The sequence below is a fragment of the Schistocerca cancellata genome, chromosome 5, assembly GCF_023864275.1.
Source record: "Schistocerca cancellata isolate TAMUIC-IGC-003103 chromosome 5, iqSchCanc2.1, whole genome shotgun sequence".
Classification (NCBI taxonomy): Eukaryota; Metazoa; Arthropoda; class Insecta; order Orthoptera; family Acrididae; genus Schistocerca; species Schistocerca cancellata.
In genome coordinates this window covers 545,221,076-545,293,164 of record NC_064630.1, presented here as the reverse complement: position 1 = coordinate 545,293,164, position 72,089 = coordinate 545,221,076, and the positions used below count along the sequence as shown (strand labels likewise).

General features: G+C 41.8%; 2 long non-coding RNA genes across 3 annotated transcripts; one reads left to right on the top strand and one right to left on the bottom strand.

Moving 5' to 3' along the window:
• Positions 1-54,131: 54,131 nt before the first annotated feature.
• Positions 54,132-54,872, top strand: LOC126189002 (uncharacterized). Its single transcript, XR_007537895.1, has 3 exons — positions 54,132-54,231; positions 54,390-54,486; positions 54,664-54,872. It is a non-coding gene; the product is annotated as an uncharacterized LOC126189002 (long non-coding RNA).
• Positions 54,873-58,625: 3,753 nt separating this feature from the next.
• Positions 58,626-61,352, bottom strand: LOC126187729 (uncharacterized). Of its 2 annotated transcripts, XR_007537783.1 has the most exons (6): positions 60,758-61,352; positions 60,529-60,635; positions 59,830-59,900; positions 59,656-59,726; positions 59,353-59,393; positions 58,626-59,102 (listed from the first exon to the last, which is right to left on the bottom strand). It is a non-coding gene; the product is annotated as an uncharacterized LOC126187729 (long non-coding RNA). The 2 variants fall into 2 exon arrangements; XR_007537784.1 differs by lacking the exon at positions 59,830-59,900.
• Positions 61,353-72,089: the final 10,737 nt, after the last annotated feature.

Here is a 72,089-nt window from a genome sequence, read left to right as displayed (position 1 = left end):
CACGCTGTCGCGGCATGCTACCAGTGTTAAAGACTGCGATGGAGCTCCGTATGCCACGGCAAACTGGCTGACACTGACGGCGGCGGTGCACAAATGCTGCGCAGCTAGCGCCATTCGACGGCCAACACCGCGGTTGCTGGTGTGTCCGCTGTGCCGTGCGTGTGATCATTGCTTGTACAGCCCTCTCGCAGTGTCCGGAGCAAGTATGGTGGGTCTGACACACCGGTGTCAATGTGTTCTTTTTTCCATTTCCAGGAGTGTATTTGGTATATAAAAATGGAGATCATGCGTGAAGAAACTACCAAATGGTGTGGATGAAACTATGTTGAATCATGCAGACAAATAGTGAAACTGTATTTACAGCATTTATCTTGCATTAAAAATAAAAGAGCAGTGTGACTTAGGCGTGGATCCAGCGTTTAGTTCGGGAGGTGGAGGGGGACGGGGGTAGAGGGATTCGCAATCTTTTTCTGTTTCTTCCCCACATCTGGCTCCTTACAACCCCTCCCCCAACCTACGACCTCCGCCCATTAACACAAATTGGCGAGAACGCCACTTCTACCATGCCACGGATGAATAAGATTTTAATAATAGTGACAGTAAAAATATTAAATATATACAATGAAAATACACTGATCAGCCAGAAAATTATGACCATAGGCCTACTATCGATATAAACTCGTCCAAGTGATAACAGCGCCACCTGGCGAGGAATGTTTGGAAGTGAGATATACGCCTGATGCATGTAGTGTCCAATAGCGTGCTGTCCGTGTGTAGAATGGGGAAGGTGCGCGGTCTATCTGAATTTGACCGAGGGCGGATTACGGTGGCCCAGAGTCTCGGCAGGAGCATTTCGCGAACTGTACGACTCGCCGGATATTCGAGGAGTGCTATGGTGTGTCTTCAACACGTGCCGAAACCAAGGGGAAACCACGTCCAGACACCGTGAGGTAGGGCGACCGCCCCTAATTACTGATGTCGGACGACGTAGGCTGGGCTGACTGGTAAAACAGGACAGGCGGCGAACTGCGGCGGGAATAATATCAAACCTTAATGCTGGGCAGAATATAAGTTTGTCTGAACACACAGTGCACTGAACACTCCTAACGAGGGCCTCCACAACCGACGCTCCATGCATGTGCCAATATTAACACCACGACATCGGCAGCTATGACTGAAATAGGCACGTGACCATCGGCACTGGTCTTTAGCGCAATGACAGAGCTTTGCGTGGCCTGATGAATCCCGATAGCTTCTTTCTTCATCATGTCGATGGGAGAGCACGAATACGTAGTCTTCCAGGGGAACAACTCTTTGACACCTGCACTGCGGGACGGAGACAAGCTGGCGGCGGCTCCGTTATGCTCTGGAGAACATTCACGTCGCCGTCCATGGGTCCAGTGGAGCTCTTGCAAGACACCATGACGGCGAAGGAGTATCGTACACTCGTTACAGACCACTTACACTCCTTTCCGGAGGGCAGTGGAATTTTTCAACAAGATAATGCGCCATGTCACAAGGCCAGGAGGATGATGGAGTGGTTCGAGGAGCACAGTGGTGAGTTTCAATTGATGTGCTGGGTCCCCAACTCGCCAGATCTGAAGGCGATGGAACGCATGTTGGATGTGACTGAACGTGGCGTCGAGCTCATCGCCTCCCTCCCCAGAATTTGTGGGAATCAAGTGACTTGTGTGTGCAGATGTTGTACCAACTCGGTCCAGTGACCTACCGAGGCTTCATTGCTTCCACGCCACGACGCGTCGCCGTTGTCATCCGTGTCTGAGGTGGACGTACCGGCTATTAGGCAGGTCATCATAGTGTTCTAGCTGATCAGTGTAAACTGTTAGTTACAACTAATTAGTTTTATAATACAATAATTTATTTACAAAGGCGCCTAGCTCATTACTTCAGCATAAATTCTAAGAAATATCAGTTGAGAAAATTACAGCAATTCAAAAGTATTCTTCCGAAAATTTGAGAACTAGTAAGGGACTTCGGAAAGTATGTTACACGTAATTACGGCACGTCAAAGAACTTTAATTACGCGACCTTGATCAAGTTGTTGACAACATTTCACTACGGCATTTCACTACGAACCACTCCATCACACTCCTGGCATTGTCACATGGTGCATTATCTTCTTGAAAAATGCCACTACCCTATGTATTTGGTCCATAGACGGCCAAAATTTCTCGGTGAATATGTGTGCAATTTAGACATTTCGTCCCCAAGAATCGCACTCTCCCGTGTACTTCGACTTCCAAGTACGTTCCCAGTTGCCTCGTAATTTCAGTCGCACGCTGTTTTCCGTACAGCAGCAGAACGGTATCTGCAGGAAACCCGCAACATGTACTGTCTTCTGATAATGCATCACTTCTGTTGCGCAATGGTCTTAGCGTGGGACGACGAGTATAATTTACTCTCGGAAGTCATTACGAACAAGTGTTACGAATTTAATAACTTTAATCGCAACAAACACTCACAAAGTCGTCAACATTATATTTTACATAATATTTTCGTTATTTTTTTCCTGGTGGAAGATCTCATGTCCTACGAGGAATAAGTAATGTAATAATTTTTTTTCTAAAAGTAGGTTGGTTTCATTCAGGGTTCCAATGGACCTTATTATTCGCCTTTTGGCTACAAAACCCTATTTTTCAATACAATCTTCTTTCAGCACGACGATATTACACTACCTTGCTGGGAGGGCGTGTATGCCAACATGGAGCCACTCTACTGGTCGACATCGGAGCCAACGTCTTGCTCCAACGATAACCTCTCCGTCATCCACGTACTGCTTCCCACCGAGTACAGCCTTCATTTGGATAAACAGATGTAAGTCTTCTGTTAAGAGGCGAGGAATACAGTGGACACATACCTTTGAGTAATCCATCTGATGCACGAGCGTGTCAGCGCTACTAACAGAGACGCCCAGCTGAGCAGCGCGGTGTCTGATTGTGATTCGTCGATCACCTCGAATGAGAGTGTCCGCACGTTTCAACATTGCAGGAAACACAGCTGTGTCCAGCCCGCCGGAACGCGGGAAATCGGACAGGTTTTCGCGACATTGTTGCGAAGACGATCGACCCTGGTTGTTTCTTTGTGTTACCAGTTGACAACCGCATTACGAACAGTCGACTTGGGCAGTTAGTAGGTTTGAGATGTCGTTGATGGATTTTTTTAGTCCGGTGGTATCGAATGACCAGTCCACTTTCAAAGTCATTAAACTCTCCCGCCTTATCCTTTCTCCTGTTACTGCTCCTCTAATGACGACACAATACAGCCCAAATCTCCTTATAATAGCGGGCCCGCCTCTCGTGACATGTAGTGGCCAATTAATCACTGCGTAGGGGTGTCCGGATACTTTTGATCAGATAATGTATGTAGTACAAAAGTAAAATGTTACAAAATAGTCGTTTTAGACTTTCAGTGCCCCTCACACGATGACGGTGCAAATTTTGTATCTCAAGTCGGAGAATATATTTGAGGAAGCTGAGGCGTGTGAGCTCGCCGGACCGTAGCAGGCAGTCTAACCAGTTTGCAGGCATTCACGTGTCTGACTCCACAGCCGCAAATACGCCGGCTAGCTTCTGAGGCCGAGGTCGCAAACGCGCTATGCCAGGTGGTGGGAGGAGGCAGCAGGTGGTCGAAAAAATTTCCTCGTAAGAAGGCGGCCGGCAGAAGCGAGACAGGTTGTGGCCATACACCTACAAATTATTCGACTGTTCTTCGTCTTGACGTAACCCTAGTTCCCGAGTTTTCTGATTATTGGACGGGCTGGTAGACAATGAACGTAAATTAATTATGGAGCAACTGGGCAGAGACTTGCAATTTCTATAATACAAAGTGTGGTACCAGATTATCAAAGTCCTCGATATGATATCCTAGCATTCTATCAAACCATCACTGATTGCTATAACCTGTTTTTACAATATATTATTGAACCTGTCTCAAACACTTACAGTTATAAAAGAATTAACGCTATGGGATAGTTTACAGCACAATGACGATGTGCCACTGTGCCTGTCTATTTTACGATCAGATGCCGAAGTTACACGTACGTACTAGGAAAAAATAAAGAGCTGTGTACAGAGTGTTAATTCATCGTCATTTCGGTTCGGAAGAAAAAAGGCCCCGTCCTTTAGTACACGTTGCGTCTAAACTGAGTTACGTTCACGAGGAGATTCGACGTTTCTACGGATTTCTCATTACTTAGCGCGTAAATTTCCAGGAGTATTAGAGCCAGGCGATTGCTACAGCGTGAGTTCTTCCCGTTGATGAGAAAATATCGTCTAGCAGCCTATGCGTAATTTATTCAGTGTGTTTGGCAGCTCACGTGTTAATGGTGTTTTGCTAAAAGGTTGGGCAGGAAATAGAGAGAGAGGAGGAAGAGTGGAGAGTGAAGTAGGGGAGGAGGAAGAAGAGCTGAGAAAGATTTAAATTTATCGTCTCTTTAAATCATGTTGTTGAGAAGTAGACATAATAGTATCCGCAGTCTTATTGAAGAAGATTTCCCAAAATTTGTCTAAATTAATTGAGGATAGCGGTACAAAAATTTAAATGTTATATATGCTGAAATAGACAAAGGAGGGGTGTTATGGTACACTGTTTGGCATAATTTAGGAAAGAAAGTAGTAAACAGTGACAACTCAGAAAACCATAAAATTCTGCAAACAAAACACAAATATGTTGCCGCCGCAATGGAGTTGCACAATCCGAGTGCTACCATATACAAACCAAAAGTTATACGAGGACACTTCAAAAAGTACGTTACACATTATTAAGGTAGGCCAAGTAACTTTTATTGAATGGTGAAATTCAAAGTCAAACACATTAATGAGACCACTTTTCACCAGAGTCACCATGTCAATGTAAACAACATCCTAGTGAGACGACTTTTCAACATAATCTCCAAGTCTCTGTAAAGAACGTTTGGAACTTTCTACTAATCGTTCAGTTCCTCGACGCTAGAAATCCGTTCCTTGGTCACGAAGCAATCCGAGAATCGCTGTATGAACGTCCTCTTCGTTGGAAAATCTTTTTCCCCCATATGTTCTTTCAGCTTGTCGAAAAAATGGAAATCGCGTCGTGCAAGATCTTGACATCCCGCTCAGCATCGCCCACGTCTATGCGGCCTCAGTCAAATTTTTGGCATAATTTCACTACGAATGGACGCGATTCTGAATTTGGTCGATATATCGCCAGCACTTCACGGTGAATTTGTGTGCAATTTGGACGTTTTGCCCATAAGAATAGCCTGCTTCGACTTAGGTGCTCGTTTCCAGTTTCTGTGCAATTTCCATTGCATAATGTGTTGCACCTGTTATCCGTACCGCAGCAGAGGTGTGTCTGCAGGAAACCCAGAACACGTACTCTCTTCTGACAATGCGCAATTTTTGTTGCGCAGTGGCCTTAACGTGAGACGACATGTACAGTTACAAGATACATTCCTAGATCCTGAGCAGAAAACTTCTTCAAGATGAACGGTTGACGACGGTGCCGTGATAAAGCGACAGGACAGCTAGAATGGCTAGCTGACTGAACTGAGTCCAAGTATTATTTACCCGAATGGCGATTTGGTAGATTCAAGGCAGGTGAGTTTCAGAGGTGTCCGCTCGCCCCCCCCCCTCCCCCATCCCGTCCCCCTTGAGTCATCAGTCTTCTGACTGGTCTGATGCGGCCACGAATTCCTCTCCTGTTCCAACCTCTTCCTCTCAGAGTAGCACTTGCAACCTACGTCCTCAATTACTTTATCCTCTGCAGATTCCTCTAGTACCATGGAAGTTATTCCTTGATGTCCTAAGACATGTGCTACCACCCTGACGCTTCTTCTTGTCAGTGTTTTCCGTATGTTCCTTTCTTCGCGCCTTTCCTATCGATTCACGTTTCCTCTTCTATCACGTCGTCAGACAAGTCCTCCCTCTCATAAAGGCCTTCACTGTACTCTTTCGACATATCCGCTCTCTCCTCTGCATTTAATAGCAGAATTCCTATTGCACTCTTAATGTTACCATCCTAGCTTTTAATTCCTCTGAAGATTGTTTTGACTTTTATATATGCTGAGACACTCCTTCCGACAAAATGGTAAAACACTCATTTTGCGTTGTTCATTGCATATGGTGACAATTCCTAACTGTCTAATTTTCGGCAAACTGAAGGTTCAGCCGTGGCAGACCAAGGGTTATAACACGCTGTGAGGGCTGACATTTACTGTTGTGCACCTGAAAAAAATTCCCCAGCAATCCTTACGCACGAGGACTTCCCCTTACTACAGTCTGCGAAAATGTGATACCAAGTACTTACAAGGGAACCTCCCCATCGCACCCCCTTCAGATTTAGTTATAAGTTGGCACAGTGGATAGGCCTTGAAAAACTGAACACAGTTCAATCGAGAAAACAGGAAGAAGTTGTGTGGAACTATGAAAAAAATAAGCAAAATACACAAACTGAGTAGTCCATGCGAAGATAGGCAATATCAAGGATAGTCTGAGCTCACGAACGCCGTGGTCCCGTGGTTAGCGGGAGCACCTACGGAACGAGATGTCCTTGGTTCAAGTCTTCCTTCGAGCGTAAAATTTTATTTTATATTTTCAGACAATTATCAAAGTTCAGGCACTCACACATAATCAACTTCGCTCTCCAAAATTCCAGGACATGTTCAGATTTGCTTGGACATATGCAGGATTTGACGGTCTACACACGGAAAAAATTGAAAACGTTAAAAACATGTTTTGACAGAGCACAGGGAAAAGTGTGCGACTGTGAAACTGTTGGATTCATTTGTTGCAGTTTATGTGACAAACTCTTATGTTTTCATCACTTTTTGGGAGTAATTCTCACATCCACAAGAAAACCTAAATCGGGCAATGTAGAAGAATCTTTTTACCCATTCGCCAAGTGTACAAGTTAGGTGGGTCGACAACATATTCCTGTCATGTGACGCACATGCCCTCACCAGTGTCGTATAGAATATATCAGACTGTTTTCCTATGGAGGAATCGGTTGACCTATGACCTTGCGATCAAATGTTCTCGGTTCCTATTGGAGAGGCACGTCCTTTCGTCTACTAATCGCACGGTTCTGCGGTGCGGTCGCAAAACACAGACACTAAACTTATTACAGTGAACAGAGACGTCAATGAACGAATGGACAGATCATAACTTTGCGAACATAAAGAAAAACTTTTCACTTGAGGGGAGACTTGAACCAAGGACCTCTCATTCCGCAGCTGCTCACCCTAACCACGGGACCACGGCGCTCCTGAGTTCAGCACATCCTTGATGTTGCCTATTTTCGCATGGACTACTCAGTTTGTATATTTTGCTTATTTTTTCATAGTTCCACACAACTTCTTCCTCTTTTCTCGATTGATCTGTGTTCAGTTTTTCAAGGCCTATCCACTGTGCCAACTTATAACTAAAACTGAGGGGGGTGCGATGGGGAGGTTCCCTTGTTAGAAGGTTTCGTGAGGGTGTTGCTGATGCAAGGTGACCAGTCATGTGTGTAACGGTCTGCACCATTCACTAGAGGGAGAGTCTACGTCGTCCTACCGCACTGAACATCAGCACGGAACGATCTCTCATCAGACATTAGTGAAGGAAACATTCTGGATTACACGAGTTTTTATGTGTTGGGTGGTATATCTTTAGATGGACGCGCATCCTTTCGTGTATTTTCACAGAGACCTGTGACTGCAGACACAGCGATGACACCTATGATGTTTATGTACTGCGATTGTTGGTTATTTCCTACTGTGAGAAGACAACGCCTGACACTCACAGTATGAAACAGATTGCTCTTAATGCCCACAATCTACACACAAACTACGATTAGTGTACCTCAAAGGAAGTGCGATAAAACTGTTACTGTTCACACTTACAAGCTAAAAAATTTCAGGGGCGGTTTTCTCATTAAAAAATAAATAAAACCAGTTGAGATGTAAATAAATGTCTGAAAATCCTTCGTTTATTAGTTATTTACAAAAGTTTCCATCTTACACATTTCGAATTAAAACTCAAAAACTGTTGTCTGTATCCATCTGGTGGAATTTATTTCGTTTCATAATCGAGTAACAAGATATATGGCTGAATGAAAATCTTTATGGCTCAGTTCAGGCAGTGATATTGGAGACGGTGTTTTTCTTCATCGTACCAATAGCGCTTCCAGGTTTTCCTAACACGTCATGTCTTCATATGAGTCACCACAAAGATTATATTCATGCAGCAGCCATCCCTAATACACGAGGCGCTTTATCAACTTACCATGCAAGTTTGCGAAACAACGTGTCACCGTCTCAGCATGTTTGTGAGGGCGCGGCAGTCCGCGAGTCGATCAATAGATCCTTGGTTAGCAGCAGCCTGAGATCATGAGTACCTCTTCTGATTTTCTGACTTGAGAATTATGTAAGAAGTCCTTTCATTAATAACGTAAAAATTAGAGATAATCGGACGTACTCTTATATGGAATTTCTTCTTATTTTGGTGTCAGGAAAGAGTTCTCAAGGCTTGTTAAAGTTTTGCTAATGCACCTTGTATAAATGGTGTAACAGAGAACGATACGGATAAGTACAGGAAGGACACATCGCTTGAAAATTGTTACGTGATACATGAACTATTGAAAATTATGTGCTTGGCTCAACGATTGGCAGCTTACTCTCATGAATTTAAGTAATTCGCATAAACATCTCATAGTGTTTGACTACACAGTCGATAATAAATCCCTGGGATCAGTCACAATCGTCAAAAAATTTAGAAGTACCTATCCGAGGCAAGGTAAGAGCAGACATATGTTATTTCCTCCAACGTACTGAAGACGAGGGTAAAATTATAGTAAGCTTTGCGCCCACAAATTTTCGATACTGGATTACTAAAAATAGATCAAAGTTAAGATGGTGGTTTTAATGTTTCCGACGTTCTGCATAGTCTCCCACCCACTAGATTACAACGCACAGAACGTTCATACAACCATCTGAAACTGTGAGAAAAGTTCCTCTTTGGGATACTTTTCAGCTAGCATGGTTTATGTATAATGTGGTTATGGTTGAAACATATTTCAGCTACACATAGCGGTACACTGGGCGATATCGACTGTGATGGTTTAAACAGGGAAGGACGAATTCCAAGGTGGGTGCATTGCGGTTAACTTCAATGTCAGTTATCTCGGTCACAGCGTTGACCCTTCATATGAATTTCTTAACTTTTTCGTTTAGTGGTATGTTCCTATTGGTAACACCAAGTCTCGTCACCCTTCATAATTTTTTTCACAAAAGAATTGTCCGTATTTTGCATCTGAATCAAGTCACGGCAGCCGCCCACGCGTCTTTCTTTTTGTTTGGGAGTCGAGGTGTGTGGAACAAGTTTCCGCAAACTTTTCTCCTTTTTAAAACACTCTGGAAAATATTTTGATCATTTGATTTAGAGACGTTGCTCCATTGTGATTTATGACACAACAACCATCACACACTGCGGCCTTAACGCTGTGTATTCACAGCTGACTGGTCCAATGCATGTTTGTTGTTCACAGCTGTTAGTTCAAGCTGCCAACATAATCATTGCGTTGACGCCGCTAATGAGCCAGGAATAAAATCTGTCTCGGAACGTCTTGGCGGACGTTGTAGAAAGGAGTACTGAACTGATAATCTTTCTTCCCACGCATCACCTGTGAATGGTCCAGATACACCACGTATCACACACGTTGTACAGGGGCTTGTGGAGTACACCTAAGGACTATACTGCGCAGCGCTTGACTCATGACTGAGTATCTTCAGTAGCAAACAATTCCGTAGTAGTTAGCTGCAGCTTCAGACAGAAATCCACTAGAGTTAATTTGTGTAGTTCTCAGACATCTTCTGCAGTTCCTTGATGCGTTGCCTCCAGCAGATCTGCAAGAAAAACAGCATTCTCTACATACGGAACTTGCAACACAAGTAGTATTATAAGGTGGCTGTAATTTCACACGTTACAAGAACTCATCCACATACTTTGCTGTGATCTACAAACACAATTAGGTATCATGTGATAGGTTGTACATCTTATATACAGTATGAATACAAAAAAGAAGGCTGACATTGTCACATACGCCTTGTAAATGATTGTTAACGCTTATTGCATGAAAGGTGACGGAGTGTCTTCATTATCATACTAGTAGAGGTTGGAATGACAGTGGAAATGAAACGGCAGGCAGAACTCAAGCCCTGGGTGGAAGGCCCACGCAGGTGTGTTGCTCCTGCTTAAACACAGGAAGTAGCAAGACGGACGTTGAGACACCTGAGCGGTGGGGCACAATAGAGTCGCGACCAGCCGCTATTGTACGAGGTGCATTCAAGTTCTAAGGCTTCCGATTTTTTTTCTCCGGACTGGAAAGAGATAGAAACATGCGCATTGTTTTAAAATGAGGCCGCGTTCATTGTCAATACGTCCAAGAGATGGCAGGACCTTACGGCAGATGGAATTTTACCGCCAGCGGCGAGAATGAGAACTGTTTTAAATACTTAAAAAATGGCGACGTTTTCTTAATTGAACAGCGTGCAATCATTCGTTTTCTGAATTTGCGTGGTGTGAAACCAATTGAAATTCATCGACTGTTGAAGGAGACATGTGGTGATGGAGTTATGGATGTGTCGAAAGTGCGTTCGTGGATGCGACAGTTTAATGAAGGCAGAACATCGTGTGACAACAAACCGAAACAACCTCGGGCTCGCACAAGCCGGTCTGACGACATGATCGAGAAAGTGGAGAGAATTGTTTTGGGGGATTGCCGAATGACTGTTGAACAGATCGCCTCCAGAGTCGGCATTCTGTGGGTTCTGTGCACACAATCCTGCATCACGACCTGAAAATGCGAAAAGTGTCATCCAGGTGGGTGCCACGAATGCTGACGGACGACCACATGGCTGCCCGTGTGGCATGTTGCCAGGCAATGTTGACACGCAACGACAGCATGAATGGGACTTTCTTTTCGTCGGTTGTGACAATGGATGAGACGTGGATGACATTTTTCAATCCAGAAACAAAGCGCCAGTCAGCTCAATGGAAGCGCACAGATTCACCGCCACAAAAAAAATTTCGGGTAACCGCCAGTGCTGAAAAAATGTTGGTGTCCATGTTCTGGGACAGCGAGGGCGTAATCCTTACCCATTGCGTTCCAAAGGGCACTACGGTAACAGGTGCATCCTATGAAAATGTTTTGAAGAACAAATTCCTTCCCGCACTGCAACAAAAACGTCCGGGAAGGGCTGCGCGTGTGCCGTTTCACCAAGACAACGCACTCGCACATCGAGCTAACGTTACGCAACAGTTTCTTCGTGATAACAACTTTGAAGTGATTCCTCATGCTCCCTACTCACCTGACCTGGCTCCCAGTGACTTTTGGCTTTTTCCAACAATGAAAGACACTCTCCGTGGCCGCACATTCACCAGCCGTGCTGCTATTGCCTCAGCGATTTTCCAGTGGTCAAAACAGACTCCTAAAGAAGCCTTGGCCGCAGCCATGGCGTCAGCGTTGTGAAAAATGTGTACGTCTGCAGGGCGATTACGTCGAGAAGTAACGCCAGTTTCATCGATTTCGGGTGAGTAGTTAATTAGAAAAAAAATCGGAGGCCTTAGAACTTGAATGCACCTCGTAGTAGGGCCAGGAGGATAACCTTATAACACTTCCGAACTTTGCAAATAGGTGAGAGGAACGGAGAAGCGGCACATCGGAAACCACGCAGGATTTCCAAGGTTTTTTAGTCAGAAGTGTACCATTGTACGAGTATAGGTTATTCCTCGCAAACTTTCCGCGCTGGACGACTAAAGACTAAAATATGAAACTTCCTGACAGATTTAAACTGTGTGCCGGACCGAGACTCGAACTCGGGACCTTTGCCTTTCGCAGGCAAGTGCTCTACCAACTAAGGTACCCAAGCACGACTCACAACCCGCCCTCACCCCTTCAATTCTGCCAGTACCTCGTCTCCTACCTTCCAAACTTCACAGAAGCTCTTCTGCGAACCTTGCAGAACTAGCACTCCTGGAAGAAGTTTCATATCAGCGCACACTCTTCTACAGAGTGAAAATCTCATTCTGGACAAAAATATGATTGGTCGGTGTTCGGAAGAATCTGTAGAGAAGGAGAATATTCCGTGGTTTCGGGTATATGATTCGTTTTCGGAATTGAGATGGTGGGGAGCCGAGCCTTGCTGGGAAGACAGCAGTGGAGAGACGTGGTCTTCCTTTGTGAGCAACTGTGTGTGACGGTCGCTCGATATCAGCTTTGTTGGTACAGAAAAATGGTTCAAATGGCTCTGAGCACTAAGCGACTTAACTTCTGAGGTCATCAGTCGACTAGAACTTAGAACTAATTAAACCTAATTAACCTAAGGACATCATACACATCCATGCCCGAGGCAGGATTCGAACCTGCGACCGTAGCGGTCGCTCGGCTCCGGACTGTAGCGCCTAGAACCGCACGGCTAGTCCGGCCGGCTTTTTTGGTACAGACGGACTTGCTGTCTTTGCTCTCAGGAAAGTTTATAGTTAGACAGTTAGGCACTGTACTGTTGCGAACCTATACGATTCTGGATTTCACCTCTGGGTTGGAAGTCGTCATTGAGTACGCAGCAACCAGTAATTGAGAGGATTTCCTCTGCCTATACTTACGTTGAGACGTTATCTGAACTCCATCCTTGTGGCTGGGACTTCGCGTTTCTCTTCTGTAGAACACAGAGAGGAGAAGACAGTATTAGAGCATATTAGTCAGAGGACCGCCTTCTGTCGTCCTAGCGTTTGAAAGAGTTTATTTGTGGCTGAAGTTCATCCATCGTCGCAGACGAGTACGAGAACCATCACTTCGACGCACCAGACGCAGTACATTCGGTGATATCGCAAATTGCTTCGGCTTATTAGGGCTATAAAAGCTAAAGAGCTGTAATCACGTGAGTTTATTTCCACTGAGGTTCCTCACCACAGTAGATCATCTTTGACAGTAATGTCTTCTAGTGTTTGGTATGTAGATGATGTCAGTCATTTCGCGTTGTTATTAGACCGCGAAGTCATAATAAGGGGCAGAGTTGGGCAATTGATTAGTAATTTTACTTAGTAAATGTAAACTTTGTAATAAAAAGGTATGTTTTAATCTACAATAAATATATAAGCAGGAACAAAGTTTATCATTTAGTAGGATTAGTTGCCTTCATCATTCATTTATGTTTAAATTGTAATTTATGGTGTTAAGAGATCGTAAGATCTGCTTCAGAAAGTGGTCAGACAGGGCCAAATCTTCAATTTAGAATTTATTATTTTCCGCTGCGCACATTTATTTTACACCCGCCTGGTGTAGCATCTTGGAGTGTCACAAATTGCTGTAAATGTGGTATAGCTTCTCAGAACATCCACACTTCGTTTCTACGTTACTTATGCTTTATCAAGTGGATACAGTTTTGTTACAGGTTGATGAGCCTAAAGATTATGACCACCTGCTTAATGGCGTTGTTGTCTAAAGTTAGGACTCATTACAGATTGATTCGGCGAGGCATGGTTTCAAAAAGTCCTTCGTAGGATTCCGCAGGTGTGTGGCACCAGAAGTCTACATAATTATCGTGAATTAAGGCCCGGTCCTTTGTGCGCAAGGATCTGGCGCCCACTGATGTCCAGGGTATTCCATCGCATTCAGATCATGCGAATTTGGTGGCCAAGACATCAACATGGGTACACGTTGGGGTCATCAGCTGCAGAGCCCTAGGTTCAATAATGAGCGCTACACGGGGGGCCCTGAAAGATTTGTGTTTGCTCTTACATTATCTTCATATGTTCCATACAGCGCCGCCCATCTTACTTTAGAGTGCTGGTAAGCCTTCGACGTCCACGTTTCGTGATAAAGGCATGGGCGTCTACACGTTGTCGCCTACTCACGGCTTCATCGTCCTTCAACCGCTCTCTAACACAACACACTGAGGATGGATTCAAAGAAAGAGGAATCATCGTGGCTGTATTCATGGATTTATCATCTGCTTACAAACAACCACCGTCTACTGTAATAGGAACTGTGCCTACTAAAGATTATGGCATGGCACAAATGATAGGAAATTTCCTCCAAAACAAAAGACACTTTGTCGATTTTCAAGGGTAAAGAAGCCGGTGTAGGACACAGAAGAATGGCGTACATCGTGACAGCGTGCTTGTTCCATTGTTTTTCAGCATCTACAGTTACAGACTTCTAGAACTTGCTGAGGGGAGTGGGTGCATAATATTCTGAATGGGAACCCACGTCCGGAAGCGTACCGCTGCCGTTCTACGACGGCTTCAGTTCAGATGTGTAACACGACCACGTCAGCTGAGAGAAAGAGAAAAATGTCAGAGTCGCTTTTCCTGCTATGCAGTAGGATAGACAGGATGACGTGCACTACGTCTTAAGGGATCGCATGCGAATTTACGAGACTCCTGTAGAGACAGAGGAAGATCTGATGCGAGTCCTGTGACCTCTGCACTAGAAATTTAAGAGACACATGGTGAGAGTGAAGAGTGTACCAGAGCATGCGTCCTAGGTACAACGTTTGCAACAACGTTGGTGGTCGCCAAATGAAACCACTGATTTACATCATTCATTACATTCTGTATATCAGTACTTTTATGTATGTACAGTATGTTGGGTTCTGTTTTGTTTTGGATTAATGTAAGCACTTAATGTTCAAGTATTAACACAAAAAATATGCTTAAGTGATAAATGGATGCTTCGTTAAGTTTCCTTTCGAATTATTGCCTAATAATTGTACTGTGTCACGTCTAATTCAGTCCCCCAAGAAGAAGTGAAGGAGTTGAACGAGTTAAACATCTGAATTGAAAACGTCGTTCCGATTCACAATATTGTGTACTCACTCCATTTTACAAGTCCTATAGGTTTGTAACAGGAATTTCCGAACACATTAGCCATTCCAGGAAGACACTCAGAGTCTTATATACGCAAATGACTTTGCCACTACAGCCCAAACTAATAACTTTGACACCTTCTGAATGAAACTATCAGAAGCCTTGCAACATCTGGCGGTCTACTGCAATGAAAAAGTGAACTGAGACCTAACCTCTCAACCTGCATTTTTCACATAAGAGAGAGAAAGGTTCAGAGAAACTACGAGTAGCATGGGAGGGAATAACGGTAGAGCATTGTGTAGCCACAAAATGCTTGGGTGTCACATTAGGTAGAGCACTCATAAATGTAAAGCATAAAGAAGCTAACGGGCACTACATGTGATCCACAGCCGGCCGCGGTGGTCTAGCGGTTCTGGCGCTGCAGTCTGGAACCGCGGGACTGCTACGGTCGCAGGTTCGATTCCTGCCTCGGGCATGGGTGTGTGTGATGTCCTTAGATTAGTTAGGTTTAAGTAGTTCTAAGTTCTAGGGGACTTATGACCTAAGATGTTGAGTCCCATAGTGCTCAGAGCCATTTGAACCATTTTTTTTTTTGTGATCTACAATCCGGGACAATAAGTACTACAATTTTCGCCTTCTGCTACTCATCTGTCGAGTGCACGTGTCCCTTCTGTTATAGCTCCAGCTACGCAAGGCAAAAGGACATGCTACTCAATGAGTCATACTGTTTGAGACCAACAGCAACTGATAGCTGTACTGCCTAGCCGATATCGCTGCCCCAAGACCAGACGCGGAGTGGGGACAAGAAAAGAAAAACTAAACCGTTTACGTCTAAGACCCACCAAGGTTTTGAATACCGACCAGCCCACTGCCGGCTTAAATCCAGGAAGAGTTTCCCGCTTACAATAGAAACTCTAATACACCATAACAAAACAGAGTAGAAATGTGGCAAGAAAAAAACAATGTCCATCTCCGAGATTCTTCTGTACCAAGTGAAGACATTCCCCAAGGTCAAGTAAATCAGTAGGACACATGGACATCTTTGATCACAGTATGTTCCGCAGCTGCAAGAACCAAAAGCATCATGAATAAATGAGAATCATCTGGAGCACCGGTGCTGTGCAATTGTAGATAAGGAAAGGCTGCTACCCACCTCACACAACGCGAGATATGCCCAAGCACCTATACAGTCGAGGAGCTCCTAAGGCTACCCCAAATGCGACAGACACCGTTAAATTATGTTTCAAAATTTCTTACCCTCACAATGTTACAAATGGCTCTGAGCACTATGGGCCTTAACATCTGAAGTCATCAGTCCCCTGGAACTTAGAACTACTGAAACCTAACTAACCTAAGGACATAACACACATCCATGCCCGAGGCGGGATTCGAATCTGCGACCGTAGCGGTCGTGCGGTTCCACACTGAAGCGCCTAGAATCACTCGGCCACACCGGCCGGCTCACAATGTTACATTTTACATGTATATTGTATAGTGGGCATGTCATTTGGATTTTTGTAAGTTATCGATGTGCACGTCAGAGAGAAATGGCTCTAAGCACTATGGGACTTAACATATGAAGTCATCAGTCCCCTAGAACTTAGAACTACTTAAACCTAACTAACCTAAGGACATCACACACATCCATGCCCGAGGCAGGATTCGAAACTGCGACCGTAGCAGCAGCGCAGTTCCGGACTGAAGTGCCTAGAACCGCTCGGCCGCACGTCAGAGAGAGAGCAACTTATGTTACTGTTAAAAGAACTTTGGTCTCGTTAGGGCACAGTCTTTGCCGCTGCGCAGTCTAATACATTCTTAATTGTAGCGTGGTAGGTGATGAACGCATTCAGTAGGGCTGCGTTGAGTTGTGATGGTATCTGTTAGATGAAGAAAGATTTACTGTAAAGGACATCAAGGATGAATATGATGTAGGTACTGTAAAGCGAAAAGAATAAAAATGTTGACTCGGAAGAGAAGAAGTTTGAGTAACGCTGCAGCAAAGCGCAAATAGTCTTTCGGAATGATTATTGTCAGCTAGTTAACTTTGTTCACTTGCTCAGAGCTGAGAGAAAGACCACCCCACTTCCCTGATCATGTATTAACATATCAAATGATTAAACTGTCAACATCATGCACTGTTTAAATCACTGTTCACTTTGTTAAGCATAGTATTATTTAGACCAGTGTTATGTGTGTAGATCACTCGAAGTTTCACTCTGTCTTTTTGAATACTACTGCATTCTAAAATCGTTTTCTTGGAATATCATTTCATAGGACTAGTTACTGTCCCTATCTCGCTGTTCAAAGAAAGTTAATCACTACATATTATCACATGGCACCACATGGTATGCAACAGTTTGAATATTGTTTAGAAATTTTACATAAAAACAGGAATCTAGATTAGCCGCTGCCTGCTTGAAGTTTGTTGATGTGCTTTCGATAAGTCTGCAACAATGTTGTCAAGACGAGAGGTAAATGGAAATTTTGACTTGGGGTAGATAAATGTTTTACTTCAGTTTCGCATCTAACTTAAAGACAAGTTGTATTCAGCAGTTACAGTTCAGTTTAAATTAGGTTCTCTTTAATCTTTAATCATACGAGTTTAAGTTGGATAACAGTTTGTGGATACATAGTTTTGGTAATACGTAGACTTTTATACAGTGGATTGTAAATCGGGGCTAATTTTCATACAGAAACACTTAGAGGGGAACTTACAATGTTTACAAACAGTTTTTAGTTGTACAAATTTTATCTTTGCATATTTCACTCTCTGTTTGTTGTCATATACAATGTTTGATGCTTGTAACACGATTAAATAGACCCTTTCTGTATGTGCTCCTGACAGAAACGCCCCAGCAGCTGACAAGCTTTGGCATTTCCGGGATTTTCGTTGCCAAGCGAAGGAACAAATTAGATTTCCCTTTCTCTAAATCGCTTATATCAATTTCTCCATTTGTGGCCTGTCTACGTCTACATCTACGTGATTACTCTGCAATTCACAATAAAGTCCCTGGCAGAGGGTTCAATGAACCAGCTATAAGCTATCTCTCTACCGTTCCACTCTCGATCGGCGCGCGGGAAAAACGAGCACTTAATTTTTTCTGTGCGAGCCCTGATCTCATATTTTACCGTGATAATCATTTCTCCCTATGTAGGTGGGTGCCAACAGAAATGTTTTCACAATCGGAGGAGAAAACTGGTGACTGAAATTTCATGAGAAGATCCCGTCGCAACGAAAAACGCCTTTGTTATAATGACTGCCACTCCAATTCACGTATCATGTCTGTGGCACTATCTTCCCTATTTCGCGATGATAAAAAACAAGCTGCCCTTCTTTGTATTTGTCATTCGTCAGTCCCACCTGATGCGGATCCCATACCGCAATACTCCAGAATAGGGTGGATAAGCGTGGTGTAAGCAGTCTCTCTGGTAGACTTATTGCACCTTCTAAGCGTTCTGCCAATGAATCGCAGTCTTTGGTTTGCTCTATCCAGAACATTATCTATATGATCGTTCCAATTTAGGTTATTTGTAACTGTAAATCCCTAAGTATTTAGTTGAATTTACTGCCTTCAGATTTGTGTGTCTTATCGCGTAATCGAAATTTATCGGATTTTTTTTTAGTACTCATGTGAATAACTTCACACTTTTCTTTATTCAGGGTCAATTGCCACTTTTCGTACCATACAGATCTCTTATCTAAATCATTTTTCCATTATTTTGGTCATATGATGATTTTACAAGACGGTAAACGACAGCATCATCTGCAAACACTCTAAGAGGGCTACTCAGATTGTCTCCTATGTCGTTAATATAGATAAGGAACAATATAAGGCCTATTACACTTCCTTGGGAAACGCCGGATATTACTTCTGTTTTACTCGATGACTTTCATATTATTACTACGAACTGTGACCTTTCTGACAGGAAATCACGAATCCAGTTGCACAACTGAGGCGATATTCCATAGGCACGCAGTTTGGTTAGAAGACGCTTGTGAGGAACAGTGCCGAAAGCCTTCTGGAAATCTAAAAATATGGAATCTATTTTACATCCCCTGTCCATAGCACTCATTATTTCATGAGTATAAAGAGCTAGTTGTGTTTCGCAAGAACGACATTTTTTTAATCCGTACTGACTATGTGTCAATAAATCGTTTTCTTCGAAGTACTTCATAATGTTCGAATACAGTATATGTTCCAAAACCTTACTGCAAACCGACGTTAGTGATACAGGCCTGTAAATCAGCGGATCACTCCTACTTCACTTTTTGGGTATTTGTGTGACTTGAGCAATTTTCCAGTCTTTAGGTGCGGATCTTTCTGTGAGCGAGCGGTTGTAAATAATTGCTAATGTGGAGCTATTGTATCAGCATACTCTGAGTGGAACCTGACTGGTATACAATCTGGACCGGAGGCCTTGGATTAATTAAGTGATTTAAGCTGCTTTGTTACACCGAGGAGTATGCTAGAATGGCTCCCCGTTGGAGCAAACCTGCTTCCTTCACATAAGCCTCTTATGTTCTTCTTCGCATCTGCGATGGCTCCAAAACTGGCGGAAAGGTGTTAGTTCTACTAGTAGTCTGTAGTAGTATTGTGGTCAACACCAGAGGTAGGTTTAAAACACTTTAAGTACACTCTCGATGGAAAGTATTCACTGATTTGAGAAGTCTCGGGTTTCACACATAGTTCGAATTAAAGGACAGAAAATTGTTAACTACTACACTAGTTCATAGATTGTTAATGTCCAGTGCAGTAATCACACAAGACAGCCAGTGGTTCAAAACGTTTCACACGTGGCAAAAATTTAACGTATCAGTTCATCATATCACTGTTAAAAATAATCAGTAAGTCCATAAATACTTCCCTGCTAACCAGTCATTGTTCACAGGATTCAACAATCACTGTATAACATAATAGTTCTCAAGTAACTGAATTTTTAGTCCTGTCGCAGGGAAGCCACATATAACAATCGGGCTGCAGTTTGCGCTAAGTATAACGCTATGCTCGCAGTTTAGTGTTACCCTCTGTGAGGAATTTTGTATTTATTTGACCGTGTGTATACCTAATGGACAGAGGGTACCGAAACATTAATTTCGTATAAGTGGCAATTAATAGAAAACTGAAAGATTACTTTGGAGGTAATACTAGTATTGACATTCACACAAAAGAAATAATAAACGGTCACCAGCCTACTTAGGCATCATCATTTGAAACATTATGTTTCAAGAAAATTTAATATGAGCTACTAAATTGACTTTCACTAATACTCCTTTTGAATAGTGCAATGTCGTATCGTCGTGTGACTAGGCCCTACCGTCGGGTAGACCGTTCGCTAGGTGCAAGTCTTTCGATTTGACGCCACTTCGGCGACTTGCGCGTCGATGGGGATGAAATGATGATGATTAGGACAACACAACACCCAGTCCCTGAGCGGAGAAAATCTCCAACCCAGCCGGGAATCGAACCCGGGCCCTTAGGAATAACATTCGGTCGCGCTGACCACTCAGCTGCCGGGAGCGGACAACAGTGCAATGAATACACACGACAACCGGACGAACTGAGTAGTGGGTAGCAGTAGTTACTATTTACACAAAACAGCAATCATAGGAATTTTAAAAGTTATTTCACTCATAGTAATAATAGTTACTGTTGCAATCAATAGCTAACTCAGCAATAAGATGTTACTAGAGACTTCACGAGACTAAAATTGGGCATGACCAGAGTCATGACTTAACTTACATACAACACAAATGAAGTTAAATAACATTACACAATCACTTTTTATCCTCACACTTTTATGGAAATGCTTCCGATTTCTTTATCAAAAGCGGTATTTATTGTCTCTTTCTTATAATATAAAAAAGTATAGTGGGGGGGGGGCCCATAAACTAAAACTGTCTTTACAAGCAAATTCTGTGACCGTTTCAGAAACAAAATGCAGTTTGCCAATATTGTTTTCTAACCCCACTTTCTATAGTTTATATGTTCATACTGTAAAGCAAGTAATTCAAATATTAAGTTCAATTAACTTCAGAAAATCGTTCATAGTAATAATCAAAGCAAAATTACTTTTCATATACGTTCGATTTGTGTACCTTATGCATTACCTGTGAAGCAGGTATTTTTACGATAACACTACACACTTTGTCACTGAACTTCACCATATTTAGTACAGAAGCAAACCATTAATTAGTTAGAAACAGGGTACTCGATTTCTACACATTTAGGATGGGACCCTGCATTGGTTTCATGATCAGGAAATTTTAAGGTTGAAACTCATGTTTATACCACTGGGATTATTATTGAAATACATTCACACGAACATACTGGTCCATACTATGATACATATCTGAGTTCCTGAAGTTGGCGGGGCAGTGGCGCAATAGTGGTGGCGAGCACGTGGCGGTTATCTCGTCTCACACCCTTGACGTTGAATGCTGTTTATAAAGTCTTCTTGGCGACGTATTATCCTCGTTTTAGAGCCATTTCATAATAACAAGAGCACCATACGACAGCCGAAACCACATCCGAGGCAATTTCAGTATAAATTGGCTTTCAAATGCCTCACTTGGCCCCTCGATGTTAACCTTACAACGGCTAGCCACAGACTGCGTAGCGTGCTCTCCCAGTAGCCGCCCAGTTCGACCGCCAAATCCATCTTTTAACGCGCGCCAAGCCACTTCCGTAGCACAGGGGGTTCCCTGTACCTTTTATACTATACAACACAAGTTCCCTCAGCATGAACCAGCATTCAAAGTACAATTTCTCTTACTGAACATACATATTTTACAAAGTTTCATTATTTTAAACAGTATTTTAGTTTTCATAATACATATATTACATACTTCAACTTTCTCTCTGACAATTCAATGACCTTCATTAGTAAAGAACAAACACTTCGCAGTCACATACACATAATTACACAGTATGAACTATTTACAGTTGATATTGGTGTTACAACTGTGTTCGTCTAATAAGTTCTCTCTCCGAATTCTTTAGTAATTACTCTCGCTTAAGTCATTAATTAAACCCACGAGTGAAGAAAACTAACTGTATGAAATTTATGCGAATATTTCAGGTTGTTAGTTATCGGACTATAGCACGATGCTTACAATAGGAGTCATAAGTGTCGCTCACTTACTCTCATCTGCAGACTTCTTGACATCTGATGTGCTGGGTCTACATATAGTTTCGCCTATGAACAATATATTTTACACTACTCTTCATTGACAACAGTCATCTTAAATAAAATATTTTATGACCCTAAAAATACTTAACTTCGTAATTTGTGATTTAATTAACAAATGCTGGACGTCAAACGGAACATAAAAAATAGATGAACGAAATTAAAACGCCAAAGCTCAGAATATAACAGTAATTTTGACATAATTTGTAATTGAAGTTAGCAATGGTCTAAAGCTTTAATGTTAATTAATTCAGGAGATAATTAGTTTCAGACCATTTTAGATATCTTACGGAGATGTTGGAGATACATACGTCCATATGTCATGAGTTAATACGCCGAAATATGTTCCCTGTATAAGTAAGTAGCATGTAATGAGCAATGAAATTCAATTGGAATAAGCTGATTTATGAACCTAAAATTACTATGCAGTTCCTGGGTACCAGGTACACTGTCTTATTGCCACTATCATAATTTAAGAAAAAGTTTAGGAAATCTTATGGGGCCGTAAAACATAGCAGATGAGGTTAAATCGTCAACTTGCCCCGCCTATATACTTTGCTTACCGCGTCACACCATTCAGTCTCGCGTTGGACAGCAATCATAACGTTTTGGTTCGACAGTGTAGATTACAATGGTGTTCTAAATTCGAAGGTATTTTAATTGACTGGAACTGTACTTTCATACTGTATTGATTCTAAGTAATGCGTTCAACACTTCAGTTAAAATTGGACCGTATCTGAGATTCAATGCTTGAGTTACCTTTATTTTTGCGAGTTTTAGTGTAATACCAAAATGTAAGCACTATATGATATTTAATATAGATATTTATGGTATACTGTTGGCGATGCTTTGGCTTGGAACACTGTGGCATGCTTCGAGAGCACGCTGGTTCTGACGGCCGGTAACGGGACGCCGCGCAAGCCCTAAAGGCAGATAAGGTGGTTTGGACTAGTCTGCTAGCAGCCAGCAGTAAATGTAGGCGCCCCAGCACAGTGGAGAGTGCTTATTTTGGAAGGCAGCAGGTTTTCCATTTTGTGGGCGTCTAGATTGGGGTAGCCACAAGTAAAGTTGTCAGTTATTTCGAGTCATCTCCAATGCTTTAGTGGAACATTCACTGTGGCGTAGCACGGCTTTCATTCCGCCACTAGAATACTTCATCGAGGTTTACCTACTGCGAGGCTATGTGGCGTTTATCACCACAACATAATGAAAGTGATCTCCTGTATGTTGTATTGCATAAAACAGAGTGAAATTGTTGGCTTTAGTGCGAGTTCGACTGCCCCATCATTTATGTGTTTTTTTCTGTTCAAACTTCTTAGCGGTAACTTGTGTGTTTTGGGGGATCTGAATGAGGGCACACCTATTGCACCGCCTGTGTGAAGTTTTACCTTAAAGGACTTGTAGCATTTGCTTAAACGTGCGGTTCTAGGCCGAAGGGGCCATGCAGCAACTGGTCATCATTTCCCGAATTTATTAGCTCTGTTAAGGGATGCTAAAGATTGCATGGGGGCTTAATTTAAATAACTATTATGCAAATATTTTTTGTATCTGTATGTCCGATTACGCAAGTCTCGTAAACGGTTGGCCCTGACTAGTATTATTACGCTATCTGACTGCATGGAACAACAACAAAGAATGAAATGAAAATTTTCGTTAATACAATTAATTAATTAAGTCCCCAGCAACTATAAAACCTACGAAACCAAAGCACAAGTGTAATTGTTCTGTGTGTGGGAGTGTGACTCAACGTACACATCTGGCACGGTTCTTCTCCAATAAGACAAGAATTTTTAAATACCAATTACACTGACGTGATAAAAGAAAATTAGAAATACTATAATTACGCAAGAAACCCAGAATTACACTCTAATACAAGAACACAAGCCAGATGCTTTGTTGACTGAACCTGTAATGATGCATTATTTGACACACAGAAATAATAAAAAGAAAAAACAGGGAATTTGTTACCTTCATATATATTGACGAAAAGCACTCTGATCATTACAGTCTCTCCATTAGAACAAAATTTGCTATCTCTCCCATCAAACAACTGCATGAAACATGGAACAAACACTCACTACTACGACATCACAACCACTCTCCACTACATCTGAACAAGAACTGCCTACCCCAACTTCTCAAGAATCACTGCCAGTGGAGGTGGCGGAACAAAACTCTCTGGCGCGATCTCTGGAGCTGTGGCTCAGTGTAGCCACCTTTCATATGCCCTTCCTCCACGGGCTAGAATTTGATGGTATTTTTGCCAGCATTGGTGGTGAAAATACCACCAAATTCGTAAAAAAAATACAGACAAAAATAAAAGATAATATTAATACGTAAATATCATATAATTAGATAAAATTTTGGCTTTGCACTGACCTTACAATAGCCTAATATATAAAATACAGTAAGGAATACAAATTCTTTCATACATATGACTTTACATAATAGTTTACACAAATATCATGTGGTTAAACAATTCAATCGATAGCGTCAGCAATGACGAATATGTGCAGGTAAGAGTCTCATAACTTTTCACAAACAGTAATACACAAAAAATCTGTTTATACAAATGTTCACATAAAATGCTTTCACAACAAGTAGTTGACAGTTCCAGCAGTAGCACCCAGCAATGTTGAATACGTGCTACAGCAACAAGTGACATCATCTCAGTAGAAGCAGTCCATCAGTGGCACCCAGCAATGTGGAACAGGTGCCGACACCATCAGGTGACATCATTTCAGCAGAAGCAGTTCATCAGTGGCACCCAGCATTGTGGAACAGGTGCAGACAGCATCAGGTGACATCATTTCAGTAGAAGCAGTTCCATCTGTGGCACCCAGCATTGTGGAACAGGTGTAGACACCATCAGGTGACATCATTTCAGTAGAAGCAGTTCCATCAGTGGCACCCAGCATTGTGGAACAGGTGCAGACTCCAACAGGTGACATCATTTCAGTCGAAGCAGTCCATCAGTGGCACCCAGCAATGTTGAGTAGGTGCAGACACCATCAGGTGACATCATTTCAGCAGAAGCAGTTCATCAGTGGCACCCAGCATTGTGGAACAGGTGCAGACAGCATCAGGTGACATCATTTCAGCAGAAGTAGTTCATCCACAAGCCAGATGCTTTGTTGACTGAACCTGTAATGATGCATTATTTGAGACACAGAAATAATAAAAAGAAAAAAAAACAGGGAATTTGTTACCTTCATATATATTGACGAAATGCACTCTGATCATTACATTCTCCAATAAGACAAGAATTTTTAAATACCATTTATACTGACGTGATAAAAGAAAATTAGAAATACTATAATTACGCAAGAAACCCAGAATTACACTCTAATACAAGAACACAAGCCAGATGCTTTGTTGACTGAACCTGTAATGATGCATTATTTGACACACAGAAATAATAAAAACAAAAAACAGGGAATTTGTTACCTTCATATATATTGACGAAAAGCACTCTGATCATTACAATCTCTCCATTTGAACAAAATTTGCTATCTCTCCCATCAAACAACTGCATGAAACATGGAACAAACACTCACTACTACGACATCACAACCACTCTCCACTACATCTGAACAAGAACCGCCTACCCCAACTTCTCAAGAATCACTGCCAGTGGAGGCGGCGGAACAAAACTCTCTGGCGCGATCTCTGGCGCTGTGGCTCAGTGTAGCCACCTTTCAAGATGTAAAACAGTTTCATTATCTTGAGTAATATGTAATTGTATCTATGGTTCTACTGTGTGTGTGGCAACATATCTTTGTTCTGTTTAAGAGCTATAATACTTCACTGTTTTTATTCTACGTGTGTAGAACTGGAGGGACGAACGGCTGCGACCGGTGCCGAATGTAATGGCCAGCTTCCGGGTAAAATTCCCAAGCAAGGCCATGGCGTTCTTGGTCCGCATGAAATCTGGATTGTAGTTTAATCTGCGTCTCTGGAAGTCTCTTTGTATTAAGTCTAAATCCATGGAAAAATACAGTGTTTATTCTAATTATTGGGTCCTGTATAATAGATTTTGATATTACATTGTGAATTGTCGAGACAACATGTAATTACACATTTTACGCAACGACACAAACTCTGCACAATAGGCTGTATGGTGGTAGGACTGGTCCAAAGTAGCACATCATTCAATCACCATCGACAGTTGCACCTAACATTTTATTTGGTACCTTTAAACAAAAGAACTTGACAAGTAAAACCATACATGTTTCAAACTACCACACATTAAAATTTATCATTCAGGTGAAAATAAATTAGTTCAGTTTTGGACTTATAGACTATTACACATTTACTGACATGAGTTAAATTTTATAACTTGTGTATTCTTTCATTACGACAGTGATTCTTGTAATCAAAATAATTCGGTTAATTTAGCAGATAAAATACAAAATTTAATGCGAGCAAACAAGCTCGTGAGATTCAACAACTACGCTCAGAAAACGGACGCCCGCCCATTCAGCTGTTTCCAACACAGCCTCGACATGGGCCCATAGACGGGAGCAGCAACGGTCACGAATGGGTACGAGAAAATCCCAGAACTAGCAGGTATCCACAACAGACTGATATCTGACTTAAATAACTAGAAACACAATAAATCATTACAAGACATTAGTAAAATTAATACATGAAATTAATTACAATATCGATCTACTGTCATTGAAGGAATTCTAATACCACCATCAATAGAATCAGTTTCAGGCCATTAAACACACAAGAACAACTGGCTTCTCAATAAATTTCAAAATAAATAAATTTCAAAATTATACACGTGTCTCTCAAACACATGGTGTGATATAAATACAATAACCAGGCGGTACTTAAACAAGGACCAGCAAACTGTTTTCAATGGCGGTTAAACCTTGACAGTAGGGATCTACAACGAATTGTCTCAGCACTCCAAGCCCTCGTAAATGTTAATGATCACACCACATACATCTTAAAACATTACGTATTGAAACAATTAAAATCAACACATTGTAGGCCAAACTCAATAGGAGTAGCGAAGGCCGCCCAAGAAAGTCAACCGCACAGAGCCCAGAAGTGCATTCCGGCCACAATTTACAGGACAAGCAAGGCCCTTACCCTCTTGCTTGTTCGACGAAACCAGCCGCCGCAGATCCCGATGCCAGGAGACACGAAGCAAGCGGAAAAACAACACCAGTGGCTCCCCAGTAACATCTCTTTCCACGCCGGCGATATTTGCCTCGGCGACGTCACCCGGGTAAACAGCCCCTTTTAGACGTGCCCTGCTTGCTGGCTGACACCCGACCTTAGCTGTCCGCCTCAGTTCCCAAAACGCCGTTACTGCTCGGCGTCCAAAAGCAAAATCCCCCTCCCCCCTCTTCCTCAGCCTTTCCTCTCGCTCCCGGTCGGCCCGGTAGGTGGTGCCAGCGCGCGCTCTGCGCACACCGCCGGAAAGATGACCCATACCGGCGGCGGGAATATCGCTGATCGAGCCACACGGCTCACATTGGTTAATTTGTCCTGAGAAAAATAGGGATAAGCTATGGGGAAAGATGGGTAACATACAGGTTGTTTCACAACTCATGTTACATACTTCTACGGGTTGTAGAGAGGACTTAATGGATCAAGTTTCACATAAGAACCCACGTCAGCAAACTTCATCCAAAGACACTACAGAGGGTCAAAGTTATAGGCGCAGGCACCTGTATATGCATGTATAGTCTGTCGCTAAACTGAAGAGCGAGCGAGCGAGTCCCCACTCTGCCAACGCGGCTACGTCACAAGGCCCTTTTACAGGCTGTTTCACAACGTAGTACCGGCCCTGCCGCGGCGCGCGCTTCAAATCTGTCGCGAAGCAGTGCACAGATACGTCTCGGCTGCGTTTATTTTTAGACAAATGCATTAAGACCAGAAGGAATACAAAAAAAGATAGCTTCTTCCGAAACACAACAGTATAGAGTAAATAATATTAACATAAGAACGGAAGTCAGGATCCTACTAGAAACATGGAACCAAATGCCTGTTCATGTGAATGTATGTTCCTCTACTGCTATTCGTAAAACGAACCCCATATAATGCAATCAGTCTGTAGAATTTAAGATTTGTCCCTACTTTGTGTTTCTACTAAAAGGCAGAAGTTTCCTTTGAAGGACTGCATTGGAACTTAACAATTCTTGCAACACAAAGAGTGTTTAAAAAGTAAGCTGAAGTTTATAATTTTGTGTTTTGTATTAGTCCGATCTGCACTACCTTTTTGTCACTGTCTTCATAAACGCGCCTCAAAAGAATGTGTTCAATGTTATGCGTGTTGTGTATTTACTCTGTTGTCAGCTGTCAGAAAGGTTAAATGTTTTTTGGTACCATCAACGATTATTTGTTTTGTATAGAAATAAATTTGAGTATCTGTATTAAATTTTGTTATAAGAATGGAATAAAGTGTATGCCGGCCGCGGTGGTCTAGCGGTTCTGGCGCTGCAGTCCGGAACCGCGGGACTGCTACGGTCGCAGGTTCGAATCCTGCCTCGGGCATGGGTGTGTGTGATGTCCTTAGGTTAGTTAGGTTTAAGTAGTTCTAAGTTCTAGGGGACTTATGACCTAAGATGTTGAGTCCCATAGTGCTCAGAGCCATTTGAACCATTTGAATAAAGTGTATGCAATTTTTAGTAATGGTAAATATTGCTTTTGGTGAGCCTGTTATGAGTAAACGAAGTGCAGACAAGTGGTATAAACATTTCAAAGCAGGCCTTAAAGGACAGCGGTTTTACAAGCATGGAAGAGATTAAAAATGCACAGTTAAGAGACTATAAACTATCCCAAAGAAACAGTTCCTAAGAAGTTCCGGGAACTGGAAAAAGCACTGCCATAAGTGTATAGTATGTAATGGGGAATGTTTTGAAGAGGATAACATTGCTGTAGATTCACAAATAAAGTTCCTACCACAAATTAATATGTGAACGCACCTCGTATGTCAAGCTTTCTGCTTAGAAGTCCATACTCGGGGTACGTGTTTCGAAGGAAATTTCAGCAGTGTTTAGAACAGCTATTGCACACAAGTTTTAAGCAATATGTCTTAGAATCAGGTGAATAGTGGCCGAGATAGAGATTTAGTGTTCTATAAGCATCAGAGGTTTTACGTGATTTTGAAACTATATGTAACGATGGGTTTCCTCCCAAAATTATTAGTTTTCCTTCGTGGTGATTCCAGTAAACCATGCGGCTTATTTTTCCATTCCTTACTTATGCGTCCTATTAGGTGAGGCTGACGTTTGCATAAATTGCAGCCCTTTGACTGCGACTGGTAATATTAGCCAACAGTTCTTTTTGGGTCGCCTCTTTAATACATGCTGTAATAACATTAGAGACAATCGAACCCTCGTTACTCCGCAAATACCTCCTCTTCTTCGTATTCTGCACATTGACTTGCAATGCTAGACGATTATCCATCACTTCCAGATATCGAAGTACATCAGTAAGTATACAAGGTTAACTCACTGACAATGGCAACTAAGATCCCACGAACAGAAACGACATGTATCACTGCACGCCGATCTACACCGCTAGACCGACAACGGGCAACACATTTTGGGTGCCCCTGTAGGCCGGTGGCAGCGTTCTTCCGGGAAAGGCCAATTCCCTCACCAAAAGCGCTGCTCGCTCTTAAGTTTACAGACAGACTATATATACAGGGTGATTCCGTGATCATGTTACAAACTTGATGGAGAAGGATAAATGTATCAATTTGAGGTAACGGTACCTGTATCGGAAACGAACGAGTCGAAAGTTATCAGGTAAAACCGTTCTGATGCCTCTGACAGTAGAATACATGTACCGGTATTGTTGTAACTAAGACTGTGAGGTAGGCATCATTCAGAGGCGGCAGAATGGACCGGAAGAGGACAAAAATGTCCAGTAAACATGGGCTCTAAAATGCATACCTTAAGAGCTATGACCATTTGTTCAATAGAGGAGATGTGTTTCACGGTAGCGAAGATGAACAAGTGCTCATATATCTTCAGGTATGCATTTTAGAGCCCAAGTTTACTGGATATCTTTGTCCTCTTTCGGTTCATACTACCACCACTGAAAGTTGCCTATCCTACTATCTTAGCGACAACAGTACCAGTTCACGTATTCCACTGTCAGAGGTATCAGAATGGTTTTCGGCTATAACTTCCGACTCGTTCCTTTCCGGTACAGGGTCCCTTACCTCAAATTGATACATTTATCCCCCTCCATCATCCTATCGTCCCAGAAAGTCTGTAACATCAACAGGGAATCACTCTGTATGTACATACGTTTACAGGTCCCGACGACTATCACTTCGACGCTCTGTAGCACCGTTGGATAACGTTTCCGGACATTTTTCCTACGTAAAAATTCATCTGTTAAGCCGCTCTACAATCTCAATCTCTGGAGGAATGCAAGATTAGTTGTGAAACAGCCTGTACAAACAGTACAAGAACCAAGAAGGAACAAAGTGAGAGGAAGACAATGATCAAAGTACTAGGATTAAAAAGGGTGTAAGAAAGGGATGTAGTCTTTCGATCCCACTGTCCAATCTATTCATCGAGGAAGTAATGCTGGAAATAATGAAAGGTTCAAGAATGGGATTAAAATTCAAGGTGAAAGCGTGATAAGATTCGCTGATGACATTGCTATCCTCAGTGAAAGTAAAGAAAAATTACATGATGTGTTGAATGGAAGGAACAGCCTAATGAGTACAGAATATGGCCTGAGAGTAAATCAAAGAAAGACGAAAGCAATGAGAAGAAGCAGAAATGAGAACAACAAAAAACTTAACATCAGGGTTGATGGTGAGAAGTAGACGAAGTTAAGGAATTTTGCTACCTATGCAGCAAAATAACCAATGACGGACGGAGCAACGAGGACATCAAAAGCAGACTAGCACTGGCAAAAAGGGCATTCCTGGCCAAGAGAAGTCTACTAGTATCAAACATAGGTCTTAATTTGAGAAGAAATTTCTGAGAATGTACGTTTGGAATACAGCACCGAAAGGTAGTGAAACATGGGCTGTCGGAAAACCGGAACGGAAGAGAATCGAAGCTTTGTGGTGCTACAGGCGACTGTTGAAAATTAGGTGGACTAATAAAGAGAGGAATCAGGAGTTGTGCCCAGAATCGCAGAGGGAAGGATTATGTAGAAAACAATGACAAGGAGAAGGGACAGGATGATAGGACATTTGCTAAGTCATCGGGGAACGCCTTCCATGGTACTAGAGGGAGCTGTAGAGGGCAAAAACTGTAGAGGAAGACCGAGATTGGAATACATCCAGCAAATAATTGAGCACATAGGTTGCAAGTGCGACTCTGAGATGAAAGCTTGGCATAGGAGAGGAATTCTTAGCGGGCCGCATCAAACCTGTCAGAACATTGTTGACTGAAAACAATTTGCCCTTTGAGATCTTTCGATGTTAAACTATCCTATAATTGGCGCCTATCAAAATAAAGTTTTGGTATTATAAGTATTTGAAGCCAAGCTCTCCTTTGATTGGCGCCCTTATCGTATTTTGTTGACTCCCATTTATTGGCGTCTTTGTAAATAATTTTGATGTTTAATTGTATGCTTGAACACTTGGGGTTTACAATAAGTTTTGATGTTAAGTTGCTGCTTTAATCAGCAACGGTTTAAATATTGGTTTGCGTGTCAGCTTATCAGGTCTTTTGTTGGCGCCTTTTTCATATTTATAGCATTTGATGTATGGAAGACTGTCTGATAATAATTTGCAGTTGTGTAAATGAATATTTAAATGTGCTTCTTCTACCAGCAAGAGCCTTACGTAAGATGCCTGTGTCAAATAAAATTGTGAAATTTTGATTAACTCCCCATATAAACGGCACCATGCACCGTTTCACTATACATAATTATCATTTCTCAGTAACCATCGGCTGATCTGAAAGTTAAGTACTTCCTGTGCGTTATATCTGCCAGAAACGAGGCAATTTACTCGGCCGGGCGCAGAACGGGCTTGAGCGGCGACCGGTGAGAGCTGGCTGGGTGTTTACGCGTCCGGCAGCGCCTGCGTCAGGAACCGGTCAGCCCGGACGCGTCACGTGAATCCGCGGATGCCGTGCGAGACCTAATTCAGCCGGCAGAGCACGAGTTCTTCCAGAGCAACCTTCATCCAGAGCCTACACGAGCAGCATAATGTTCCAGCTTAAAACATGTTCCAACGTCTTGTAGGAGAGAAACGTGAGCGATACTAATTTGTAGTAGTGTAAAAAAAAAAAGACTAACACAGGCTGGCTAAGACGCAATTACTGGCCTTTACAGCGGGCTTAATTTGAGGAATTTGGCTTCTTTTTGCGAGTAATGGCCACTTAGTCTGTGTTAGTCTGGGGAAAATTGGAAACGAAAAAAATAGAAGCATTTGAAATGTGATGCTATAGAAAGATGTAGAAACTTTGGTGGATTGATAAGGAAGTTCGCTGCAGAATCGGTGAGGAGAGGAATATGTTGACGACTTTGACAAGAAGAAGGGACTCGATGAAAGAGCACGTGCTGAGACATCATAGACAAACGTCCAGTGTACTTTATGGCACTGTAGAGGGTACAAACTGCAGGGGAAAATAGAGGCTGTAGTGTATCCAACAGATAACTGAGGATATAGGGTGCAATTACTCTTCTGACATGAAGAGGTTGCTACAGTTGAGGTACTCGTAAACAGGCCACACGAAACCAGTAAGGACCACAATCCTTATACCTTCTGCCTAAATTTAAAACAAATACGTCGCTAGAGGGCCCTGAAAAGAGCAGTGTGAGTACATATCCTGCGACAAATTCATTTTAATCAGGGGATCTTTCGGGTTATCTGCTTAGCAAGCTGGGTTCTGATCTGTGCTGATCAAGTCTGACAACGTTCAATGAAGCAAGATGACAAATTAAGCAGAAAACATTGATTCCTTCCATTGATCTAAAAGCACCATATCATACATTTTTGAGACTGTGCTGCTCTATAAATTATTAGACTTTTCCCTGTGGTTTTGCCCACATATGCATTCAACACATGTATTGAACACATCCCCTACAGTAGTAGGGCAAACTATGTTTCAGCGCATTTTGTTAGTGCAGGTTGCCTACATCAGGGGCATATATGCACTCAGGGGCAAACCTATTGTTCTTCTTTGATTGACAGGTACTTAACCTAGTGTCCTCCTTTAACTGACAGGTACTTAACCTATCGTTCTGCTAAAAGGATCCTTTCTTTTGATTGAAAGGTCCTTAACCTATTGTTCCCCCCCTGCTCCCCCCCCTGCCCCTCAGGAAACATCCAACCCACCCCATCCTCCTCGCTGCTACAGGTAGAATTTCAAGTCTGAGTTATTCGAATAGCCCATTCTCACTCTTATCAATTTGATTGACTACTTAATTAAATTGATCAATCAATTAATCCCACCCCTCTAGTACTCCACCCTCCACCCCTTTCCTCTCCCCATCCCCTCTTCTACCTGCAAATAGGTGGCTCTGCAGTGGAGAGGAACGATCTCATGAAGGGAAATTCAAGGGTATATTGTTTATTTATAAGAAATTCACTTTACAGGGGTTGGCTTTCTCTTGCTCATTATTCTCTCCTGTTTGGAAAATGCAGGTCTTGTAAGAAGTAATTAAATCGCTCACCCTTTTCTAATTCTGATCATACAAGGAATATCTTCATGAAACACAAATCACATGTAATTACACAGTTAAAAATCTTTTGATCAAGATGCATGCACCGCCTGCCTCCCCCCTGTCCACTGGACCGCACAGAATGCCACAGCACACACCCGCAGGCGTCAGGGTGCACTGGCGGCCCCCGAGAAGTGACGACGCAGCCGTCATGCACAGGTGCCTATTTGGGTCCTGCAAGCATGCGGCAGTGGCATCCATTTCATACTTGACACCTGAGAAATTCCTGTCGAAATATGTGTTAACCTAGGCACCGTTTCTGGCGCGATGATGCATAGCTGAGAGAGACGTTTGCATAGCGGATCATCCTCAGTAAGATGTTTACATAGCAGCTCACCCTTGCAGGCGCAAGAGGTTATCAGTGTTATACTGATGTCACATGTCTGCTTAAATAATAGCCAAGTCTTACCCTCAGAAATCTTAGTGTCACAGAAATAGTTAACAGTCGCATTTGTAGGAACTTTCGTGGTGTACTGCTTGTCTGCACGGAAATTCTGGTCCTAACAGAACCTGTTCACGAAAATAGTCCAGAATAACACTGACTACATTCTTCCTCGCGATCCTAACTGGACAGCCCGTCCATTACTTATGAGTCCCTTCTCGGAATTGGTAAACAGTAATGCTTTTGTAGGAGCTTTCGTGATGTCTCAGCTTGCCTGCATGGAAATTCTTGCCCTAACCGGACATGTTTACGAAAATAGCCCAGAATAACACTGAATGTATTCTTCCTGACGGTCCTAACAAGACATCACATGTTCCCTTCCTGGAAATCGTGACATCTTGCTTTCAACATACGTCTCACTAACGTTAAGCGTTCCCACTGCTAAAAGACCTCATCATGTCTGTGAATGCCCGCATAAACACTGTTAATCATAAAAGCATTCTTGTTGTTTGAAAAGAGAGTACTGTCTAAGAACACACGGAAAAATGGGAACAATTACGCAAACTGAATTCATAACACTGTCCTGTAGAAGAGAAAAATGGCTGGAAAAATAGGAAATTTGTGGTAAGATCTTATGGGACCAAACTGCTGAAGTCATTGATCCCTAAGCCTAAACACTACTTAATCTAGCTTAAACTAACGTATGCTAAGGACAACACACACATGCCCGAGGGAGGACTCGAACCTTCGACGAAAAGAGCCATGCAAACCGTGACAAGACACCTCAGACCACACGGCTACCCCCTGCAGCAATGGCTAGAACTTTCGGTGTCCTAAAGCTACTGGTCTGGAGATGTACCAATGCCACAGTGGCAGATGAGTGACGTCATCCCCGCCAGAGATGGGTGGTCTCCTTCAACTTGTCTATGAACACATGCTTTCTCAGAACTTTCCACAGATACCTTGCCTCCGTCTTGTTCGAATCAGTTTGTAGAGGCTCCTATGTCCCAGCACGAAGGACGTCTTGTGAATGAATGGAGCATTCTGATTGAGTCTTACTGAATTTACCCTCCAAATTACTGACGCTTCCGGGGTGGATGCTCTGACCGCCTGTTTTTTTCTACAGACGAGACTGTCAGTGGGAAAAAACTATTTTGTACAGATCACCATATTGCACTGACAGTTAAACCCCTCAAAGTGGGCTATAGATCGTCAAATATATCCCACATACTCACCATGCCACTTTGCAACGCCGGCGGAAGAAACTGCCGCCATAAACACGGCCCATGAGCACAGCTGTGGAAGCGCATGTTAGCCAGAGAGACGCCAGCCATCTGTGGACAACCCCTACACCCCAGGAGGACTTGAGTGATAGCAGATCGACTGCTATCAATACTCCAAGCGCAAAAACTCGTCCAGACTCACAAGAATATTGGGAACCACACATATTTATCAGTGTAGCTACAATTAAATATTAGGATTGCTGGGTGCACCTGTAGAACTAAGACCACTTGTGATAGTAATATCGTCGTGTTTTTTAACATCTGGCGGTTTGTAAGACGATTACGTCTCTCTTTCTAAGACACAGTGGTACCACTCGCAAGAAAAACTTATGAGACATGTCCACCCATCGCTGATTTTCGGTCAGTATTATTTCGTATCGCCAGTATTATACTTACAAGGAAACATCCCCATCGCACCCCCCTCAGATTTAGTTATAAGTTGGCACAATGGATAGGCCTTGAAAAACTGAACACAGATCAATCGAGAAAACAGGAAGAAGTTGTGTGGAACTATGAAAAAATAAGCAAAATATACAAACTGGGTCGTCCATGTGTAAGATAGGCAATATTAAGGGCAATCTAAGGCGTGGAGCGCCATGGTCCCGTGGTTAGCGTGAACAGCTGTGGAACGAGAGGTACTTGGTTCAAATCTGCCTTCCACTGAAAATTTTGCTTTCTTTATTTTTGCAAAGTTATGATCTGTCCGTTCGTTCATTGACGTCTCTGTTCACTGTAATAAGTTTAGTGTCTGTGTTTTGCGACCGCACCACAAAACCGTGTGATTAGTTGACGAAAGGACGTGCCTCTCCAATGGGAACCGAAAACATTTGATCGCAAGGTCATAGGTCAACCGATTCCTCCACAGGAAAACACGTCTGATATTTTGTATACGACACTGGTGACAGCATGTGCGTCACATGACAGTAATATGTTGTTGACCCACCTAACTAGTACACTTGGCGAATGGGTGAAAAGTTTCTTCTACCTTGCCCAATTTAGGTTTTCTTGTGGATGTAATAATCACTCCAAATAAAGTGATGAAAAGATAAGAGTTTTTCACATAAACTGAAAATAAAAAGTTGAAATTTTCGGTCAAGGGAAGATTTGAACCAAGGACCTCTCGTACCGCAGCTGTTCACACTAACCACAGGACCACAGAGCTCCTCGCCTCACATTGCCCTTAATATTGCCTATCTTACGCATGGACGACCCAGTTTGTATATTTTGCTTAGTTTTTCATAGTTCCACACAACTTCTTCCTGTTTTCTCGATCGATCGGTGTTCAGTTTTTCAAGGCCTATCCACTGTGCCAACTTATAACTAAATCTGAGGGGGGTGCGATGGGGATGTTCCCTTGTTAGTAGTAGGGGATGCGTGATAGGTTCGCCTTGAGCATCAGGCTCATAAAGTGTGTGTGTATGTACCCACATGGGCAAAGGAAATGACTATGTCCAATGGTAAGGAAGGATGAATTTGACGTGGAATACTGTGACAGCAAAGGGAAGAGTATGTCAAGTCATAAGAATAGTACATATATTTCTATTTTCAGAGCCACAGTCGTCAGCAGGATGTATTTGCGATACATAGCTCTTGTGGAATGTCGTCCAATTGAGACCGCTATCGTAATATTTAATTGAAAATACAGCCATAAAATATATATGTGGCCGGTTTCCTAGGATGAATCAATTTGCGCCGGTGGCAGGAATGATACACGTTTCCAGCTAACGGTAGGAGCTGTCCAAATGGAGAGGCCTGTTGGGGTGCAGGAATGTAGCTGACATAACCATGTCGTCCTCTAGACGTCCGAATGGCGAACTAACACTTAGTATGTGTTGGATAGCTTTTGTGATCACATGGAAATCTGAAAAGATTTAATATGGATTTGTCTTTGTGCAGGACCATTATTCCCTCCCATATAAATTATCCAGTTGACTGCTTCTACACATTTCGCGCCTTTTTTAGTTGAGAGGACATCGATTATGGTGTGTGCACCTAGCAGGTGAAAGACGGGTGGAAGACACGATTGCAGGTTCTCTAGACATGAGAAATACGTTAGTTGACTTTGTAAATTATAGGGATGAGTTGGAATCTGTTACATCACCGACTTCGATATTTGCGACTCGAAATACCAGTTTCCTCTATTTTTTTCGAGTTCTCACGTAAAGATCTTCACAGGCGGGATACATTTCTAGTTACTCAATGATTTAAAGCACGCTCCACCTCGCTAAAGTTTCGGGTTTCTAGAGAAATAATTTCCAGTCTATATCTTCGGAATCAAGTTGCGTGAGTGATCGGTAGCATACTGCTGTGTGCTTGACATCGACAAGATATGGTATAATATTCTGGCAAACCATGTGAAAAGACATGTTTTCTTGTAACCCCAGAGTCTGGAGATGGGTGTAGAAAGCAAGCAAGCTAGCAAACAGGTCAGGGCCATAAACAGTGACGCCTTTGTGCCGAGGGGAACCGACCTAGCCTTTGTACAACAGTCTTCGCGGTATATGTGCGAGTGTCTGGTGGTCGCTACTGCGTGTCCTATCGTGAAGGAGATATAGATTCAGCACATCGATAGTCGTAAGAGGAATGAAAGATATTTTTTTACGTGGAAAATTATGTGTGCTATAGATACTGAGATTCGATCCAGAACCACAGTCGTAAAGAGAAAACATATCCAGTACATTGCTCGGTATCAGACTGCGGCAGCAATCCTAATATTTAATTGCAGTTACACTGATAAATATGTGTCTGGTTCCCAATATTCTTGTGGGTCTGGAGATGGGCGTAGAAGCTATAGCGGCAAGCAAGTAGGTCGGGGCCGGAAACAGCATCTCAGTCGACGCCTTTGTTCCGATGGGGCTTGCCCATCCTTTGGACACCAGTTCAGAGAGTCTGAGAAATCTCCCAGCCCCAGCTGGCTGGGCAAATAGTCCTCCTGGGATGTGGAGATCGTCCACAGCCGGCTGGCCTGTCTCTAGCTGACATGCACTTCTGCAGCTGCAGTAATGGGCTGCATTTATGGTGGCAGTTTCCTGGCGCTGTACAGTAGCACAGTGACTATGTGGGATACGTTTGACGATCTATAGCCCACTTTGTGGGATTAAACTGTCAGTGCAATATAGCGATCTCCACAAAATAGTTTTTGTCGCTGGAAGTCTTGTCTGGAGAAAAAAAAAAAAAAAAGGCGAACAGAGCTTCCACACTAACTGCATTAGTAATTTGGAGGGTAAATTCAGTAAGATCCAATCAGAATGCTACATTCATTCACAAGACATCCTTCGTGCTGGGCAGAGCAGCCTCTACAAACTGATTTGAACAAGATGGAGGCAAGGTATCTGTGTTCAAAGACAAGTTGAAGCAGATCATGCATCTCTGGTGGGGATGCCATCACTCATCCACCAATGTGGCATTAGGACATCTCCAGACCACAAGCTGTAGGACACTGAAAATTCCAGCCATTTTTCTCTTCCACAGGACAGTGCTATGAAATCTGTTCGCGTAATTGTCCCGATTTTCCCGTCTGTGTTTAGGCAGTGCTCTCTTTCCAAGAATACTTTTATGATTAATGCTGTTTTCACGAGCATACACAGACATGATGAGGGCTTTTGGCAGTGAGAACGTTTACCATTTCTGAGACGTATGTTGAAAGCAGGATGTCACGATTTACAGGAAGGGAACATGTGATGTCTCGTTAGGACCGCAGGAAGAATGCACTCGGTGCTATTCTGGGTTAGTTTCGTAAACAGGTCCTGTTAGGGCAAGAATTTCCATGCAGAGAAGCTGAGACATCACGAAAGCTCCTACAAAAGCGACTGTTAACTTTTTCTGTGACACTTTAAGATTTCTGAGAGGAAGACTTGGATTTTATTTACATAGACATGCGACATAAGTATAACACCGACATCCTTTTAGCTGCCCCTGCGAGGGTGAGCTGCTGTGCAAACATCTCACTGAGGGTGATCCGCTATGCACACATCTCTCTCAGCTACTCGTCATCGTGCCAGCAATGTTGCCTAGGTGAAAACGTATTCTGACAGGAGTTTCTCAGGTGTCAAGTATGAAAGGGATGCCACTTCCCCATGCTTGCAGGACCCGAACGAACACCTGCGTGTGTCTCAGCAGCTGAAGGCCGCGTCGTCACTTCGCAGGGGCCACCAGTGCACCCTGACTCCTGGGGGCGCGTGCAGTGGCTTTCTGTGCGGTCCAGTGGACAGGGGGGGTAGCGGGCGCTGCTTGCTTCACAATCGAAAGATTTGTAACTGTATAATTACATGTCCTATGTGTTTCATGATGGTGTTCCTTGTGCGGTTGCAATTAAAAAAGGGCGATCAATTTAATTACTTCTTACAAGACCTGCATCTTTCCAAGCAGCAGAGAATGATGAGCAAGAGCAATCCAATTGCCGCAAAGTGAATTTCTTATAAATAAGCAATATACCCTTGAATTTCACTTTGTGAGATCCTTCCTCTCAACTGCAGAGCCGCCAATTTCCAGGTAGAGGAGGGGAAAGGGGAGAGGAAAGTGGGGTGAGTGAAGGGGGTGGAGTTACTAGAGGGGAGGGATTAATTAATTGATCAATTTAATTAAATAGTCAAAGCAGCGAGGAGGTGGGGGTGGGTTGGCTGTTTGCTGAGGGTTGGGGGAGAGGGGTGGGGGAACAATCAGTTAAGGTCCTGTCAATCAAAAGGAAGGATCCTTTTAGCAGAACAATAGTTTAGGCACCTGTCAATCAAAGGAGAACAATTGATTAAGTACCTATCAATCAAAGGAGAACAATAGGTTTGCCCCTGGGTGCATACCTGTCCCTGATGTAGGTAACCCACACTAACAAAACGTGATGAAACATAGTTTGCCCTACTACTCCCACCTCCCCCTCTCTGCATCTACATCTTCCTCTGTCTGTCTATCCAACTCATCCTCCCACTACCTGTCTCCTCCTCCCCACTCTCCATGTCCTCCTACCATTCTCCTTGTCCATTTCCCCCACCCACTATCTCTTGTCTGACTGTATCGTCCTCCCTCTCTGTTTGCTTATCTACGTCCTCCTCTTCCTTTTCCATCTGCCCGTTACACCTCCCCCTTCTCCCCTCTCACTATCCATTTTTCCTTCCCCTCACTGTCCCCATCCCCTCCTCTAATCCACTCTAGCCATGCTCATCTACGCATGTAGCCCCTCCAATACAGTTCACTGCAGTGCACACTGCACATCAGACAATTTAAAATCATTTATTTGCCCCTGGCATACAGGCCGCTATGCAGAGCAGGTCGATGAGACAGGCTGATACTAATCTAGTACAATACAACCGTCATGCAGGGCATCCTGTATGTCGTGGCCTGGAGAATTTTCTAGCCCCTGACACGTAGCCTGCCCTACAAAGCATGTTGTTTTGAAAGGACAATACTATTCCCACACAACATGCCTGTCATGAAGGGTAGCCTTTATGCCAGAAGCTGCAAAAAACGCATTTTTGTCTGCAGCTCCGTTCCTATTGAGCTTCTAGGTTATAGCCTCACATTTCTGCTGCTCATGAGGCCTCCTGTTTCTGTCTAAAAGGATTCTTCAGTGTGTACATGTATAAATCGTCCAACACTGTTCAAAAAGTTTTGGAATGTAGACGACAGGGCAATAGTTATTCTCATAATCTGATCTAGACACCTCAAGCCATTGCTCACGTAAATGGAGGTAACAAATAAAACAGAACATCGGTCCAGTAGAGTGCCACACACAGCCCTTGACGTCTGTTTTGACGGAGACAAATTTCATCCTAAATACCTTGTGATCATCTTACAAGGGACGCTCTCTTATAAGGAGCACTCGACACAACAACTGCTAAGTCAAAAGCAGAAATGACAATCTTCATAAGGTCTGAGGCACAAGTTGGGGATCGTTTGCAGATACTCTTAAAGTATCAGCATCTGTCAGACGTAATAGTTCATTTGTTAAAAAGATAATTCTAAACAAATTCATGTATATCATTAGTATGTCAATACGATCGATCTACTCTCACATACTGGTTACTTATTGTGAGTCGCATTCCATCTCATTATACCAAACGGAAGTTTGCGCTATTATGTGAATATCAGAAGATTGTTGATAACCCTCTTCTTCTCTTTATCTTTTCTCGTTTCTCTACAATTCTACATTGTTGAGTGAGTTGAGGCAATGTTAGTGACAACTCGTGGCTGGATACCCTTCCTGACACCACCGCTCCCCCTGGGACGTAATCTGTGCATCCCTTCTGTCTGCGTCTTGAGTAAGTCTCATGTGAAAGTGGGAGAAAGTTTTCTAAATGTTTGTGTAGCGCGAATTTGAGGAAGAATGTGGTTATTAGCCCGATTTTTATCAAGTTGGATATGGGATACCGCCTAAAAACCACATCCAGTATGACTGGCTCACCAGTCTCGTCGTTAATCCGCAAGACGAATTTGATCTGTAGCAGGCTCGCCTCCCTGAATCCCAGAAACGGTACGTTAACGTGCTCGGCAATACAGGGAGGCATTTTTTATAACCGTGACATCCCACTACTGACTGACGTATTCTCTGCGGAGCGAAAAAGATGAGGTCAAGACATCCACCTCTTATAACTGCCAGGACTGCTACTGGACATAAATTCAATGCGTTGCGAATGGGAACGTTACTGGGAACAAAACTGTCCCCCACAACGCCTAAACCTGCCCTGTATCAAGGTGAAACCACTGGATTTAACAAGCTTCGAACAATTTGGCCTGCTCTGAATCTCATCCAAACAGGCCACGTAAGATGTGTAAACACTCTCCACAAGTGGCGAATCTTCATCACCATCTCATGACTTGTGATGCTAAACGACAAACAGTTGCTCATGACGTATCGATCTCTTCTGCGCGTCATAACCGACGCCATGACTTACGAACTGTGATCTCTTTTGATATAATAAATAAACAAAGACAGTCTAAAGCACAGCTTTTTATTATCGACGATCAGTTTCAACCTGTGCTGCAGATCATCTTCAAGTCTAAGATAGAACAAGAAAAACAAAGCCGAAATAAAAATTACGAAATTGTGGTATTACAAGCACTGCACTCGAAGCTTGTAGAAATAACAAGATGTTATGAACCCACACCTACCTGGCATCACAAAGTGAATTTTGTCAATACCATAGTATGAAACTAAAGTAAAATACAAGGATATGGTGGGAAGAAAATTTCCTAGTCACGTGACGTGTGCGTAAGTCATAAAAGAGTGCAGCATTAAAACAGTGAAAAAGAGATTCCTCCATCATATAATAAAATAAAAATAATTAATAAAATTTAAGAAGTGAAAGACACATTAATGTAATACATTTCAGCGTGTATGAAGCGAGACACAATAGAAGAAAAAAGCAAATGTGACAAATAATTTCCCAGTATAATATGCATCGTACATTTTTGTTCCTGTTTATGTATTTTAAATTACAGTGGTTCAAATGGCTCTGAGCACTATGCGACTTAACTTCTGAGGTCATCAGTCGCCTAGCACTTATAACTAATTAAACCTAACTGACCTAAGGACATCACACACATCCATGCCCGAGGCAGGATTCGAACCTGCGACCGTAGCGGTCGCTCGGTTCCAAAGGACAGTGCGAAATTAACAAAAATATCTAATTTGCGCAGCTTGAATCCTCCACATGTGAAAATAAAATTTGCCTCCATTTTTATAAACAAAAATAAAAATACAGTGAAGACTCTTACTGTAAGTGCAGAAAGACAAAAAAGGAATACCGTTACAAAAATAGCTACCGCCTTTAGTAAACAATTACTGTAAATTAACTAAGGTGCTAAGTGATAGTAGTTTTAGAAAGCAGTGATCGCTAGAGTGCGGCGCCTACCACAGCAGGCTGAGTGACGCGTGATGTAGTTGTTCGTAAATGCGTGTCGCATACCGAAGTCTGCAGCGACCACCTTCCGACAAGGCCAACTAAGATGGTAAATACATTTACGTTCCAGGAACAGGGAAGTACATCAGGCGTTTGCACACTCACTAGAGCACATCATCGTAAATATTAAAGTAAGCGTTATGAGAAAATTTATTCTGTTCGTTAAGATTATTGTCAGGTTCTTTTCTTTCGGTGGTATAAATTTCAAGTATTTCAAGCACGTAAAGATACCCCTTCACGTTTGCTCTATGCAAAATCTCCAAGTTGTTGTCAGTTCTGTTGTTCTGATGGTTGTGTGTTGATAAAATTGGCTGCAGTTCTGAACACAGACATTTGTGGCCGTCGATTTACTTATGACGAAGCGGTGCGTGCGTAGATACAGTCATGGTTCTCCGTACAACCACGAACACTTTCCGACGAAGGAATTGATTGTCTTGCCTCACAGTAAGATAAATGTGTGAACGTTTATGGCAACTACTTTCAAATATGTAAACAGTTTACTTACTGAAACTTCCTGGCAGATTAAAACTGTGTGCCGGACAGAGACTCGAACTCGGGACCTTTGCCTTTCGCGGGCAAGTGCTCTACCAACTGAGCTACCCGAGCACGACTGACGCCCCGTCCTCACAGTTTTACTTCTGCCAGTACCTCGTCTCCTACCTTCCAAACTTTACAGAAGCTCTCCTGCGAACCTTGCAGAACTAACACTCCTGAAAGAGAGGATATTGCGGAGACATGGCTTAGCCACAGCCTGGGGGATGTTTCCAGAATGAGATTTTCACTCTGCAGCAGAGTGTGCGCTGATATGAAGCTAGTTCTGCAAAGTTCGCAGGAGAGCTTCTGCAAAGTTTGGAAGGTAGGAGACGAGGTACTGGCAGAAATAAAGCTGTGAGGACGGGGCGTGAGTCGTGCTTGGGTAGCTCCCTGGCAGAGCACTTGCCTGCGAAAGGTAAAAGGTCCCGAGTTCGAGTCTGGGTCCGGCACACAGTTTTAATCTGCCAGGAAGTTTCCTATCAGCACACACTCCACTGCAGAGTGAAAATCTCATTCCAGTTTACTTACTGTTTTCCATCTTCGTTGATTTCATTTGACTACCAGTTACCTACAGCTAGAAAGTCTAATATCGAAGTTATTCAAATCAACGTTAACAACTGTAGTTCTGCTAGTCCTATGTCGATGCGCAAGCAGGAGATGGCGAAGTAGTGTGTATCAGAGACTTAAACGGGTGAATCGGTATACAAAGGGTGGTGAAAATCTTATCTTGGGACACTGGAAAGAGTCACACGTGAATAGCGAGTCGGCTACACGAATGCGAGAAGAGAGATTCCTTGAGTCCTGCAATAATTTACTTCAAAAAGGTCAGGAAACACATAAAGGTACCAGTTGAATTTCATCATGGTGATATCCAAATGAGATACTGGATTGTAAAGTGTACCCTGGAGCACATAATTTGGTAATGACACGAGTATCTGAAGTTGAAGGGAAACGACATGAGTAATCAAAGTTTAAGGAGTGCCACATTGAACTATTAAGGAATCATGATGTACGTTCGAAGCTCTCTTAGGCTGTAGAAATTTCATTAATGGATACCACAATAGGGAATTCCATAAAGAAGGGATGGGCATTTGTAAACAGCATAATACGAGGTGCATTCAAGTTCTAAGGCCTCCGATTTTTTTTCTAATTAACTACTCACCCAAAATCGATGAAACTGGCGTTACTTCTCGACGTAATCGCCCTGCAGACATACACATTTTTCACAACGCTGACGCCATGATTCCATGGCAGCGGCGAAGGCTCCTTTAGGCGGCTGTTTTGACCACTGGAAAATCGCTGAGGCAATAGCAGCACGGCTGGTGAATGTGCGGCCACGGAGAGTGTCTTTCATTGTTGGTAAAAGCCAAAAGTCACTACGAGCCAGGTCAGGTGAGTAGGGAGCATGAGGAATCACTTCAAAGTTGTTATCACGAAGAAACTGTTGCGTAACGTTAGCTCGATGTGCGGGTGCGTTGTCTTGGTGAAACACCACACGCGCAGCCCTTCCCGGACGTTTTGTTGCAGTGCAGGAAGGAATTTGTTCTCCAAAACATTTTCGTAGAATGCACCTGTTACCGTAGTGCCGTTTGGAACGCAATGGGTAAGGATCACGCCCTCGCTGTCCCAGAACATGGACACCATCATTTTTTCAGCACTGGCGGTTACCTGAAATTTTTTTGGTGGCGGTGAATCTGTGTGCTTCCATTGAGCTGACTGGCGCTTTGTTTCTGGATTGAAAAATGGCATCCACGTCTCATCCATTGTCACAACCGACGAAAAGAAAGTCCCATTCATGCTGTCGTTGCGCGTCAACATTGCTTGGCAACATGCCACACGGGCAGCCATGTGGTCGTCCGTCAGCATTCGTGGCACCCACCTGGATGACACTTTTCGCATTTTCAGGTCGTCATGCAGGATTGTGTGCACAGAACCCACAGAAATACCAACTCTGGAGGCGATCTGTTCAACAGTCATTCGGCGATCCCCCAAAACAATTCTCTCCACTTTCTCGATCATGTCGTCAGACCGGCTTGTGCGAGCCGGAGGTTGTTTCGGTTTGTTGTCACACGATGTTCTGCCTTCATTAAACTGTCGTATCCACGAACGCACTTTCGACACATCCATAACTCCATCACCACATGTCTCCTTCAACTGTTGATGAATTTCAATTGGTTTCACACCAAGCAAATTCAGAAAACGAATGATTGCATGCTGTTCAAGTAAGGAAAACGTCGCCATTTTAAATATTTAAAACAGTTCTCATTCTCGCCGCTGGCGGTAAAATGCCATCTGCCGTACGGTGCTGCCATCTCTGGGACGTATTGACAATGAATGCGGCCTCATTTTAAAACAATGCGCATGTTTCTATCTCTTTCCAGTCCAGAGAAAAAAAATCGGAGGCCTTAGAACTTGAATGCACCTCGCAACAGAAGATGAACTGGCAAATATAGATATAAAAAGGATAGTTGGCAGAGAATTGCAGAAGAAATCTGTCAAAAAAATGTACAAGGAATGAAAGAAATGTAGCAATATAAGACCTAGTGTTGAAAGAAATGGGAAGTGCAAAGAAGTTACGGCGAAATGAGTGTAGGAAAATCCTGAAGAACTGGATAAAGAAACGGTCATTGGAAGAACAGTTCCAGCACACAGAAAATTAAAACGAATGTTGGAGAATTTAAAAGTTAAAAAATGACATGAAGAGTGCAAAATGAGTTCCGCTGTTAAACGCAGAGGAGAAAGCGGATAAAAAATAGTTCAAATGGCTCTGAGCACTATGGGACTTAACGTCTGTGGTCATCAGTCCCCTAGAACTTAGAAGTACTTAAACCTAACTAACCTAAGGACATCACACGCATCCATGCTCGAGGCAGGATTCGAACCTGCGACCGTAGCGGTCACGCGGTTCCAGACTGAAGCGCCTAGAACCGCACGGCCACACCCGCCGGCAGAAAGCGGGTAGGTGTAAAGAGTTCATTCGTGGCCTCTATGAGGGCAGGAACTGTTTGTTGATGTGAGAGAAGGAGAAATGTAAATAGGTTTGCGTGACAAAAGGGTTCCAGTATTAGAAATTTCGATACAGGCAGGCACAGCATGTTATCCAGGATGAAGAATTGTCAGAAGACACAAAAGTAATGTGATGCTCCGCAGGGAAAATAATTAATAATCGTGATACATATTAATGACTTAACCGCTAGGCAATATAAACTGTACCCTCAAACTTCTGGCAGGTAATGAGATTATCTATGGGAAATTTTTAACCAACAAATGTTTACCGATACTCGCTTAACCTGGTGCAAGCCTTGCGCTGTCATTCCAGCTAAATACTGAGGTCGCTAAAAGTCAACATGATCGTCTTGAGAGAATTTAGCAACAGTATACGAGTAGATTTAAGATAATACACATTTATTGTTTAGTCTGAGTTGCACACTTTTTTAATTCGATTACTTGTTTGAACCACTCTGGATCATATTCAAATCTAAAACAAAGCCAAACTAAATATGTACCATCTAATATCCTACAATAGTAGAAAAGAAGAGAATTGTACGTAAACTTGGAATTTACCAAAATAAATGTCTTGTCTATTCAAAACAACATATGAGACTACTGTATTTTGCAACTGCAGTCTGTGTTTTAAATAGACGGATGTTGGTGGAAGGGGGGGATAGCGGGATGAAGAAACGAGTGGGAGGGAGGGAGTGGCGGTGATGTCAAGAATTTAACACGAGAGGTCATGCTTATATTATCGAACGTCATAACTATATCAAAATTTTCGTTGAAACACTAATAGTGAAGAACAACGTGCACGAAAAATGTAAACGGTATAAAATATTGAAATTATAAAATGGAGCGAGGGGGGAATTTAGAGCGGGCAAAGAAGGAAGGGAGTTGGAGGTGGGGGGAGGGATAGTGGCAGGGATGCTATGGGTGCAACAGGAGAGAGTCGTACACTAAAATTGCAAAAAGTCAATAATGAAAAAAAATCTCCTTTTAAGATACCAGAACGTGTGCGTAAAACTCTAAAAGAGGGATTTAGATTTTAAAAGTAGAAATAAAGTAGCGAAACAGAATAAGTATATGAAGATATTCAAAATCTGGAACCTTGGAAGTATAAACTCATATGTTCTTACTCTGGTAGTACGAACAAAAAATTGCATAAAGAGTTTTTCGTTAAAATATTAAAAGTAAAACTCTAGAACAATTGATGCATAAATAGTGAAAGACATTAAAGATCTTAAAATTACAGAAGTGGAATGACGTAGATGTTCATATTGTAAATATGAGCATCTTAAATTGGAATAATCTCACAGAAAATGTCGTGGGAGAGGCGAATTAAGGCTGCGTTTTATTAGCAGAACAGTTAAAAAATGCAACAGATCTGCTAAAGAGACTACCTACACTACACTTGATCGCACTCTTCCGAAATACTGTTGTGCGGGATGGGAACCTTACCAGACGGGATTGGCGGAAGACATCGGAAAAGTTCAAAGAGGGGCAGCGCGTTTGGTACTATCACGAAACAGGGGCGAGAGAGTGTCACGGAGGTGATACGCGGGATGGGATGGCAGTCATTAAAACAAAGGCATTTTTCGTTGCGATAAGATCTTTTCACGAGATTTCGGTCACCAACTTTCTCATCTGCAAGCGAAAATATTTTGTGACACCAATTAACACAGGGATAAATGATCATGGTATTAAAATAAGAGAAATTATAGCTCGCACGGAAAGATTGAAGTGTTTGTTTTTCTCGCGCGTTGTTCGAGAGTGGAACGGTAGAGAAATACTCTGAAACTGGTTCGATGAACCTCTGCCAAGCAGAGTAGACACGTAGATGTAGATGTAGAATCACAGCACACAAACACCTGGGACGTACATCTAAATTTATAATGTGGAGCGATCCCGCAACGTCACTTGTTTGTAAACCGGAAGACTTCGATTTTGATAGAGTAACGGTAAACAGTGGTTTGTTTGTGAAAGAGGGTTTACAAAACACTAGCGCAGCCCGTAGGTAGCCACTAGTCATTTCCGTGTGAGATCGATAACGGGACAGACTAACATGTAATACCAGGTGCATACAGAGAAGGACAGAGCGAATGGCCGCAGGCAGAAAAAGAAATGCTGCAAAAACTTAGCTGGCAGGCAAACGAAGGAGGACACTGGATATTTTACGAGCTCTTAAATAGATAATAAAATAAAAAATTCCCGCATTTTATGACGATTCACAGAGCATCGATTTACTCATAGACGTAGAATTCCACTCTTTGTGCCCTTCTTCCCCGCTTCTTACCACTGCTTTAAATTCTCATTATTTCCAAAATGTTCCTTATGTTTTTAACCAGATATCATTCACTGCTATTTTTTTTTAGTTTTATTGTCCATGCTTGTCAACTTCATTGCCTTTCTGATATAATCACACCATGGACGGTTTTCCCTGTCGCCCACCTGCATACCTTATTTATCTCCTTTGTCATCTCCAGCTTTTCGGTGTTCTTCTTAACTTGAGATGGTGGCAGGAGAGTGTACATTTCTCATTGTATGTAAGGGGGTGTCCATTAATTACGTGAGCTCAAAATGGAGGGGAGTTAAGGGGAAGAGGTGCACGAAAATCTCACCAAATATCATTAAAAGGAGGGGGCACAATGAAAATTTCACGTCTACTTATTAATTCACAGAATATATATTATCATTGGGAACAATATAGTTACATGCACGGATTTCTCGACTTGAAACAAGTGCCACACATCTGCCAATTTCATTCGGGGAGTTCTCTGGCGCGCAGGTCGAAATCACTGCATGTCAGGTAGTGAGTCAGTCGTCTGCAACGCATGCAAATCCGATGTTGTTGTATTCATCATGCATTCGTAACAAATACGTATGTTAAACGGCATGCCGACAATTCGAAAGACAGGTGTCAGCAATAATACGTATAATCGTTTGTGGCAGGAGGCTTAAGATGAAGATTACCGATAAGAATTCTGTTGCTGATTATCTAGATCAAGAGATTGAACAACTTCATACTCATATGCTTCAAAGGAAGGTACAAACAAAGTTGTCTTTCATCTGCAAAATACGAAAACTTTCAAAACATTTCACAAGGAGAGTCGCGATTTTCACATAAATGTCCTTATGTGCCGAGAAAATCATTCAGGACACAAAATTGTCCCGGTTTTTAATCGAGGAACAAAATGCGTGCAATAATATTTCTCATTTAATTAAATATTTGTGAAAAACAAATATCCTACAAGTGTAACGTCATAGAAATATCTGTTTTCAAAATAGCCCCTATAGGTCTACCATATTTGGTTTAACTCGTCTTATGCCAAAGATATGTTGAAAAGAAAAGCAGATATTACCTGCCCCCGCTTCTAACTTGCTGATCTTCCTCTTTATAGCTCTCAAGACAAGTAAACCAAAACCAAAACCAAAGAAGGTATAAAGAATCATCACTTACACCATTTCGCCCAGAGGGGCTGCAGACATGTGGAAGCAAATATTGTGAAGAATTTGAGCGCTGCGGGGTGTGCTAACAGTGCATGTCGAATATTCTACGTCGTGTAAGCACGCTTGCCGTAATGAAATCTTAAATTTTAGTATGAAGTGTGCAGTTTGTATTTGATTACTGATTAGTAATATTAAACAGTTTTTGCGATTAATAAACTGTACCTAAGTATCTAGTAAGTGACTGAACATTGCAGAAAATATATCCAGGTTATTACAATAAAAAGTACAAATCAGCCGTTTTAATTGCTGAAGAAGAGAATTTTATACATATGTAATGTACCTCCATGTTCCTTTCCAATTCACAAAACGAAGATACATTTTTGCTATCTGTTCTTCAGCTGCTGCATCGTCGTAGGCCTATTATGAATATCAAAATATCGCGATAACTGACAAGAAAGGTAAGTGTAGTAATAAAATTAGGCATAAAGTACAAACACAAGTGTCCTCGTTTTTTCTCTTTGAAATCTAGTCAGCCTGTGGTAAACACTAGTTTAATGGAGCCTTTTTGCTCATTTGTCTCCGTCTGTCAGTCCGCGAGAAAACATGGTTGGCATGTTTAAAATAGTGTTTTTAACCACCTGTTAAAAACACTGGTTAATCCACTTCGTTAATAAAACATGGTTTTACTGAAGTGTTTTAATAATGTTTGAAACGTATTTTACCCGTCTACGGCGTAACCCCACGTGAGGGGGAGGGGGGAGGGTCGAACCACATCTCACAAAGTCTCAGCAGGGGAAGTGGGTATCCAAATTTGAAAGAAAACCCTTCCTCTTGTTGTTGGCATCGTTTACCACGAATAGGCCTCTTCTCAGTTTTTCATTCTGAACTGAACGGTGAAGAAGGGCGCATCCGGCGACGGGCCGACAAGGCAGGTGCAGTCCCCCCCCCCTCCATCTCCTCTCCACAGCCGTCCGCCCCCCCCCCCCTTTCCGCTCCTCACAAATTGATGTAACCTTGCCAACCGTCAGCATAGGAGCTTGTTTCATCCATGGGAGAGCATCATGGAGATTCTGGAAAAACTGAACCGGAAAACGCTTGGAGATGACCCAATCTGCCCCTGAAATCCTACTTATAACGTTTCAAGAGCTAACTTCAAGTGAGGAATCTAGGAATATGCAACCTCGTGGGATCACGAACGCAATATTACTCAAATTACAGTGCGCACAGAGGCGCTTAAGCAACAATTATTCTGCGCTTCATACGTGAATGGAACGTGAAGGAGGCCTAGTAATTGGTACAATGGGAAGTACCCACAGCCACGCACTTCACGATAGATCAAAAAGGTATGACTCCGATCCTGCCCTCAAACACAGACGCATCAGTTCAGAGTTAGTTTGAAGACAGAGCACGTGCCGTATTTATTGGCTAGCAGTACGCCATCTGTCGTGGAATCTCAAAACTATTTCGCCGATCGCCATGTTCTTGTGACTGCGAACACCAGATGACTCTTGCGTCGCAAAGCGTCCAATAGCGCTGTACTTCTAATTCGCGAAGTTTTTACCGTGTTACAAGCCCACGTCAAAAATAGTTAAAGATGTAAATATAGAAACTATTCATATATATCTGTACGTTAAATGTCTGCAGAAACATAATATAACCAATAATTTTTTTTTCATCTGACTCATACTGTGAACTATAAACGTTTTCACCTAACACGTTTCGTTTTGCCTGAAAGAATTGCTAGTGGTGATTCTGTAAACATTTGTACACAAAATACTTGATACTTTATAATTAAAAACATTTTTACTTATGAATGTTTAACAATTTTAATCGTATAGAGATCGAAAAGTACAACGTGTTACGTATGAAATTTGTTTACAGCAGCTTTATTATGTGTGCAGAAACATAATATAGCCAATTTTTTTTTATCTGACTCATACTGTAAACTACAATCGTTTTCTCCTAACGCGTTTCGTTTTGCCTGAAAGAATTGTTAGTGGTGATTCTGTAAACATTTATACACACAATACATAATACTTTTGACATTTTCGTTGTTTTATAATTAAAAACATTTTTACTTATAAATGTTTAACTATTTTAATTGTATAGAGATCGAAATGTACTATGTGTTACGTACGCAATTTGTTTACAGCAGCTTTATTGTGTGTGCAAAGTGTTTACATTATAACCCATTCAAATAAGCATTCACATCTCATTGACGTATATTGTAGGTAGTATCTATTATAAAGTTGTAGCATTAGTATGGTTGATTAATAAATAAAGATTTTCAATAGTAGTCGAGTTGTACTTTGTAAGAAATCGTGCTTCGGTATATAAGAAAAAGCATACGGCACCGGTACAAGGTTCCACAATATTCGCTATTTTACAAACTGCTTTTCAACTGTTACGCCATCGTCAGGTACGAAGATAAGCATGTGTGTCTGCACGAAGGTATTGTAATACACGCAAGTTCTCAACACCCAGTGACTTAACAAAACAGTGCTTTTCATTCAGTGCTACATCACCCAATGTCCGTAACCTTGAGTGAAGAGAACTTCCAGTGTGCATCAAATACAATCAAACAAATGGCACTAAGCAGTGGCTACATCCCAACCTTTATGGACTCCATAATGCATAAAAAAGACGAAAGCAACAAGTCTCCTATCTTCTTTACTCTGTGATCGACCCACCACTTCAAGACCTTAATGAATGCTGTGCGACTTCATATTTAGGATAAGTCTCTTTGAATGTGGTCAGAACGCTTAAATCCAAGAACTACAAAACCTCGTGTTATGCGTACAACATTACTGGGCCGTTTTTGCACAGTAATACAGGTAGCACCTCCGTTTTGGAAAGTAACTGAATATGCAAAATCACTTGTAACTGCTGAAAGAAGGCCACAGTTACAGGGTGCAACACGAAGACTTATGAAACATGGAATGAAGATAAACTACGTTGAAATGAAGGAATTAATTATCATACGTCCACTTGCCCATGATTGGTACGGAATGATCAATGATCAGGCACAGTTCCCTAACTCGCCACTTCTAACAGCACTTACTGCTTATAATCCCATCTAGACCACTTTGTAAATTACTCCCCCCCCCCCCCCCCCCGCCCTTTCCCCTTCTCAGATGCCCCATGTCTTTATCTCAGTTTCCGTAGTTTTGCTTGCTTTGTTAAAATTTTACTTAGTATAATTACAGTTATTTCATTTAACTGCTTAGTTTCAGTTACTACATTGTACCTGTTTGCAAAATTGGTTCTTTTGAGGACAAGATCATCTAGTTCAGTCGCCCTTTTGGAATATGTCACCAAATTTTACTACGTATTGTTCTACTTATTTTTCCTCTCAGAACAGTTGTTATAATTTGTCGTGTAGTTCTTTGCTTGATGTGCCACATGTTTTGTATAACCTAAATATTTTTTTCAGTGCATTTTTACTGAAATAACCTCACTCCATTTTGTATTACCGTAAGTCGAATATTAACAATTACCATCTACGGAGATCGATTGAGATCTTTATAATGGAAGCACAAGGTGTACAACTTTGCTTCCGCCGTTTGCCGATAGGTGGCGACAACGGTGAGTAGCAGTCGAAAGAAACGGATCGCAGAGGCCTGGCAGTAGTGATGGGCTAAACTGCGATTTTCCGATATCAGTGATTTCTGTGAATGCTACTTTTCAGTATCTGTTATTCTTAACTGTGATTTGTCGCAGTTAAGAATCGCAGTTAAGGAATCCAGATCCGGTATCCCTCCGCACCCTACCACTGCGACTTCTGCTACTTCTGCGATTTCTGCGACTTCTGCTACTTCTGCGATTTCTGCGACTTCTGTGATTTCTGCTACTTCTGCGATTTCTGCGACTTCTGCTACTTCTGCGATTTCTGCTACTTCTGCGATTTCTGCGACTTCTGCTACTTCTGCGACTTATCTCCGAATGAAAAAGCTACATGTGTTCACACAGAGAATTGCATCTCAACAAAACTGACATTAGTAAGTGTGTTTTACAATTGTTCTTCCGTTGGCTTTACTTTTGTATTAAAGAAACAATTGTGAAAATATTAATAGTGTAATTAATATGTTAGTAGCCAAACAGTACCATAATAGTTCGTGTTTAGAAAAAGAACTCTAACGTATTGTTATGTTCACAGGTACCCGAACTACATTTCAGTCACTCAGTAAAGCGATAATTCGAAATATTATCGTCAACAGCTACTGCGTCTTTAGACTGTCTTCGTCAGGCGAGAGGTTAGTTTCTAAGATTTTGATGAACTTAATTACTTAAATGAGATCGTTCTTGCAAATGTGAAACGTCCCCCATTGAATGGCTTTCATGACAGCAAATATTAGAAATACTACTCTGTCAATTACATTGCTTGTAATTAGTGACAGCAAAAATGTTTAATAATCCTTTTAATTTTGCAGACGCAGTTCCAACCCCGATTACTGGTTTCTGTACGTATCTATCCACTTCAAGGCTCTTGGGAGAGAATCGTGAATATTCAAGACAGCTCTTACAGGATTTGCAGTTTAAAAGTGCCATAATTATGAAATAAGTGTGCATAATGAGTGATTGAACTGTGTTTAATTTGAAGTTCTCATGCGATTTTAAAGGAATGATAAATGTTAAATACAGTGAGTGAATAAATAAAATATTTTCCACGTGTTAAGCAGTCCTATACCCAAATACACTCCTGGAAATGAAAAAAAGAACACATTGACACCGGTGTGTCAGACCCACCATACTTGCTCCGGATACTGCGAGAGGGCTGTACAAGCAATGATCACACGCACGGCACAGCGGACACACCAGGAACCGCGCTGTTGGCCGTCGAATGGCGCTAGCTGCGCAGCATTTGTGCACCGCCGCCGTCAGTGTCAGCCAGTTTGCCGTGGCATACGGAGCTCCATCGCAGTCTTTAACACTGGTAGCATGCCGCGACTGCGTGGACGTGAACCGTATGTGCAGTTGACGGACTTTGAGCGAGGGCGTATAGTGGGCATGCGGGAGGCCGGGTGGACGTACTGCCGAATCGCTCAACACGTGGGGCGTGAGGTCTCCACAGTACATCGATGTTGTCGCCAGTGGTCGGCGGAAGGTGCACGTGCCCGTCGACCTAGGACCGGACCGCAGCGACGCACGGATGCACGCCAAGACCGTAGGATCCTACGCAGTGCCGTAGGGGACCGCACCGCCACTTCCCAGCAAATTAGGGACACTGTAGCTCCTGGGGTATCGGCGAGGACCATTCGCAACCGTCTCCATGAAGCTGGGCTACGGTCCCGCACACCGTTAGGCCGTCTTCCGCTCACGCCCCAACATCTTGCAGCCCGCCTCCAGTGGTGTCGCGACAGGCGTGAATGGAGGGACGAATGGAGACGTGTCGTCTTCAGCGATGAGAGTCGCTTCTGCCTTGGTGCCAATGATGGTCGTATGCGTGTTTGGCGCCGTGCAGGTGAGCGCCACAATCAGGACTGCATACGACCAAGGCACACAGGGCCAACACCCGGCATCATGGTGTGGGGAGCGATCTCCTACACTGACCGTACACCACTGGTGATCGTCGAGGGGACACTGAATAGTGCACGGTACATCCAAACCGTCATCGAACCCATCGTTCTACCATTCCTAGACCGGCAAGGGAACTTGCAGTTCCAACAGGACAATGCACGTCCGCATGTATCCCGTGCCACCCAATGTGCTCTAGAAGCTGTAAGTCAACTACCCTGGCCAGCAAGATCTCCGGATCTGTCCCCCATTGAGCATGTTTGGGACTGGATGAAGCGTCGTCTCACGCGGTCTGCACGTCCAGCACGAACGCTGGTCCAACTGAGGCGCCAGGTGGAAATGGCATGGCAAGCCGTTCCACAGGACTACATCCAGCATCTCTACGATCGTCTCCATGGGAGAATAGCAGCCAGCATTGCTGCGAAAGGTGGATATACACTGTACTAGTGCCGACATTGTGCATGCTCTGTTGCCTGTGTCTATGTGCCTGTGGTTCTGTCAGTGTGATCATGTGATGTATCTGACCCCAGGAATGTGTCAATAAAGTTTCACCTTCCTGGGACAATGAATTCACGGTGTTCTTATTTCAATTTCCAGGAGTGTATTTTCCACCATTTAATTACTGGTAAAGACTTGGAGAGTGTGACATGCCGCTGCCCCCCATCCCCCTTTCCCCAGAAGCTTGGTGTGACACTGACCTGGAATATAGCCCAAGGTCTAGAGTATGCATTTTGAGCCCATTATGAAAGTGGGAAGTACAGATCTTAAATCAGGAATCATTTAAGTGCAGTACCTGAAGGTAAACCAGGAAAAGTTTACTTATGAAGGTGCTTGTAGTGTCAGCAAAAAGTTCTTGTGTGCAGTTGCCATGTAGAACGCCAGGTGTAAAATTTTCCTCCATAGTTTTGAACACTGTCGGAACAAAAGCGAGGCACTCATATGATTCAATACAATTGTCTTTGTTTCATTACACTTATACAGATGTCAGAGTTCTGCTGTGTTAACATTGCAAATTCCTGTAGGCAGATGGAGTATTTACCATAATTGTCATATTGGAAGCAGAATCAAACACATTTTTTAGGTTACTTGTCTCTAAATGATATTTTCAGGAGAAATGGGCAATGCTGCTGCTTATTGATTTAATACATTCAGTTACAGCTGTTTGGCCAACCATTACTGGTGCTGAAAGTGCGTGTCGTCATACAGTATGCACACACAATCCCAAGCTGAGGCATATTACAAGCGTTAAAACCACTGAGGCAGATTTTTTTTTTAAATATGTAAAGTAAGTTGCCAATAACTTTGAGTATGAGGTTATTGGACTTCTTCTTAAAAATAGTGTAGTTAACATAAAGACCAAGTAATACTTCAGTAATCCTGCCGAGATAAATTTTAAGGGCGAACACCTAGATTGTGATGCCAGTATGAAGTCTCAGTTGCAATTCCTTTTCCAGTGCCTAAGTTTAAAATGTATAGGCCCTATGTAATAAGTGGCTGGATTGGAGCAAGCAAGTTGAACAATTCACAGCAGTTTGGTGTTTAAGATGGTGACACTACAGCTACATTTAGGGAATAACATATGCATAAAACATATATTCAGATTTTTCACATTGAAATGGGACTGTTTACCCATGTCTATTAGAAAGATGAAATGTTAAACTTGCTATCCAAATTTTAAACTTGTCTGCAGCCCTTGCTCTTAATTTGGTTCAAAGAAAGACACTGGGTGCTGGAAACGTACGTTCTCACCTGGTGAACTTACCTGCAACTGCAGGAACAAACTTCATTAAATTCTTTACATTTTTAGCTTTGTAAGAGACTTAACAGTGCATTAGCAAGTGGTCTCGGGAAATGCTAGTGAGTACAGTGAGCAGTAACCTTGTGACCTTGAGCACATATCTAATGCCATCTGACTGGCTATTGCAAGGGATAAGAGCTATTTCCTACCAGGTAAAATGCACACTTGTAATTTACTGAACAGGTTCAAGAAATGTCAAATATGTGGTGGCAGCTACTGTATTTCTGTTTAAATTCAAATAGATTTTATTTATCTATGGTTTTACATATGGCATTGTCAGTAAATATTAAATTATATAATGTTGGTGTAAATACAGTTACATTGTTATGTAGACAAGCTGTTTCTTCTACATAATTCAGTTTTTCAAGTTACACTACTGCAAATATTTAAAAAAGTTACAACTTGTGTTGTTAGGACACATTTTTAATAAAAGATCTGTGTTACAGGAAGCATTTTTCTTTTGGTATTTATCTACAGCATTTTACTGACAAATTCATAAAAATGAGCATTTTCTGAGCTGGATACTTATACGTCCTGGCATTTGCCCACGGTCTGAAGGAAAACCAGCTCCTCAAAACCCCAGAAGGACGTTATCAACTGTGTACAGTTGTTGTGCTACATATTAAATATTTTATGTTGCGGTCTTGAGGGATCCTCTTCTTCCTCCTCCTCCTCTTCTTCCTTCTCCTCCTCCTCCTCTTCTTCTTCCTCCTCCTCCTCTTCTTCTTCCTCCTCCTCCTCTTCTTCTTCTTCTTGAACCTTGGGTTCGCCTCGTCAGGTTACATGAAACATTTGTACAAGTATGAGCAAAACAAACATGTACACACATTTCACATACCCCACATATTAATCTTGTTATTGAATGAATAATAAAATCTCAACAGTTTTAGTCCTCTCAAAGTGCAGGTGGCTCTTAATTAATGCAATTAAAAAAGTTCTAAATAACAAAGTAAAATTTGCTAGTTGGGATGGTTCATTTTTAGCAGGAGACAGGCACATATATGTACATCTACAATCAACAACAACAAAAAGAAAAAATCACTATTAGTGTGCATTTAGAACAGATTTTTAAAACTTGCGTGTGTTCCACCGCTGGTCGTGGCTCTTTCTGGTTTTTGGGTCTTAAATTTGGTTGGTATTCTTTGCTCATTCCAGTTTTGATCCACATGTTGTCACCAAATTCATTATGTAAAAGATAGCACAAAACAGATTATTGTATGTCTACAACATCACACATTACTATCAACTTTTATTACATATATAGAATTTTTTTCCTTCAGCCTAAGCTCATGGATTATCATTGACTGACTGTCCTCACTTGTAATATTCTAGATGGTATTCCTGTTATTTTTCAAGTCGAGGTGCTCAAGATATTTCTGAAACATAACTTAAAGTAGCAGGTTTTAGTATAAAGAAATAACACTTCCAGTATTTACATTCACTCACCATTTTAATCATTACAAAGCTTTGTGCCTTAATGGCATCAAATCAGTAACTGTGCTCCATCCAAGTCACAGACCTACTGCTCCCAGTATGACCTGTTCCTCTGTCACCTTTCTGAGGACAAACGAATGAACAAATAGTTGACGATCTATAAGATTTAAATATAGTAGTGGATGATGATGAAATTCTGGTTAAAAACATGTGGTCTCTGCCTCATTAAATTGTCCATTACCGTGCATATATCAACAAAACTAAATCTGTGTTTTTCAACAAACAGAAACTAATATGACAAAGAAAACACAGTCTTGGAAGTGATATCAATGGTCTGTGTTACCTATCTTTTGATGCTAGAGATTTAACTCACATTTATGCCAAAGTGAAATACTTGCAGTAAGTGAAAGGTATCTGCAACAAAAGGAAAAAAAATTAAATTTTAGTAAGCCCACAGTGTATGACGAATGACTTGTTTGTGATCCTTTATAGTGTAAGGATTATGCTATTATCTTAGTGCAATACATTATAACACTCAACTTTGCACAGTTACAAAGTGAATCAGAGCCCAAACATTTCATTTCATTCATGTTCCTAGTTATATACTATACATCCTAAATAACTTATTCCGGCAAAATTATTCTTAGCATGAATTGTGAAACACCAAAATACTCACATATTTTACATTTTGCTAGGCATCATACAGTTGTGTGGTCTTGTTTGCTTGTGTTGAAAGTGCCCAGTTACCTGCATATAATAAAAATACAAATGAGTTCACAATTTTCTACATGACAACATGTGCTCGAGAAGAGTAAAAGGTTTCCTACACGTATTGGACACAAATACTCACATATTTTACATTTTGCTAGGCATCATACAGTTGTGTGGTCTTGTTCGCTTGTGTTGAAAGTGCCCAGTTACCTGCATATAATGAAAATACAAATGAGTTCACAATTTTCTACATGACAACATGTGTTCGAGAAGAGTAAAAGGTTTCCTACACGTATTGGACACAAATACTCACATATTTTACATTTTGCTAGGTATCATACAGTTGTGTGGTCTTGTTTGCTTGTGTTTGAAAGTGCCCAGTTACCTGTATATAATAAAAATACAAATGAGTTCACAATTTTCTACATGACAACATGTGCTCGAGAAGAGTAAAAGGTTTCCTACACATATTGGACACGAATACTCACATATTTTACATTTTGCTAGGCATCATACAGTTGTGTGGTCTTGTTTGCTTGTGTTTGAAGGTGCCCAGTTACCTGCATATAATAAAAATACAAATGAGTTCACAATTTTCTACATGACAACATGTGCTCGAGAAGAGTAAAAGGTTTACTACACTTATTGGACACAAATACTCACATTTTACATTTTGCTAGGCATCATACAGTTGGATGGTCTTGTTCACTTGTGTTGAAAGTGCCCAGTTACCTGCATGTGATCAAAATACAAATTAATTCACAGTTTTTTTTTCCATGAAAACATATGCATTAGAAGAATAAAATGTTTCATCTACGTACTGGACACACACACTCACATGTTGTAATATTGATAGGCATCATACAGTTGTGTGGTCTTGTTCGCTTGTGTTGAAAGTGCCTAGTTACCTCCATGGAAGCAAACCTCACACGGGTCCAGAATTTTCTGCAAGACAGTGTATGCATGTAAGAAACATATTGAAGATGATAATTATTCTTGTTTATATACAACTATTCTGATTATGAGTAGTTTAACAATGTACTGTGTTCTAATGATGTATCACTTACCAGCACTAATCACAGGTACCATTGGCATTCAGAAATATTAGTTTTTCTATATTCGATGGCTTGAGGCGGGTTCTTCTGTCATTTATTAAATGTCCAGTTTTTGAGAAGACCCTCTCACAAGGCACAGAAGTTGCTACAACATTAAACCTCTCTTTCACTACTTTTGCAATGGTTGGGTATATGTATTGATTTTGTCTCCACCATGCCAGAGGATCCTCATTTCTACTGATGACTGAGCTGTCAATGTACCTTTGAACCTCTACGATAGCACATGACTGTACTGTGCCCTGTGGCTGTGCATGTTTCACTAACTTATCAAATATGCCCCACACAGATAAGGACTCAGTTGCCAAATTATTTGGCTCAACAGATTGTAAAGGCTGAATACCTACTGGCCTACATTTTTCCAGTTTCTGGGCAACAATATTAATTAATTGTTTCTTTGTGTTGTCTGCTGCTGCCTGGTTCTGAAATGCCAGCAATTTGAAACGTGGATCCAGCAGAGTAGCAAGGGCAATGGACTTGCTCTGCTCAAGATTCGAAAACCGATTTGTAAGCCCTTCTTTTAATGCCTCAACAACTTTCATTGAAAGTTCATGTAACTGCTTTTTGGCTATTTCGTCACATACTGCCAGAAGTCCACGTGTCAGGACTATAACCTGAAAATTGAGACAAATATGCTAACAACCACACAACATATAAGGAAAGTATACGATAAAATGACATTGAACTTACATGAGCCAAATAAAGTAAAATATTAACTTACCAAGCTGCCAGTTGGGTACTCCTCTGCACTGAGCTGCCTCGAAACCTGCTCAAACGGTTTCAAAATCGAACAGAGTTCGGAGCAGATTTCCCACTCATCATTTGACAGTGACGGAAGATCTGTGGGCCTGTTGCAAAGGGCAACTGTAATTTTCACTGCCTCTGACAATTCGACAATACGTTCCAACATGAACAGGGTTGAATTCCACCTTGTGGGCAAGTCCTGGATCAATTTCTTGATGTTTCCTTTGCCACTGTTCTGTTGACATGTTAAGAGCCGCTCTGTTGCACTGCTGCTCCTTTTAAAAAAACCTACAATTGTCTTGACTTTCTGGTGAACTTCCTGAACATTTTTAAGTGCATCCTGCACAACTAAATTAAGAGTGTGAGCAGAACAACCAAAATGTTTCCACTTGAGAATGGTGGAAATAGCATTTTTTATATTTGGTGCATTGTCCGTGACCACCATTAAAATTTTGCCACCAAGACTAAATTTGTCCGTAATTTTAATCAAAGCTGTGGACAAATTTGAGCTGGTATGGGCACCACTGAAATGACTGCATTCCAGCAGTACAGACTGTAATCTGAATTGTTCATTTATGAAATGTCCAGTCACAGCCATGTAACTTTCATTAGAAGCTGATGTCCAGCAATCTGTTGTTAGACAGATTGTCTTTATGCCTTGCAGCTTTTGTTGTACTTTCTCATTTGCTTCTGCATATGCTGCTGGCAACATTACATTTGTTACAGTCCTTCTACTCGGTATTTCATAAGCGGGATTCAGTGCATGTACAAAACTACGAAATCCTGCGTCATTTACAATAGAGAAAGGTTGATAGTCTTTTGTGAACAGACCCATTAATTTGCTATCCACCTTCTTCTTTTGAATCTGTCCCATCCTTTTGGGAACGTATTCTGTGATGGCTGTCTGATGCTGTGATGTGGAGGGAACTGCTTCCCCCTGTGTGCTGCTGGCTGTGGTGCCTTCTTCTGGCAACTCCACTGCAAGAGAGGCTTCACCTATAAAACAATAAGCTGAACATCAGTATACAGATTGTGTCAGCAACAGAGGCAGGATATACATTTAGAGTACAATTTACTTTCCAAGTACTGTATGCTGATGACATGACACTCATCACTGATGGAGAAAATCAGAAATATATTTTAGAATACTACAAAGTTGTAAGTGAAATGAGCAGTGACTGGTGCAGGGCCAATCAATTATCAATACATAAAATAAAAATGGAGGTAGTTTACTTCACCCTAAAGACATTTAAACAAGACACAAAATGTGTTAAATTACTGGAATTGCATTTACATCAAAAACTCACATGAGATAAGCATATAAATCATCTGTGTGGCAAACTTGCTAGTACTCTCTTCCTACTACACAACATGAGATGCATTATTAGTAAAAATTTATTAATTTCTGCATATTTTTCTTTTTTCCATTCATGATTGCTGTATGGAATACTGTTTTGGGGTAACTCAGTGAATTCAAGTACCATCTTGAAGTGGTGGAAGAAAGCAGATGTATATTGCATCCACCACCAAGACAAAGCTGCAAAAAAACGCTTTAAAGAATTCAAGATAATGACTCTGCCCAGTATGTGTACTTACATTAAGAATTTTAATTTAAGATCCCAACTCCATGCCCATAACATCCAAAATAACAGTAATCTAGATCTTCATGCTCAAGACTGACATTAAATCATAAGAACAGAAAGCAATCTATTAATGAATGGTTTGAAGCATCCCATAGAAGTGTGGTTCAAATGTATGCTATACTTCTCAACTGATGAGTTTCTAAACAGTGATAGACAGGAAATATGCACTAGCAGTAACCAGGTGGTAACTACATAATGAAGTATGACTATAGGTGTGCGACAGTAATGTATAAGCATTCACACTTTTTTTCTACATAAGATAACACATAATTATATAGATACTTTTATTTAATATGTGACAAATGTAATTAACTATTACTACTGCTGTTATGTTAACACTGTGTAGTACCACTGTAATTATGATTATTTTATTATTACCATTATTTTGGCATATGTATATTTGTCCTGCATATAAATACTTGCATAATTATATTTTGCTTTTATGTATTCAATTATTGATGACGCCAATTGTATGGATAACATACCGATAGGCAAATAAAGATTCTGTTCTGTTCTATTAATTATACGTGCAATGTAAACCTTTCCTCGCGCCACTTCAAGTTTGAAATCTTATAGAACAGTAATTAAGAGCCACGTGAAATACAATACACCATTCAGATTTTAAATTACATCGCACTTCACTCGATGTTAATTTGGTACAATCAAAATCAAATCGCAGCCTTGAGTTACACTATACAGCAACAAAAAAAGTTGAAACTTATTTCTAATTACTGTCTGAACATAAATTTCAGGGAAGTGAACATCCACGTTCTGGTTTAAATAGAGCGGGCTCGCGGGTTGCTTTGCAGCCTGTTACACTACGCTGTATATTTTCAACTCGAATTTTATACTTATAGAAGCTGAAATGTTCACTATAATTCGAACAGTTAATGTCATTTAACTATTTGAGGAACAACTGCGCAATTTCCACAGGATATGGTCGTGTTTGAAGAAATTATAAGTGTTTCCCTGTGTAAACGTTGGGCGCGCATGTTGGTAACGGCTGCCTCGGGCGTTTATGTCGAACTCTTATTGGCTATTGCTATCAGCACAACACAATGGCGCACATTTCAAGTGCTACGGACGGCGAGAATATCTCGTTCAAATTTCAGTTAAGCTCGATGGGGATTATTACACTTACAAACGCATATACCATGGGTAGAAAATTGAAAGTACAATCCTAGCCCCAAGAGTAAATTTTCTAAATGATCTACTTAAAATACCACCCAGCCTAGTATGTTGTTTTCTTGGTATTAACAGCGCTGTTTTAAAAAGAGTGCAGACAAAAAACAATTAATCATCCCATAAAACACTCAGTTGTTGCAACATACCTGGCTCTGGCAACACAGGGTCGACGGATCTTGAAGAATTTGTCGCAAAGTTCACCATTACATGCGACCTTTCGATATGTTTCTTCAAGTTCGTCGTGCTGGTTCTGTACGACAACTTTTTGCCGCATAAACGACATTTTGCATACTCTTCATCCAGAATAGTGAAATGATTCCACAATTCGCTCCTCTGTGATCGTTTCATCTTGGCAGAAACAAGAAGTAAACCCTTGAACGACCAGAGACGAAATGGAAGAAAATCAGGAAATACTGTCCCCACTCTGGGAATTTTCAACAGTTGAAATTCAATTAGTTGGGGTAATCCCAGTGACGTAGACCTAACGAATGGGATCGAATCAGCCGCCAATAACATAGGCCGTGGTTCAATTCTTCGACCATACATCGATCTCATCTCATGTCCTTATAACGAAGTACGAAAGTGATCAACAGATGGCACTCGACAAAGAATGTTAACTGCACTTTTTAGTTGCTACTTGCGACTCTTAGTTGCGACTTGTCACGGAAATCGCAGTTAGACTCGATGCCGTATCGCACAGATGGACGTAGTACGAACTTTGACCAACAGATGGCACTGTTAACCGCGCTTTTTAGTTGCTACTTGCGACTCTTAGTTGCGACTTGTCACGGAAATCGCAGTTAGACTCGATGCCGTATCGCACAGATGGACGTAGTACGAACTTTGACCAACAGATGCCACTGTTAACCGCACTTTTTAGTTGCTACTTGCGACTCTTAGTTGCGACTTGTCACGGAAATCGCAGTTGGACTCCATAGCGTACCGCAAAGATGGAAGTAGTACGAACTTTGGCCAAAAGATGCCACTGTTAACCGCGCTTTTTAGTTGCTACTTGCGACTCTTAGTTGCGACTTGTCACTGAATTCGCAGAAAGCAGTGCTAAATTCGACCAATAGATGGCTCACGTCTTTGAATGTGAAATTCTACTTGCTTCTGCTAACTGTGACTGAAATCGCAGTTAGATTCTGTAAAGTTGCTACTGTGATATCTGCGACTTCTCAGTCACTGTGATTTCTAACAGATACGCGATTTCCTGCCCACCACTACCTGGCAGTTAGCTTGGACCTCGGTCAACATAACCTCATTCAAACATTAGTCAATTTGTGTCTGCATCATAAAGTTGTTCTTGATTGAAAATGTCAGTTTACGAGCCTAATGCACGTCATTTGCGGGAGGTGTTACTGTTCTGTTTCAGTATGAAGAAAACAGCGGCTGAGTCTCATCGTATGCTCTCAAGTACGTATGGTAAGGACGCTATTAGTGAAAGAACGTGTCGTGAGTGGTTTCAACGCTTCAAGAACGGTGATTTTAACGTCGTAGACCGGCACAATGGTGAAAGAGAGAATGTTTTCGAAGATGAAGAATTGGAGACACTGCGGAGTGAAGACTCGTGTCAAGCCCAAGAAGAATTTGGACGATTAGTGGGAGTGACACAGCAAGCCATTTCAAAGCGTCTGAAGGCTATGGGCATGATTCAGTAAGGAGGTACTTGGGTCCTGTGTAGGCTGAAACCAAGAGACGTTGAACGGAGTTTGTGAGTTTTTGAACAGTTGCTTCAAAGGCAAAAACGGAAGGGATTTCTGCATCGCATTGTGATCGGGAACGAAAAATAAGTTCATTAATATAACCCTAAACGCAAAAAATCATGGGGATATCCCGGCCATGCTTCCGCGTCGATGGCCAACCGAATATTCACGGCTCCAGGGTCATGTTCTGCATTTGATGGGACCAGCTCGGCGTCGTGTGCTATGAGGAGATAAAACCAAGTGAAACAATCACAGGTGCTCGTTATCGAACGTAATTAATGCGTTTGAACAGAGCATTAAAAGGCAAACGGCCGCAATACAGTGAGAGGCACAATAAAGTGATTTTGCAGCACTGCAACGATCGACCCCACATTGCAAAAGAGGTCAAAACGTACTTGGAAACGTTACAATGGGAAGTCGTACCCCACCTGCCGTATTCTCCAGACAGTGCTCTCTCTGACTGCCACCTGTTTAGATCAATGGCGCATGGACTGACTGACCAACACTTCCGATCTCATGATGACACAAATTGGATCGATTTGTGGATCACTTCAAAAGATGGACAATTTTTACGACGCGGGATTGATACACTGCCCGAAAGACGGGAGAAAGTAGTGGCCAGCGATGGAAAATACTTTGACTGGTATATGTGTAACCAACTTGTTTTATTAAAGCCTCAAATATCGGGGAAAAACGGCGGAAGGAAAGTTGTAGACCTTGTAAAAAAATGAAACTTGAAGTCGACGTCCGCCATCTCAACTAGCCCAAAATATTAGGTTCACTTCATTCATACCCCTATAGTTCATCGCGGTGGCAATTCTCTGTGACGTCACTCTGACGTGCCCGTACCCAGTTTCAACTGTTCGGTTCCTTGATTGTGTGGAGACCTAGTTGTCTCATCAAAAACGTCAGCTTGCTTTGTTTGTGGATCTACTAATCGATCTGATCGTCATCTAAAGTTTAAAGGAATCACATTTCATTCGCAAGTAGAGCAATTCAAGCAATATTTTCTTTTGTACACACGAGTTATTATTGCACTGTTTACTTTTATTGTAGTGGTTTTATTTCTGTCATTTGACTTCAGATTTGCCTTACTTTACTCAGTGTCCGTTCCTTCTCTTCTTTCCTGTGTTTATCATTGCCTTCCAAATCGAAAATGCTCCGACATCAAAGCCACACCATCAACGGCCTCGTCCCCTCACAACAAGCGGCTACGTAACCGCGTTGATTGTTGCGGCAGCATCTGATACCCTAAATTCCTCTCGCCAATAATTGTTATTACTTGTTCACATATTTTCCCCGTTTAAAGAAGATTCTGACTAGAACAGCCGGAGACAGCGGTCATGTGTGCGTGAGTTTCGTGTGTATGAGCTTGTATGTGTGTTGTGCTTCCTTTGTGAAGAAGACTTCGGCTGAAAATTTATGTAAACACACTTTTTCGTTATGTATGCCTGGTGCTCGGCATGTGAGTAGCAATCTATCCGTTTCACAGTGTAGTTATTCTCTCATGGCGTTTGTTGTAATCAACAGTACTTCCAACAGGAGCATTGATGTACATAATTACAATACCAGAAGAAAACAAATGACATTCTTTGCGTCCCATTAAGTTTGTCTGCAGCACAAACAGGGTTTCTCAATGCTGCAACAAAAAGATTTTATCATCTAGCCATTTATATAAAATGCCTGACTCACAGCGAAGTAAAATTTGAAATTAAACTGAAGACGTTTCTCTTTGATAACTCCTCCTATTCCGCTGAAGATTATCTATTACTGTAATGTGTAAATGATGAAGGGTAGGAATTACTGCCTAACATCTGTCTGTTTTTAATTAAAAAACGTAAAAACTAATAAATGATCAGGATGGAGGCATGTTTTAAAATAACTGATGTCAATATGTAATGACTCGTTCCATATTATTACGATTTATCGTGCAAATGATACAAGGAACAGGAAACTAAGTAACTAACTACTGGTATATCACAAAGCATGGTATATACTTTGAAAACCTGAAAATGAAATTCAAAAGTAAAATCAAGCATATGATCAAAGTATACGTACATTCCAATTGTACTATGTTTGGTTATTCCTGAAAAACTGACAGGGTTACTGGCGAGAAATATTCTGGGAAAAGAAGCAAATAGACTCCTGCTGGAAACGTAGGCCTATATCTTACACAGATTATGCTATCATTACTAAAAAGCTACTCACGTACATGCTAACCCTAAATCTCCATTTTGAGTGGTCTTTAGCGCTGGTGAGACCATTCCCTTACTCGCATTTAAAGCATTTCACAATGTTTCAAAATGTTTAAAAGATTATATCGTCTTTTTACCCTGTAAGTTGCTGTTATTGGCCACACACTGAATGACGCATCATAGGTAAGATTTCAAAATGAGAAGATGGGTAAACTACAGAGAGAGTAACGCACTACCAATTTGCCGGCCGGTGTGGCCGTGCGGTTCTAAGCGCGTCAGTTTGGAACTGCGTGACCGCTACGGTCGCAGGTTCGAATCCTGCCTCTGGCATAGATGTGTGTGATGTCCTTAGGTTAGTTAGGTTTAAGTAGTTCTAAGTTCTAGGGGACTGGTGACCTCAGTAGTTAAGTCCCATAGTGCTCAGAGCCATTTAGCACTACCAATTTAAGAAAACAAGAACTCCATTCTGCATGGAGGAATACTTCTATGCAGTTCTGTTTCTTTGACATTTTAATAATCATTCAGTTTGTTGACAGGCAAAGGTATGATAGCATGCCTTACTTCTTTCCTCATTGCACACGCTTATAGGCTAGCAAAGAACGCGTAGGTAGGTTTTTTTGCATGTGTGAACACTAAAAATGTTGTGCATATGAGTTGAAAACTGAAAATATAATGAACAAGGATCTGCACCGATACCAGTATCACATAGATTCCTTCTGTTTCTGTTTATTCTAAATATAGTAGCAAAAAACAAGTTACATTAACGAGGGCAAATGTGTTGATCACTATAGAAAATACGCATTGAAGAACAGAAAAACATTTGAAATTGCCTTCATGACACTATGTTATTCGCGTAAGCTCTATAATTTTTAATATCTAAAACAGCTCTTGCACGCACACGACAGAAATAACGGACAAGAAGCAATCGCAAACAGCAGTCTACTAAGTGTTTGGGTATTGAAAATGGCGGCAGGCCCCGTCCTCTCTGGCTTCAAAACAAAGTACAGCGTAAGTCTGTAGCGCCACCTCCTTTGTTAGTTTACGTCCATGATAGTATACCGCTTTAACATCTTTAAGCCCACAAAAATTTCACAGCCCCAAAAATCTTTGTACGTGACGGTGCAGTAAAGCCGAAAATTGGTTTGTAACATAACAAATATTGCAGAATATTACACCACTGTCGTGTGTCTTTCATTAATAATGGGAAAAATGTTGTACCAAGAACCGACGGAACATTCCGTTAACGCCAGTTGTGCTCAGATCTCCCCCTCCCCCTTCCTACCAAACCAGAGTTTGTGCACTGTTTTGACTTTGAAAATTAACTACTTCGCTCGTGCTGAATTTCTGTCCTATGCGTTTCAAGATATTTCACTTGTGTGCTATATATCCTTCAAAAATTTCTTCTTTATCTTGCTGTAAGCTCTGGTCATCTTTTTATGACATCTCTAACAGCTACAAACGAAGTGAAAAATTTCATTCCGAAATCCATTGAACTTCTACCCGTGAAATAAGAAGACGTACGAGACTTCACGAGTGCTTATATAGAAAAACGAGAAAGTTTACTTTTTCCTGAGAACTGTTGCAAGAAACGTCATAAGTATAGTTTCCTGGAGGACTCTTTCGCTGCCGTATTTTATGGATCAGAGAAGATCAATATATTCATCTAGGAATTTGTGTTCTGATTGTGATTTTACTAAGGGAATCAGTTTAATTACAGTAAAGCCAAGACAGACTGTGGAAAGATTTTGCTTGATATTATTGCAAGATGCCCATATGTTAAATTCATTTTGACAATTTTGGGGTTGTGATGCTTCTTTCGTTGTTTAAGAGGAAATGTGTATGGTGACGTTTGTTGGTGCATGGCGGATAGAGGGGAAGACGATTCGTCATGCTAAGACAGTGTATCTGGTGTTTCTAATTTTTACTACTGCACATCTTTTATAAGTACAATGGCACACGTATGAAAAATCAAGGAAGCTGATTTTTATTATTGATATTTCTATTAACGTTGCCGCCCTTGATATCCAGAATTCGTTATTTTCATTTCAGGGTAATGAACTATGTAGGATACTACAGTCTATTCACCGAGAGCTGGGACGAAACATAAACACTCTCACGTGAGTGACTACGCTCGTTTCCGGAGAAAGCATTCGGTGTTCACGTGATACGTAGGGGTGTGGAAAATCCTTTGCGCACGCTTTGCAGCTGGCGGCGTTCGGATGGCTGCCGAGCTGTCACAGCGGACCGTGAGAAACCTGAGCCACAATGTACGAAATAAATTTAACAATAATGTTAAACTGAGTTCATTATGTCGAAGCAGTTTTGTTGCCATTCAGGTTGCTAACAAAACGCTCCATTCAAACACAATTAATTGTTAATTTTAATAACAATACCAGTAATAATAATGATAAAGGACGAAACAAGGTTCACTCTGTCGAACTGTTTTCATTGAGGTTTATAACAAACCGCTCCTCTCTCTCCTCTATAAGGCAGTCTAATTTCCACATTTGAGTTTCCACTGTTCTACGACATGGAGGACGCACTTGCTGCAATCCTGTGCAGTCACTGTTCTTACTGCTTCTTCTAGCAGTACTTCCGGCATTTTGCATGCTTTGTTTTTCGCTGCAACATAGCCTTTGATTCTGTCCACACTAACCCGATGGCGTTTAATTCACAGTGGTACGGAGGAATTCTGAGAACAGTTTTCCCTGCATTCTTCGCCATTTCATCTATTGCATATTCGTTGTGCGCTGTTCTGTGATTTTTAACTATATCTAAAAGTTCTTTCTTCAACATACCGTCTTCGAAATCGATGTTTTTAGATTTATCCACTCTGATATTTCGTGGTTATTGGAATTCGCACTGGGAACTTTTTCTTTTCTCCGAGAATGGTACGGCGCGTTATCAAGAACAATAACCGCATTTTACCTGAAGCCGAGGAAGAACATCTTGAAACCACTTCTCGAAGGTTTCGGCGCACATCTCCTCATTATAATCTCCACTTTTCTTGGATTCGAAAGTCCACACACATACTTCAACGAACCCTGCTTTGCTGCCAATGTGTGCGATAATCAGACGTTTCCCTATACCTAATGGGCCCTTGCTTCCGGTGGATAATGCGGACAGAAACGCTTGTTTTGAGGAATTTATAGTGTCATCTACCCAGACGTAACTTCGGGTATGTCCTGCGTTCACCCACGTCTCGTCCAAATAGTAAATGGGTCTGCCTTCATCTCTCAACCGTTTAATGGTTCGAAGATAACGCCGCCTCCATAAAATCATGTCATCCCTGTCTATAAGCATGCTATCGCGCCCACGCCGGACATATTTGAAATTCATTTCTCTCAATAACTTATAAAATGTAGTTCTCCGAAAATTGCCCAGATCTGCATCTACGTTCACGACTGTAAGCACTTTGTCAATTGTTGGCAATTCCTTACGAAAAAAAAATCGTGTACTTTCCTTCGTATCGCATTTCCATCGAAGTCATCAACACTTTCAGAAAGTTTCTGTCGTAATTTTCCTTTCTTGGGAGACTTCAAAGAGTTCAAAAATGGCTCAAATGGCTCTGAGCACTATGGGACTTAAGATCTATGGTCATCAGTCCCCTAGAACTTAGAACTACTTAAACCTAACTAACCTAAGGACAGCACACAACACCCAGCCATCACGAGGCAGAGAAAATCCCTGACCCCGTCGGGAATCGAACCCGGGAACCCGGGCGTGGGAAGCGAGAACGCTACCGCACGACGACGAGATGCGGGCACTTCAAAGAGTGTGTGGCCTTGTACTCACTCACCACACGATACATTGA